This window comes from Ostrinia nubilalis, chromosome 4 (assembly GCF_963855985.1).
Source record: "Ostrinia nubilalis chromosome 4, ilOstNubi1.1, whole genome shotgun sequence".
In the NCBI taxonomy this organism is placed as follows: Eukaryota; Metazoa; Arthropoda; class Insecta; order Lepidoptera; family Crambidae; genus Ostrinia; species Ostrinia nubilalis.
This window is the reverse complement of record NC_087091.1, coordinates 10,571,695-10,643,783: the sequence shown is the minus strand read 5'-3', so window position 1 is coordinate 10,643,783 and position 72,089 is coordinate 10,571,695. Positions and strand designations below refer to the sequence as shown.

General features: G+C 35.7%; 2 protein-coding genes across 3 annotated transcripts; both read left to right on the top strand.

Annotated features, from left to right (window-relative positions):
• Positions 1 to 42,365: 42,365 nt before the first annotated feature.
• LOC135071098 (mucin-2-like) lies at positions 42,366 to 59,706 on the top strand. Its single transcript, XM_063964859.1, has 6 exons — positions 42,366 to 42,442; positions 54,753 to 54,819; positions 55,355 to 55,422; positions 56,236 to 56,412; positions 57,393 to 57,753; positions 57,917 to 59,706. The coding sequence occupies exons 2-6, from the start codon at positions 54,753 to 54,755 to the stop codon at positions 59,383 to 59,385; spliced, it is 2,142 nt and encodes a 713-aa protein (XP_063820929.1). The 5' UTR covers positions 42,366 to 42,442; the 3' UTR covers positions 59,386 to 59,706.
• A 406-nt stretch (positions 59,707 to 60,112) lies between these two features.
• LOC135071509 (uncharacterized) lies at positions 60,113 to 69,567 on the top strand. 2 transcript variants are annotated; one of them, XM_063965290.1, is made up of 17 exons: positions 60,113 to 60,254; positions 60,378 to 61,127; positions 65,252 to 65,329; positions 65,714 to 65,777; positions 65,939 to 65,965; positions 66,089 to 66,127; positions 66,215 to 66,549; positions 66,646 to 66,962; positions 67,039 to 67,145; positions 67,234 to 67,346; positions 67,418 to 67,520; positions 67,706 to 67,818; positions 67,900 to 68,100; positions 68,207 to 68,577; positions 68,698 to 68,830; positions 69,168 to 69,264; positions 69,378 to 69,567. In XM_063965290.1, exons 1-17 carry the CDS (start codon positions 60,189 to 60,191, stop codon positions 69,506 to 69,508), a joined length of 3,045 nt encoding a protein of 1,014 aa, XP_063821360.1. In that variant the 5' UTR covers positions 60,113 to 60,188; the 3' UTR covers positions 69,509 to 69,567. The 2 variants fall into 2 exon arrangements, with proteins under 2 accessions (XP_063821360.1, XP_063821361.1); XM_063965291.1 differs by lacking the exon at positions 65,252 to 65,329.
• The last annotated feature ends 2,522 nt before the right edge of the window (positions 69,568 to 72,089 follow it).

Sequence of the window (72,089 nt, the reverse complement as noted above, 5' to 3'; positions counted from 1 at the left end):
ATATCAGGTTACGAAACAGGTAATAGTAATTCTTGTTTAAATACAAATTCGTGAATCGTAATCTGCAGCCCGTAAGAACTAACCGTGGGAGATTTTATTCCTGCAAATTTGTATGATACGGAACCCTAAAATTCGGTGTACAGAAGCGAAAAGAACTCGTGACTCGCGTCTAGTGAAATTTGCAGCCACGCCAGGGAAACCGGACTATTTTTATACTTCTCATTTAAACGCGGAATTTGTTTTTGTTTGTGTAAATCACCGGTAAGCGCTCGGTAACTATCAGGTAACGTCATTGCTTACACTTTTATCTTGTATCGATAGTTTTTTGTATTTCCGCGAGTGTTGAATCATCTTGTCATCAATACGTAGAGAGATAATACTACGCCCGCACGTACTCACAAACGATGCTTGCTTAAGTGAAGCAGCAAATCGAACGCACAGCGTTGAAGTGTGCAGTGCTCTGCACTGTGATTGGTTCGTATGTCACCCTGTGCGTCCACGCGCACTGTGAGACCTCATAGTAATGTTTGTGAATAGTAGCTTTGATAAAATAAAGTATACTTTGCGATAGGAAACCATCTTACAGATTTTTGAAAAATAGATAATGTTGCGATTACTAAACACACTACAGTTAAAATAAAATAACGCTTAAAAGATAAAGCAAATTGATATTATGTATGTTTCATACATACCTACATACATAACAAGCAGGTAAAACAAAACACAAACAGTGTAATTGTGATTTCACTTCATAGTAAGATCTTTATCATGACAACAAACTGTTTTTCTCAGTTATGTGATCATTATGAACGCGTGCAATTGTTAAATTGGACCGCAGGTGCAGCTGTTGACCGCGAAATGCTATCTGAGAAATTAAATAACTTTATTTTATAAGATTTTTTCTTATAAAATAAAGTTATTTAATAGAAGAACTTTCGCGTTCCATTTCAACTACGCGACACGACATTTATGAACGCCCAAACGTCAAGCCGTGAGTACATAATGTAACTCATTCGTAAATGTCGCGTTAATTTTAACTTTATTTTATTTTATAATTCTTGCGCAGATTGAAAATATTTAGACAGTTCGTACTACAGTATATATGCATTTATTTTGTTTTGATACAGCGTAAAATGATTAAGAAAATAAATTAAGTTTTCCTTTAATAGATCTGTGGCCAACAAACAGACAAATAATCGTATCAATTATTTTTATGCATTAATTAGCGGCCGCCTGCGACTTCGTACGCTTGGATCTCGTTTTACGTATCGTACGCGTGGAGTTTAGTAAAATCTTTTCTTAGCGGATACCTACGTCATAACATCTACCTGCATGCCAAATTTCAGCCCGATCCGTCCAATGGTTTGGGAACTGGGTCCAACTAATGGACCGGCTCGGACACAATTAACCTACTATTTCCATTCCAACCCGCCCGAACATGTCGAAATACCATTAATAAGGCAATATTTCTTATAACGACCGACCTCATAGGCATCCACTTAATTACTGGTAAACAATGGCAAACTGGTACTAAAGTTGTCATTACACACTTTTCTGAGCACTTTTATAGTTCATCTTAAGCATTAAAAACGTAAAGTTGATTGAAATCATCAGAAATTTCAGTCAATGAGGGCTATCGTTTTAGCGCTCACCAGTTAGCGCCACTGTAGAGTAAGGTCCTGTCACTTGCTATTTGCGACCTGTCAATCGCCAGGGGTGCCAACTGTTAAGTATAAAAACGATAGCCCTCATTAGAAAAGTTTTCTCAGTCCGTTTCTGAATCATTTTAGATGGTACTGGCATAGGTCATTATCAGGTCATATTGTTTTCAGTACAGGAAAACGACCCTCTCCAATAAATAAGTTGAGGCAATATAAGACCTACTACCGTATATAGTTAATGAAATAGTGATTGAACGCTTATTTACCGATCAACTTTTACAATTTGTTTATGTTTTTTTTTAGGTATGATTTATATTTACCTATACATTTTGTTTCTGTTTTACATCACCTGTATCACAGTTTTAAACACGCGAGGTTTTTTAATTCATATAGGTAAGTCATATCCTCACAACACTATTATTTATTTAATTATAAGATAAACTTTAGCACAATTAAAAGGTGCGCAATTAGTTACTGACCTTGTTATTAAAATAATTCTGATAACCCAATTTTCTGAGTTTAAAGATAATCACGGAAACAGTTTTTCAATTGCATGATCTTTAGTGCTGATACATAAAAATATTTATTTTAAAGTTACTCGAAAAAATTTATGCGTAAACGTAATTATAGTCGCTATATTGCCGTAAAAGGTAAGGGTTTGAGAAAATGTGTGCGACGAATATAGTCTCATTAAATGCTTGTTATGGCGGGCAATTCGCAAACAAACCTGTGTTTTACCACAGATAATAATATAATACAAGTGTTTTACTAATCACTGTCAATGGTTGCGCAAGTTCCATAGCACCATAACTGATGTTGGCAACTGCGTAAACTAGCATGCGTTGTAAAAACGTTTGTTTCCAAGCGATATACGCATACTAAAATGGCATTAAAGAGCTGCTGCTTTTGTATTAATAATATAAGGTATTTATATTTTTAATACTAGACTTTTTAGCCTAATTCATACATAAAAGAGGCTACTCGTACAATTCATGATGCTTGGGAAACCTCCCTTTGAGAATGCTTTAAGCATTGGTCCTATTTATAATAACATACCGAAACTTGCTCGACAAAATAAACATACATACACATTCAATACTCTGTATAGTTAACAAGGTAGGGCTCTTACAATACAACATTTCATATAAGCTTGATTTATTAACGTATACATTTACGCAATTAACTACGAGTATGTAGGGTACCATGAATGAAAATCATACAACATTGAAGCAAGTAAACAGTTTGTAAAACAAGGCACTTAATTATATTAATCAGATTGCCGGCGGGTTGCGCACACGCACGCCTGTAAAAAAGACATCAACGCAACGCAACGCAATATTGAAACGATATTACAATTTTTCTATAACGTTACCGGTGGTTACATAAAGTGTTCTATTAAGACTGTAGGTAGTCATTTTAGAGAATTAAAGGGGTAAAAGTGACGAATTTTCGCAATTGAATTTTATCTTTCATATCGAGTACAAATTACTGAGAAAAAATATACTGTGATAGGTTGATGTGTAGTGTATGACGCACCTCAACTCATGCCGACTTAGTGCAAGGCACATTATTACAGATGTGATGGTGACTCTAAAACCGGTGCTACCCTCGTTAAAACCGTAATATATTTTAAAATCTCATTAATCATAACGGAATCGAAAATGTTTGCTCGAATTTTGCAAGCTAAAATATTTTGTAACTTAAAATGTGAAGCCAAAAGTAACAGTTTGACATTTATTTTTACTTTTGTTATACAATCGCCTTTTGATGCCTTGACCTTTGACGCTCCTGAAAGTCAAAATGAGGCAAACATTCTACGAGCTTCACAAAAATCTCTGCTTTATGAAATTATCACAAATTATACATTATCTCAAAGGTAGAAAGAAAAATAAATCTTTACTTTTTTTTATGCATAACAAGGCAGGTATTTGACCACAATCGCACCTGATGTTAAGTGGGATGCAGTCTAGGATGGTACATATCTGCCCTGTAAGTGCTTATTCACTCTCGCCTTGCTGATTAATAGTGTCCCAAAGCTGATAAAAAAGTGATAGGCTTAAAATAATACGGGATATCTAAAAGCGCTTTTAAAAAAGGTTTAGCAAAAAAGGAAAATTTACAAACGTCATATTTTTTCTTAGTTCAAACTCTGACTGTGGGAAACAGTAGAGTCATATTTTTTTACGACAAGTTATACTGATTATACTTTACACTTTGATATTCTCATAGTAAGGCATGAGCACGATATGACATTATCATACAGTTTGGCAGCTGTCACTTCGCATCGCACATTCGCATTGATAGACAGGAGCTTAATAAAATTAAAACAATAAATAAATAAATTGATTGCAAAATAAAACCTATTACAACAACAACAGGTGCTACAGGCGCCTGCACAAAAAAAAATTAAAATAATAAATTCAAAAGTATTATTTCTATTTAAAAGCTTCATTCAAAGTTAAATAATAATTTACTATCACTGTTATAGTCTGTGACGGTAAATGATTTTACTTAATTAAATTAATTGTAACGTAAGTGCGCCTATTAACGACCCCCCAAAATTTGTATTCTATTACCGCCCTATTTTTATTTCTTTCATAAAATACATAATAACAGGTTCCAGAAAACACGTTACCTAAAAAATATCTAGATATATTTATTGACTATCAAAACGATTAAAGTTTGTGTTCGTAAATAACCAGTAAACGGAGTTATTTGACATTAAATGGGACGCGCCCGCAACGGACGCACTTTTCATACTGACGCGCTCCCAGCTACTTAAGGTGCACCTTGTTATTAATTAGCGATTTTAACACATTTAAAATGAGTATACCAACATGTTTTTGCATAACAATATTAATTCGTACTTTAGTTTCCTTAATATACCCTCAATATAGCCCTCTCGCTGTATTTTTGTGGCTTAAATACAATTTTAAACAAGGGCGGTAATAGAAACACTTTTCATAATTTGGTTCCTAATAACGACCCATGGCGTTGTTAGAATTTTGATAAAGTTTTTTATTTTAGTATTTATATCTTTAACTACGCATTTAACCTCCATTTTGTTGTCTTGATCGATTCATAAGAATATTTCACATAATTAAATCAATTAACGCCATACGTTAATTGTCATAGGTTTGGCATAAAACTGCAATGAACATTAAAGAATATCTCTAATAATGTATGACAATAGATTTTATAAAAACCTGTTAAATTCTAATTAGTACCTATTTGATATAAAATAAAACCTAATAAAAATGATACTTCACTGATCACGTCTTCATTAAAGTAGATATTTTAGCTGGTTACTGTTTTTTTTTACGGTCGCTAATAGAATAAAGTAATGTTCATACTTAATTCTATTACCGCCTCATAACTATAACGCCACCTGCGAAGACTTATAAGCCTGTATTTTGTATCTAACTAACATTTATGACATGACACCAAACCAATCATGCGTTATCACAACTACTATGTAACTTTTTAAGATCTTTTGAATAATAAAAAAATATTTAAAATAATTATACAGACAGTGTCCATTATCCATAGTTTAAATTAAAATACACAATTACACACAATTAAAATCAAAAACATAAGTCAAAAACTAATTGAAAATTATAGTCAAATTAAAAATAAAATATTAAATGAATACTTATTTAATTTTATTAAACCTCAAATATAGTTTAAATAATGACCCCCACTACTCACTAGAACACCGGGTACCGCGTAATCAAGTATAATAGAGGAATTTATTATTCTACTGTTTTTGCTTGATTTATTTATTGATTTTCGAGAAGCGTGCCTTTTCTCTTTTAATAATAAAAAAAATTGACTTGAAAAAAAAACAAATTTAACTAAAACTAAAAGCAAAACAAATTTAACGTCAAAAAATCAAGTAGTTCCCGAGCCTCTGAGCGGGAATCGAACCCGTGCCTCTTGGAATATACCCAATTGAAGAGCAATATTCTTAGCGGTCGGTAATAGAAACAGAAAAAACGTTAATAGAAACACACCTCGTCTATAGGTCGGTAATAGAAACAACTGCTTTTTCAGATTAAATTGCTATTTATTAATTATTTTGTGATTGAATACTCATTTTTACTATTTGAATTTAAAGATTACTTCATCATTGTTATAAATAAATTAAAGTGTCTTTTCTATCACCACGTCTTATATCTAATTTTCTAACGTTTATCCGAAGTGAGCTTAAACTGGCGGTAATAGGCGCATTTACGTTATGTATTGAATAGCTGTGACTGCGAAATAAGTGAAAATTATACATTTAAAGGGAGAATCAAGTAAATTAAAATTAAACCACAAATACCTAATTGAATAGGCAGATTAAATTAAAATCTGGTAATTTGGAGAGTCGTGTTCCTGCATATCGGAGACTAAATAAAGTGATGATTATGTTGACGGATATGTAATGTTTTTGATTTCTGCATAATGTCTCTTTTTGTGTATAATTCGATCAGTTTTAGAAACCCACTTAGCAGCATATGAAAGTTGCATAAAGCATTTAGGCCCGTGCTGCCTTGTGTAACAAATTATTTGTTTAAGCAACAGTTTATTGCATTACTTAGTCAATGTAGCCTGATTTTCCGAAATTGCTTCATGAATATGTGCTGTCGAACTTCACGCTAGTGTTTGTTTTGAAATAATACTTAATGCTATTTAGATTAGTGACTAAAATCAAACAAAACACCCGAAGTCCTCCTTCACTTTATAGACACGTGATTTGGATATTCCATAACTTTTAGTTTTAAACACGCTTAAAACTAAGTTCTTCTTCTTTTCGTGTCGACAACAAACCTACACAGTGTCAGCCCAAAACTCCGCCACAAGAGTGGCGTTGTCAGTAGCACTCATCAAATCCTCCTGAGTGCAGTTGCTTGGGCACTCAGGGCATGACATCAGGTGCCTCATCGACTGGGGAACAAAACCGCACCTGCACTCCATGTTCAAGCCATCCAAGAATCCCCACCTGGCCAGATTGTCCTTACTACGGCCAACCTGCGTCCGAAGTCTATTTAAAGACTTCCAGGTAAGCCAGGGGAGCTCATGTCCAAACTAACTAAGTTAAAACTTGACAAGACCCATCACTGATTATAGCCTTCATGTAGAGTTTTTCTTACTGTTTTCCGACATCCATGTCTAATTGCAATCGGATGCAATATTAAAATAAATATTACATGTACAGTCGACCACATTTATGTCAGCTTTGTTGTAAAAATACTATTTCAACCATAATAGGATGCCACGGTATTTAGCATGATGTCCGCTGGATTAACAAACACAAGCGCGACCGTAGCGCCACCGCGGGGTCAGATATGGCACAAGCGCAGCGCGTGGGAAAGGCGGTGGCATTTAGGTGTCAGTGGACGAGGCATCTCCGTTACCTAACATTACAGACGACAGCACATCACACTATACATTTCCGTTGCAAAATCGATTCTATTACAACTACATAAGGTACCGCAGTATTAGCTTGACGTGCTGTCATCTGTACTATGCTCGACCCGCAAATATAATCAATTTACTGAGCTACGTATGATTGACAAGCCTTTTTTTAATGTAGCGCCGAGAGGCGTCCGATGATTGTGTGCAATTAAAAATGGACAAATCGATTATTATTGGGCAATAGTGCAGTGAATAGTGACTACTGTTCGCCAATAATGATAGTTCTAGATGCAGATTAAATGAATTATGTTCAGCATAAGACGTTTAAGGTCGAGTGTACACTACGGTTTTTACACTGTTTTAAACGCGCGACTGTATCGCGATAAAAGTATAAAACTTCATAGTAGTTCAACTCTAATTATTTTAAAGTGCCTATTAGGATGCATTCGGTCATATGCAATAAACAATTACGATCTTATTGCTCCATTTGCGCATGTTTTGACTACTTTTATAATGCATTCTTAGAATAATGAAATAGTTAAAATGTAATAATGACCTATTAACATCGTGGGTTGTATCACGTTTGATTCGATAACGTTAGAGAAGGTACCTCTATCTCTACTGCATTATAATTGAATCGCTCCAATAATTCACAGTGTGTAGAGGACCTAAGTCTGGATCATAAATATCATCTTATAGAAATCACTGCAAAGTAATTCCAATTGCTAGGTAATAATTTTAAAATATTACTTACAACAACAGCGTTATGAATATTATCGTTAGATAACTATAAAACAACTTGAAATTATATGACCTGACATATTATATCGTTAAAACCTACATTATACCTACATTTTGCTGGACGGAAAAGAAAACCTGTAAAACGACGTCACATCCGAAGAAGATATCGAATATCGTTTCTACAAGCGGACGCTTTTCCCACGAGTGCTCGGCACTTGTGACAATAATTAACAGTTGTTTACAGACATGTAGCACGAGTCGTTTGCCAAAGATGTTTCCAATTGATGGCATCGCTGTAGCGAATACCGATTACCTTGTGCAACAAATTTTATCGACAATTCCGGAAATCGATATGCGATATCGGTATTAAAATGTCATTTTTAACAATTCAAGGTCATGTTAGACATTTTTATCGTTTGGTGAAAACTTTATTAGTAGACGAATTTTCCGTCGTTTATGTAAGAGATGACTAGTATACTCGTAAATCCATTTACTGAACGCAGAATATAAGTTAGCAGTCAAATAAACGCACTTAAACGAAAATAATAATATTTATGGTGTAATTACTTATACGACTATCACGAAAAATATTCGATATTTTAAAATAAAATAGAACAATTTTTAATTTCAATTGTAGATTCATTCATTCAGTTATGAAAAAGACCGATAAAGAACCTTTATAATTCCTAACTCCACACACAAACAAAATCAAAATCGATTATCTCCGTTGTATTTGATTTCGTCAGATACAATGACTGCTTCCGTCAGTCTATCCTGTATCTCAAAGATCGTGATATTAACTTGAAACAGAACAATGACATTTAAGGCAGGATTAATAGAGTGGTTAACCGTTGCCGACTCTATTCCACGCAGTGACCGATCGATCAATGTGCAAGTTCACTCACGAAGTTTTCTTTCACGTCTCTATAAAGTTAACTATTCTCTACATTATAACAACCAAATAGTTCCAAATAATAAACCTTTTTGCAGATACGCACATACTCAAGGCCACCGCTAAGTTATTTTAGCGATAATTTATGCAGTTAAAACAAAATGTTATAATGCAGCAAACACGATGTGAGCCTTATTCACGTGTTCTTAGGCTCACCAACACCGGTTTGCTCGTTTGCTTTGCAAATAAATGCTATGCCGAACAAAAAGTCTCATCTTACAAGTGGCCCTACTAGTATTACGATTTCCAATACCATTGTTTGATTCCGAAACGCGGAAGATGTAATGTAACCACCGGATTAACCCAATCTGGTTTACCAAGGCTCAAAAACAATGCGATGAAACGAACACGAAATACAATTTGTTACACTAATGCATCAGGTAGTTAGTTACCAGAACATGTTTAGGCTACAGCCCGAATCGTGATTTTGTATGAAGTCATTAACTTCAATCATAATATAATTTCAATGATTAATATTACATAAATTGTTCTGTCGGCCATTTGTAATAAAGATGTTCTATCTACCGTAAGATATTAATCTAAACTTTGTTGTAGTTATAATGATATCTACGTCATTATTCGTTTCCGGTATTAGGGAATACTTAATTCTTTAAGCAAATCTTTTATCATCATCATCGTTCATGTAGTCTTTAGGAACCTACTGCTGTAGCACGACCCTGTCTAATTCACTCTAATGGAGGATTTGGCTTCCACTTCCCACTCTGGTCATACTGGTTGGGAAGGCCTGAAGTTTTTTTTTTTTTTTTTTTTTTTTTTTTATGTGATAGGAGGCAAACGAGCAAACGGATCACCTGATGGTAAGTGATTACCGTCGCCCATAGACACCCGCAGACCCAGGGGCGTTACAGGTGCGTTGCCGGCCTTTAAGGTAAAGATACGCTCTCCTCTTGAAAGCTTGCAGGTCGTATCCGTCCGGAAACACCGCAGACGACAGTCCATTCCACAGTTTGGTTGTACGGGGCAGAAAGTTTCTAGAGAAACGTACTGTTGTGGACTGCCAACCATCTAAGTGATGGGGGTGGAAGTGCTGTCGGGTAGAAGTGCTGAAGTTCGCATATTTGATCCTTAATCGCCTTTTACGATATTAAAAGCAACTTACAACAACGCTTTTTAAGAAATCAAGCAACTAGGACGACAGAAGGCAAGCGTGGGTAAAATACGCGAAGTGTAGGTACAACATTTTTGTTCTTTCTCCCCAATCCACGTAAGTGAAACAAGCATGATTGTTACAAATGTAAAACCTCACGCACTACTAAGTCATGTTGCATCAAGCGGCGCCCTTCACTTAGCATGCGGGGTGGTGCTGGGCGCCTATCTGTAGTCGGCGGGCGCTCCGAGCGGGCAGCCATTAATTTCTGACGAGCAAAGGAATTCTTCACAATACAAGTAAACACAGCAGATCCATGTTAAGAAGATTGATAAAACTTCTGTCAGAGGACAGAGGGACATTTCTCACGACTTCACTGCGCTTAAAACACCGCCGAAATCACAAATAATAGTATCAAGATTGCCTTCACGCCTTAGGTAAGAAGATTGTTTAGAACATTGCAGTTTTGAAACAACCTGATTGTCTCATATAAAAGAAAAATTGCTTCGGAAATACATGCGAAGTCTAGGCTATTGATTCAGGCTATCAGATAAAAATGTAAAAAAATAATGTAACCGGCTTGCCAAATGGAAAAACACGTGTCAGCCGCAAATTGCCTCCGTCTTGACCTTGCTATCACCGCGGCGTCGTCAGATGGATAATGGAAAGCCCTATGGCGCCCACGCGTTGCTAGAAGTACTAGTCCTTCTCTGCCCCTCAATTTAGAGTAGGTATTCTCCGTTTACAACAATCACGTTGGGTAAACAATTATTGTATTGTGTGATTGGTTATTATTCGACGAGGTCGGAACGGGCGTGAGGCGCGCGACCCCGCGTATGCCTTGAGACTCATATTTTTTGCATCGGACAAATCGGACACCCAAAAACTAGGCGCGCTTTCTGTCTATGAATGCGGTGACAGGTTTAATTAGGTATGTGGACAATACGACAATTGTGCAGATACAGCCTTCGATTTTCGATAACCAGACAGGCTCTAGTCTTTATCGATGCAAAGAGAACAATAGGTAATCATAGAACTCGTTTTTGGAATGACCTACAACCACCATCTACATCCTCCTTCAGAGTTTCCTAAATACACTATTGGGGTTTTCAAGAAAGAGAGTAGACAGGTACAGTTTAAAAGACGGCAATCTTTTCTGGTGTCACGAATGTCAAAGGTAATTGCTTATTCAGTGGCGGTGATGCTCTTTTGCTCTAAAAGAAATAAATGAAATGCGTTTAGCATGTGAGTGTTTTGAACAAGGTACTAATTCTGTGTGTCGGGTAATGCTAAGGCATTAGATTTAAAGCTAGCTATTTAAATACAAAGTGCCACAATCTTAGGAAACCTAGATTCCAGCCCTGGTGCTCGATTTAGCTTTTTCAATTTAACATGTTGTATTCCGGATTTTAAACTATACAAACAAACCGCGTATTAGTGCATCGTGCATCGTAATAGTGAAAATGTAGGTAACTGGGTAAGCGTATACGTAATTGAAGAATTTATGGCTATTTGCCAGCTGATATATTTCACATTGTTTGTTCTTTGGTGCTAATAAAAATGTAGGTATATTTGCTTTTCCTTAACATTGGAACTCCTCGACTTTATTATTATTTTATTATTATGATTACGCATTTACGCGTTAATAAATAATTAATAGAACATTAAATAATTCAACAACGTGGAAATGTCGTTGTCACTTTAGTTTAATATCACAGCAGTGATTAACTCTACGTAATGTTATAAACTACAGAGAAAGTAAATTAGCACTTTGCTTTTCCGTGTGTCAGTTTTTGTTGTGTATAATCAGGCTTATTTCTTCTATTCGAATAATGTATTGACTTAAGTAATGATGCGATGTTAAACTGCATTAAGTCTTGAAAATTATTTCTGATTTTTATCGCTTTGACGCTGTGGAAAAAATGTAACTAATATTTACATGGTTGTGGCGATTAGCTACAACCAATATGCTATTTAAATTAATATCTTTTTGACAATCATTAATTCCTATCCATTTGACAAAAAATATCCTATACCACAATCAAATTGATAAATCTAATGTCACTGACATTGACAGTGACCTTTTTTCAGTCGCAATCATAATAATTAATATTGTAACTGGTTCTTATTAAGAACATTGTCAATTGGTAAAAATACCTTTTTAAATGGAATTATATCATCGGTGAAGCGTGGAAATGGGCACGGCCCGGACCGGTTCAGTGACATTCGACATTTGCCTCGGTAGTCGTCACATGAAGATGACCCCACCTCACGCCTTTTAGCATCAAAAGGACTTAAGGCCGGGTAGCAGAGAAAATGGCGAAAATGAGGTTTTCATTTTTCATTTTTGAGGTACTAAACAGTAAAATTAAAGGCTAAGATTTTTATTGGGCATAGTTGAGGATATTTTCTAGGGCTATTAACGGATGGAAACACGATTTGATGAAGTTGACTCGATAGAATATATTCCCAAAGTTACCTCTATTCGTTTTCTATTTATGGTTTTATTTTTAAAATAAGCGATTTGAGATTCTAAATCTTTTACTAAACTAAAGTTCAGAAATAACTTGAGGGCTTTTAACGGATGAAATTTTTATATTGCGTCTTATTTAGTTACTATGTTAAAAAATGTGGAAAAAATCGTCCATGACGGCTTGGACAATCTCAATCAGTCGCGCGGTGGCGCTTACGGAGGACGGACGCGTGTCAGTTTTTTGGCCGTGACAGTTCGCGATTTGTCAATATTTTTGACAATGATGACTTTGATGAGTCACAGTATAGTAATATCAGTGTTACTGGAGAAAGCTTAAATTTTTGATAATTAAGAATTATCAATTTTGTCTACCTATTGAAATTTAAATCGTTCGCATCCTTTTAAACGAAGACTCTACTCATGATACATAGTACATTCCTCAAATATGAGACAAAACCAATGAGTTAAAATTACATTTTAATAGTACCTACATACAATCGTCTTACACTCTTTAGAAGAGCACACTGACACAAATAAATAATAAAAAATACTGTCTAAGGTCTGTTGCTAAAGGTCTAAGCCGTAAGATAGAAGAATCTTATAGCCAAAAACATGGCAGATGCAGCAGATATCAACGGATTTAATACTGGAGTTCATGTGTATCCTTGTAGTTTTGAGTCTCTAGAGCAGTGGTTCTTAACCTTCGTATACCCGCGCCAAAAAGCATTACACATATACCCGCGCACGGTCTCTCAGACCGAAAGTTGAGCTCGTGTTTTATAGTATAATTGTGTACTGTATTGTACTATAATTTGCTTTAAATTATACGTTAAGGTTATAATTGCATAAAAAAATTAAAACAAATTTTATATTTATAGATATTTTGATTTAATCAGCCTTTAAATCAGACTTAAAATTTAAACAAAATTTTGCATCAGCCTAAATTTAATAACAAAAATAAACATTTTTTTCTTTTGAAGCATAAAAAAATACTATAAAATATAATAAATGGAAGTATCCTTAGTAATATAAAAGAACAAAACAGTATTTATCACTAGTGGTTTAAGTGGAATAATAACCGGAACATACCATAACTGCATGCTCGTATAATGACAACTACAACAGATACTTTTTGCATCTGACAAATCACCCTTCTGCTCAGAATCGGTGTTGTTCTCCTGCACTTCTAAATCATCCTCCACCTCATCACTGTTACTCTGGTCATCATAGTTGGAGTCCGAATCTTCACATTCTAACAGCGCCCTTGTCCTTTCTTCGTTCATTATGACGACAAAAATGGCTAAAACAAATTAATAATAATAAAATACAGTAATACTTAATTGGTATGAAACGCCACTAAAATATGACAATACATTTTATTGAGTAATATTGTAAAATAAAATAATAGTAACATACCTGAAGTAGATAAACGTATACCCGCGTCGGTCTCACAGACCGAATAACAGCAAAAAGTGACACCCGTACACTTGGCAGCAGCGATCGCCCAACACTAAACAATGGCAGGCCACAAATCATGAAGCTACTAAAAACCGCAAAGTCATAGAGTTATTACTTTTTGAAAAAACTTCGATTTATTAGTTCGTCGGTCTGAGAGACCAACGCGCGGGTATAGGAAGGTTAACCTTTAAGTCATGAGGGACCATTTTACCAAATTTCTGTCTTGTCAGGGACCACCTCATAATCGGTCAAAACCAGTTTGACTGCAAAAATCAGTTAAAAGTGGTTTTGACCAAGGTGTGCAAGTGCACATCGTGGACCACTTGGAATGCCTCCAGGGACCACCAGTGGTCCGCGGACCACCGGTTAAGAACCACTGCTAGAGCGTCCCTTCCTCCACCATGCGTAAGAATGTTTCAAAAATACTGTCTAAGGTCTGTAGCTAAAGGTCTAAGCTGCAAGATAAAAGAATCTTCTAGCCAATAACTTTAAAACTATAATTTGAGCGAATTTTGCTATTAGTGGACAAATTTCTGCTCACGATGGACTAATTATCTGCTATACTCTCGACTCTCTAAAGCACAACATTTATAAAAATTTTGCTGCGGTAATGCACTCCAAGTAACAGTGTGTGATGCTCATTGCTCATAGTGATTTTCGATACAGAGCCCCGTACATACGTTATACATAAATTATGGAAAGAAAACACCCAGACCAATACAAACAAATATGTACGCAATTTTAGTATGATATTTTTATTTATTAATAAACAAAAAGACTGAACAAAATTGATGCGTGTACTGATTAATGTAATTAACCACATGCAAAGCTTTGTGAATTGCAACAACTATAATTTATTATCCAAGCTCTAAATAATCGCTACAACGAGTAACTGGTCATAAAATGTTTTTCCAATCGCTCAAGCTCCCGAGGATCTACCGATAGGTCGGGTGACGTAATCTTGAAATTCTTTTAGCCGGCGCGGAACTTCCGGAAGGTCGGGTGACGCCACGCCTCTTTGAACCGTGTTTACTTTGGCAGTTATATTCTATATTTATTCGATTCTAAAATATATTCCCAAAAATTTTGAAAGTTGTTTTAATTTGTATCACTTGGATATGATTTGTATTAGAAAGTGCTGTGAGTGTGACGCTTGAACGGAAGGAAGTCAACCTAACCTAACCAACTGCGTATTTCTAAACTGCGTATTTCTATACTGTGTAGCCGCGAGAGCTCTTTGGCGCGCTGTCTTCGGCGAAGTATTGCGCGCGCAGATTTTGACAGCGCGAAATACCTACTTTAGCAGAAATACCAAGCCTTAATTTAACAGATTACTTTGTCGCCACAAAAATGCTGACATTTCGATGTTTCCTGTCAATCTGGGCCTCGGGTCGTAAATTCGGTGAAATATGTGACCTATCACATGAATTCAATTTTGAAGATTTTTTACGAGTTTCTTGTACCTACTCGTACATTGTAATCTACTAATAATGCGAACGTCTCTCTGTCTGTGATATTCTGTTTTAGTTATACACTAGCGGCCGCCCGCGACTTCGTACGCGTGGATCTTGATTTACCCCCCCTTCATATATCTTACGCGGTTCAGATTTTTTCATACAAATGTTTTTTCCCGCTAACTCCCGTTCCCGTAGGAATTTTGCAATATCCTATTGTAACTAAGCTTTAAGTTTACTAAGGTACCTGCATGCCAAATTTCAAGCGTCTATCTTACGCGGTTTAGATTTTTTCATACAAATGTTTTTTCCCGCTAACTCCCGTTCCCGTGGGAATTTTGCAATATCCTGTTGTAACTAAGCTTTAAGTTAACTAAGGTACCTGCATGCCAAATTTTAAGCGTCTAACTTAAGCGGTTTAGATTTTTCATACAAATATTTTTTCCCGCTAACTCCCGTTCCCGTGGGAATTTTGAAATATCCTGTTGTAACTAAGCTTTGAGTTTACTAAGGTACCTGCATGCCAAATTTCAAGCGTTTGACTTAAGCAGTTTAGATTTTTCATACAAAAGGATTTTCCCGCTAATTCCCGTTCTCGTGGGAATTCTTAAGTATCCTATAACCTGCCCAGGAGTATTAAGAATAATTGTACCAAGCTTCGTTAAAATCCGTCGAGTAGTTTTTGTTTCTATAAGGAACATACAGACAGACAGACAGACAGACAAAAATTTTACTGATTGCATTTTTGGCATCAGTATCGATCACTAATCACCCCCTGATAGTTATTTTGGAAATATATTTCATGTACAGAATTGACCTCTCTACAGATTTATTATAAGTATAGATATTTACACATAAAGCCACATAACTAAGATTCGATTGTACTCATAGCTGGGAGAAGAACAGATAACTTTTATAAGAATAAAAAGTACGGGAAACCTAATATTTTTATTATTATTTTTCCTTAAGAACTTCTAAATCAAGTGTTAATTGGACCACTTTAATTTTGACTTATTTGTACCTTGCTAGAGTTCAAGTAAAATGTTTACAACTTATTATTTGGTCATTAATAAAGTGCGTGTTCGACCGTGGAAATGTAAAGACTTTCTTTAACAAACAAATGTCTACGCAGACGAAGTCACGGGCGAAGATTATACATTATTATAATCTTTGATTCGATTGGATTACTATCGTCAATGGAATAGTCGTTGTTAACACATCATCAATAAAAGTATTACATAATCAAAATATTCACACAAAAAGCTAGTTTAGTGTTTTTACAGGCTTTAGTTTTGTACAGTCAGAGTCAAATCGTGACACTCAAAGTGACCAAAAAGTTGATAACACAACCTTATTCCGATTGCAACAAAGACGTGTTGAGAACTTTTTTTTTACTACTGAATTATTTGACGCTGACTGTACCGTCATTCCAAACTGATTTGAAGCTTTGTAGTGACAGTGATGATATTGCTATTCGAGTAACGAGTACACTTTCGTAGTCCCAAACGAATCACGTTACATAATAAAGTAATCACTTAAAGCTGACCAATTTAGTTGATGATACTGATAGAGTGATAGCCATTGTTCTTATACAACTGACCTACAAAGATGACAATCGATTATACATATCGTAGGTTGATAGACGGTTGTGATTAATAGTTTCGAGCCAAAGATAGAACTTTAATTGAAAGTGGGCCTTCCAAATAAAAGTATGAACGACAGCAGATTAAATGGCACTTATATGTAGTTAAAATAGGTACGATTTTGCAACAAACATTCACCCGTATTCACAAACATTACTATGAGGTCTCACAGTGCGCGTGGACGCACAGGGTGTCACACGAACCAATCACAGAGCTCTATTCAACGCTGCGCGTTCGATTTGCTGCTTCACTTAAGCAAGCATCGTTTGTGAATACGAGCATTAGTCTGTATCCGTCTAGTTACAGTACAGTTGAACATCGTACGAGTACAATTATTATAATTACTGTAAAAACAAACTATCGAAAGTTAGTGGACCATTAACATTCTGTAACTGCCCAATTTGAAGTTACACAATTGTGCATAACGCACTTTTTTACGGGAAATCTTACCGCCTGTAACCGTAACACCTTATGTTAGACCACGCGAATGTTACAGCATTACACACCTTTCCTAGAAATACGTAATTCTGAAACACAGATAAATCTACTAAAATAAATGATGAAATGCATAAATGTAGTAAATTTTAATTATCATAAACTACAGAACCAATTGATGAATTATTTTGGTAGAGATAGAAAAAATTAAGTCAGTATGTGAAACCCGCTAAAATACTGAAATCGTGTTAATTATGCTGAATAGTTAATTGTTATTTGTTACGTTTGACAGAACCACCCACTCAAGCAAAACCGCGGACAAAAGCCAGTAATCACATAAATTACTGCTGCCCATATTTCTTTCAAAACACCAACTCTAGTTAGAAAGTAACACAAATGTCCGTAATTATTTGTCTAACATGTTCAGCCTTGTCACAGCCAAAACAAAAACTGTGTCACAATTTAGACAAGCGAAAACCACGTTGTCGATTATTATTTTGGCGTATCTAAAGGTCTAGTACCCAAATATGTCTGAGATTTATTGCACTGCGTAAGTTCGCCCAACTTTACGGAGGTGGACTTATAACGGGTATCTAATTTAAATGAATAGATTAAATTAAATTGATAGGCAGTTAGACGTTTAATTCAATAAATTGATCTTTGATTTAATTGAAAAAAAAAATGTTTAACAAACAAAATTATTAGAAATTGAGAGCGAAAAAAAACGTAAATGATGAAAAAGTTAATGTGCATCGTGCATTTTCGACGATGCAAATGCTATGCCACATCATATCCTGGCCAGTTTCATTTTACTTTTTGATCAGAATTTTAAAAAAAGGCCGAAACGTCAGGGTGACATCGAGCGATAACATTTTCCCTCCTATTTTCTATTTAAATTTTCAAATATGGAAATCAACTACACTTTCTTTTGTTGTATTCTCACGATTGTGTTTTGTTTCAGGGAATGCGTCGGTGGGTGGGCTAGTGCGTTCGCCAGGCGCGGCGGGCCGCGGTCACCATGCCGAGCTCACCGGTCGCGGCCACCGACTAGCCGACACGCTACTGTTTTTCACCGGTTGTTGAGGTAAGATTCATAGAATCATTTTCAATTCAAACAAAGAGAATTACACAAAAAAATTTAAGATGGAATGGTCTTCCGCGGACCGTTACTGAATTACTTTTACTTACCTACTTCAGAGCACGCTAAGCTCTGAATTAAGATAAGTCTAAGTCAAAAAATAATAATGGAAAAATCTTTAGTATTTATGTAGTGTTGTTATATTTTAACCCTGGGAATGGTAACCAATTAGGTACTTTAATATAACAAACATCAAAATTCTGTCAAACTCCGTTCAAAAACACCGATTAAAGTTGTAGTTACGGTTAAAGTTAAGGTGGTGCAACTCAGTATTAGCTATTTTTCTTCTATAATTTCCGTTTGTAGTCCCAAATGATTACCTACGTTATTCGTATCCTACAATTATATCACTGTATGAAAAATTTATACTAAGAATAATTTACGAAACTTTCTCAAGGGAACGATATGATTCTTAATTTACAATGGACATTAGGTATTCCGGCCACGCACTTTTGCCGTGAGATTTATTGCCCAAATTTAATAAAGCTTATCGCTCATGTCATCGTATCACGTAAATTTATATTTTAGGTACAAAAAATGTTTTTTGTTATATTTTAACTTCACCTTGTACGCCTTTTCAACCTCTTTGGCCAGCGTACAGAATGTAGAGTCACAGAGTATACTTGCAGTTTGGATTACTAATGTTTGGCCAAAAAACGTTTCCCAAATTATCACATCGCAAACAACGTTTCGCAAATTTTCATTTGGCAAATTCTCATTTGGCAAAGCAACTTATTGCAAACTTTTAATTCGCAAATGTTGTTTTTGGCATATTATTGTTTAGCAAATTATTGTTTGGCAAAGTATGGTTTGCCAAATGTTTCATTAGGCAAAAATATTTCACGATAAACTATTTACAAAATAATTTGATTGGTGCATAGAATGGATACAAATTAGCTTGTGGTTATTATTTTGTTTAGTGGGTAGTTAATATAAAATTTGTTCTACATTAATTTCCTTATTTCATTCTTTTAATCGAAATTTCCAAACGATTCATTAACAATAGAGGTGATTCTAGCGCTCGGCGGCCGCTGCCGCGGCACGCTTCGCTCGCCTTCGCGCATTAAGGGTCACTGTTCTAACCTAACCTAACCTACTTTTTTCTGTAATACCTACTTTTTGCAACCATACTATTTCCTGCAATGTTTTACATAAAATTCTTGTGAAAACCATGATCATGTGCCTTATACTTTGATTTGTGGGTAACGGTGGGTAAGTATGTGAAGTGTTAATTTGACCAAACAAATTATTTGGGATATAATATTTGGCAACATAAAACATTTGCTACATAAACATTTGCCAAGTAAAATTTGGCCAAATGATAATTTGACCAAATGAATTAGTTGCGAAGAGTACAGTTGCTAAAAGTTCATTTGGGAAATGAAACTTTGGCGATAAGTTGTTTGCGAAGTGAAATTTGGCGAAAAGTAATTTGGCCAAACGGAAGGATACCTTGCAGTTTGCGTTTGTTAAACTAGAGATGGTTGTACTACTGCAATGGAGACTAACGCCCGTATTCACAAACATTATGAGGTCTGACAGTGCGGGTGGACGCAAAGGGTGACACATGAACCAATCACAGAGTTCTATTCAACGCTGTGCGTTCGATTTGCTGCTTCACTTAAGCAAGTATCGTTTGTGAATACGGGCGTAAATGACCTGGTAATATGTTCTTGAAAAAAAAAACATATTTCCTAACAGCTAGGTTGCTGAAAGAACTCCAAACAAAATATCCATTACCTGGCACAAGGAAGGAATTAGCATTTTGTAATTGTTCGCTTCGTGACCATGACAATGGGTATGTTGCTGGCCGCATATTTCTATTTATACTTAAGTACTTAACCTAGTAAACGAATGTTTTAAACGTTTTTCAATATGTAGATAATACTTTAATTCGTTCATTTGCATAATAATTATCAGCCTTGATTGTTAATCAAAGCCAATTGGGACACGTCATAATATTTCATACTGCTACTTTAAGTTTTTTAATCACCTTTGGTAATAAAACTAAGGATTTAAATTCTTTATGCAAGGATACTACCATTTTATTTGTCTTTATACCAAAAATATCTTTTTAATTGTTAATTATGGATTAATTTACATAAATTAAAGCATTATAAATATCTTTATGCAGTTATAATCGATATCCGAAACGAAATTGCAATGATATAATGTATTCTTAAAAATACTTAAATTCTCACCATAATAACAAGTAAACAATTTTATTGATACTTTTGAAATTATCTCAATTAATATCACAACAAAAACATCTTTGTGAATCTTTCTTATTTAATAGCACCGTATTAAATAAGTTTCATCATTTCTTAATCGCTTAAATTAGCATTAAAATCATGTTGATCCGTAGATCGTATCATAGATCGAATCTCGTCACACTACTGGTATTATTTTATATTTCTTTTGTAAGGATTTTGGTAACACTTTTTTAATTTGACATTAATATCATTCGATGACAAATAGGAAAAATATTCAAAAAGAAACTCGAATCTAAAAATTTTTACGAATGAAGGTGAATTGTTATTTCTTTTTTTTTATGGAACTTGGAGCTTATAAAAGAAACATGGAGTTTTTTTATATTTTATTTTGGATATTTCACATTCTTTAACCTAACATTTATTGAAGACGTTTTTATCACTATAACATATCCACTTTAATGACTCTATTAATCATTTGACATGAATACCAAACAAGCAAATAGAAAAGTTGAAAAGAAACTGAACCGTACGAGAATTCGCACAAATCACTCATGTCGCAAGGCTGTAAAAATGTGATAATTATGAAGAACATTACGCGACTAGGATTTCCCTAGTAAGTCATACTGTCTCTGGTTATGAACAAAAAGAGCTGTCCTCATTCCGTAGTGAAACTCTAAGCTACCATGTCAAGGGCGGCGGACAAATTGATATTACATCTGTGAGAGTTCGCTGGCGACCTGCAACTTACCTGTTGTCACGTTTTTATTCGACCTGTTATCAAATAGTCGCTGATACAATTTTCAACTCTCGTTTATTGTTTTATCATACAGAAAATCAAAGTTATGGGTAAAATAGGTAACATAATTAGATACTTGTAATATGAATGTGTGTGTAATCGGCATTTATTTATTTCTATGCACCTTAAGACCTACTGTACTAGATCCTAGATACGATGTCATCTAAATATTAACTTGATATACAAGAGAAGTCTGCTTATTTTATTATACTGAGATAATGTAGGTACTGAACCACGTTCAGCAATTAATTACGGTCATAAAATACAATAAAAACCAACTTCGTTGATTTCTTTAGTTAATAATTAAACTAATTTCTTGAAGTGAGCATGTAATTGTTTCCAAAAAGGGTGAATACAATCACGTACATATACTTAAACCTTGACTTCCTTTTTGCAGTTTGCTGATTTATATCTAAAAGTAATGCTGAAATCGTAGCCCAAAAGACAGTGACAGATCTCGGAGCGTGAAAATTAACGCAATGATTTTATGACCTTGAAGAAATATCTTGTGAAAATAAAATGAAAAAAAAAAGAAAAAATTGTCATTACTATCATCAGATCATTTATTTTTATAGCCTTTTCTGCAAGAGCATGAACCTCTCTAATTAACCACAAACAAAAAGTTGGGGAGGCCTAGGTAATTTTCGCATTGTGTCTCGTAGGTGCCACGGTGCTCCCGCGACATCCACGGGAAGAGTTGAGGTTGCCTCATTCTACCCTGCCGGAACTTCTACTAACTATAAACTATATTTTACACAATAGCGTCTATAGGTATGCGGATTCCTAAAAAGCAAACGTGGGCATTCGTGACCCACACGTAATTGAACTTTATCGGGTATTTCATAGGAGCAGAGCACGCCGTTTGATAGGTCAACGAGCCGCGCCGTTCTAAAATTAGCATCTGTTACTAATGTCCTCTGATAAGGCGTCCGTGCCTTGTTAATGGACGGTAATGCGACCATCCGTCTGTCTGCACTTAATTAGGACTAGGCACGGGGAATGATTAAAGCTTAGGTCGTATTGTTACTCCAAACTGTGCTCTAAACGTAGGTACATAAGTAGATCTATCTCAACTAAGTAAATGCATTGGATTGGTTATTGCCCTTATCTTTGTTATGTTATTAAAATACTTTTTGAACCTGTCTGCGTTGTATAGGAAAGCTTTTTTTAAACTGACCGATAATCTAACCCAAGGCATCTGCCTCAACGAACCTAAGAAATCTTCAGCTTCACTTCAAAGAGTTTTATACAACAACGGCTTCCAATATTTAAAAGGCGCCGAGGTATCATATTTATTCATAGCACCTCAATGTAAAGTGTCAAACGATTGGTTTCGGCAATGTCACCAGTCACCGGTGCTCGGATGTTTCTCAGATTACACGTCCCAATACCTCGCATCTGACATCCCAGTCGCTGGCACGTCTTGGTGTGCTGTTATGTGAACATCCGCAAGATTCTCTGCCAGCCTTCTTGTTTATTAAAATCGCCATCTAAGGGCCATAACAGATTTGCTACTTTTAGTATGTGCGAACAGCGATTTTGCGACTGTATCGATAGCATCGCGATTTTTCGGCTTCAAGCGTTCGGACGCGGTATTGGAATAGCGCATTTTAGCGACTGTTGTCACTTCGTCAAGCTTCCGAAAAGCGACTCAGTCGCCGCGTTTGGCGTTTTTAAGTGTGCAGGTGGAATGTCTAGTCTCTACATTCAGCTTCTAAAAAGCAGCTAAATCGCCGATCGCCGATGCTTAAATTAACATGTGTGTTGTGGCTCTAATGTTTTCACATTGTCGCTCACCTCTTAAAAAGTGTATTGACAAAATAAGCTCGGTAGAACTGGTATATCTGAACCAGGAAAGGCATTGCATTAAAGGCTAACTTAGGCAATAATTGGTATTTACAGTGTCAAATAGGTCATATTTTTTGTTCCTACATGGATTTCAAATGTCACAATTTGTATGAATAAACAAGAGTTATTTTCAGAACTAGCATGCATAATTGTTTTTTAGATAAATATACATAAATGGTTAACCACAGCGAACTTGAAATAATTAGTTTTAATTAGTATGTGTGTAGAGAAGTAATATTTATTTATAGATTCAAAATCACACATTGAGTATGTCTAATATGTCTATACTTACAATAAGTTCAGTATTAAATATTCAATTGACCACTATGACCCCATTATTGAAACAACAATGCTTTTATAATACATACATACACGTTATAAACATTAACTTTAATGGTACGTTTGTTATTACTGCGATATCATAAATCTTTCGTATGGTTAATGATGTCATAATTAAGGTTATTAACGATTATATTATCGGATTTATTCAGTGGATATTGCGAGGTGGAGATGAAGATTCATACGGACCTTACAAAGGCTGATTGAATATTGAAGCAATCTATTTCGAAACGTTTATTGATCTCCTTTTGAACTTATCAGCCGGGTGACCGTGCAAATGTTAATTCTCAGTATTGCAAGTATTGCGCTGGTTGCAAGCGATCCGCACTCATCGGCATCAATCATCGTGATGCGATTTACGAATCGTTAATGACATGCAGAAACTTCAAATCATATTGTTTTGACCTACTTACAAAACAATAATGGTACATTATTTTGCTGTAAGGAATGTTCTAGTCCGAGTGCCCATGCAGTGGACAAATGACTAAGGGACCAAACGTCCCGACTATCTTCATAAAGCTGTGAATTATGGCTAGTGTTATTGATTTGAAAATTATAAATAACTTGAAAAATCGAACTGCCTAAGGCGGGAATTGAACCCACGACCTTCCGCTTGCCGGGCGACTGCTCTTCCAATGGGTGGTGGGTTCAATTCCCGCCTTAGGCAGTTCGATTTTTCAAGTTATTTATAATTTTCAAATTAGTTTGAGATGCGACTCTTAACGCTAAAAATTAAATAACTATAGTGTTATTGAATCTCCACGGTTTGTTTTGCCAAGTAGTATTCGCGTTTATAGTCTACACTTATTCATTTATTATGAATTTATATAAACAATAGTGTTTATTGCGTTTATGTTTTGACGTTATCGTAAAAGCATCCATCGACAATTTAATAGCCTTGCTCTGCAATGTTAATAGCTGGCAATTTCTATTTTATTACTTTCTTGGATTGAGATTACACTAGGTGTTTATTTGAGGTCACATAACAGTCAGTTACGTACCCGGTTTTGGGTTATTCCGTATTCGACCCACGACAAACTCAACCCACTCATTATTTTCCTTACTCAACCCAATTTTGTTCCTTACTGTACCCACAACTATTTTTTAATTTTATGTTCCTTATTCACCCCAAAAACATTCCTAGCTCAACCCATTTTAAAACCACTTAAAAAATATAAGATTTTTATGTACGGTCAGAATAAAAATATATTTTTTAGAAATTTAAGCTCAGTTAATTTTTGTGTTAAGATCGTGCTATTAAATAAAACTACAGGAGTTCTGATACAATAATATAATTGAAAAACGTTTTTCACAAAAGGACACAAATAAAATAATGACTACATGCAATTAGAACTATAACTTTTCATAACAAAACAAAAAGTAGATACATTTTTTTAAAATCTTATAATAAAAATCACAGATTAAAGAGGAACCATTAACTTACATAATCTGAATCTAATATAAATCTACTATAAATCCACTATAAATCTTAATAAAAGTATTCATGTGGACGGACAACTAATCCCGCGGTATAAGTTTTGAGCGGTATGATTTGACCAAAGTTTCTTAATTACCTTAAAATAGAATAAAATCTTCGATATTTAAGTTATAACTGATAAGGGCCGATTCGCAACATTGTCAAAACAATTAAAACCGGTTTAAGGGTGAACAATGGATGGACAAGCCGCTTGGCAAGCGGTATCGGTTACTCATTTGCATAGATAACAGTTAATAAGATAATAACTCACACTTTTACCTTTAACAACGGTTTGTTGAAAGTGCAAGTTTTCCCATATGTATGTTTTTATATTTTATCAAACATGTAGGTGATTTTTTTTTTAAATAAACATAAATGTACTAGTATGTATTTATCATAATTAAATTTCTGGACAAATAGTAAGCGTTGTTTTGCTATCCATACTTGTTTTTGGTATATTTACTTTGGGTTGAGTGAGGAATGCATTTGGGTAGAATAACGAAATTCTGTAATGGGTAGAGCTAGGAATACTAATTTGGGATGAGTGAAGAATTGGGTTGAGTTGTCATGGGTCGAATACGGAATAACCCGTGGTTTTATCTAAAAGCAATATAAAATAATGAACTCAACTACTACACTACTACAACCATAATACAGTGTGAGTCACGATAAAGTGCACATATGAAAATAGGTGAAACTAAACCTATTTTTATCGACAAAAAAGAGGTCCAAAAATTTTTAAGTTTTTATTTTAATTTTTAATAGAATTTTTTTTCTTCACATTACTTATTGTAAGAAAACGTAATAACTTTTAAACTAAGAGGTATATCCTGATAAACTAAAAACAGTAATAATGCTAAATAACAGGCTATACTTAAAAAAATACATAAAATACTCAGAAAATGGCAACACATAATAAAAAATGATACATTTTGAGAAAAATCTGCATTTTAATTCGTGTTTTTTTGGTTATTTGATAAATTTCTCCAAAAAATGCCCCTTTGTTTGAACAAAGACCTGCCACCACATTGTTCTCCGCTACAGGTAGAGACAATTTTAATTTTAACTAAAATGCTTGTTTTACTTCGAAATCTTTTGTTTTTATTTGAAATCTAACTTGTCTTTATCAAAATTACAAATCTAGAGCCACTTTCGCGTTGAATGGCGCGCCCGGAGAGGCTTAGTTCAAACGATCTTAGCAAATGTTGTGATAGGGATAGAGAGATGCGATTTTTGGTTTTACAAAGGTAATATGATAGAAAATAATGCAAAGTAATAAAATGTACCTGTTATAGGGGCATTTTTGGAGAAATTTATCAAATAACCAAAAAAACACGAATTTAAAAGCAGATTTTTTTCAAAAATTATACATTTTTATTATTTATTGGCATTTTCTGAGTATTTTATGTATTTTTTTAGTATTGCCTGTTATTTAGCATTATTACTGTTTTTATTTTATCAGAGTATACCTCTTATTTTTAAAGTTATTACGTTTTCTTTACAATAAGTAATCGGAAGAAAAAAAAACTATTAAATTAAAAAAAAATCTAAAAAAATTTTTGACCTCTTTTTTGTCGATAACAATAGGTCTAGTTTAATCTATTTTAATACGTACACTTTAACGTGACTCACACTGTATAAATAAAATGGGATTTAATCAAGTATAACATTAAAACGTTGTACCTTTAAATGGCAATCCAGAAATACTTGAACGATTTATATCAATTTATAATGGTTTTGACTTCGATAACTATTTCCCATTTTATTCAGGTGCCACTCATAACTTATCACAACCTTTTGTTTAATAGATACTTGCTATTTATGTATTATTAACACAAAAGCACGACGTCTATTTACTACAGCTTTTAAATTATATTACACTGATAACATTAACGAATGCCCTATTGGATTCGATTCGTCGAAGATGAACCATCTTGTTCTAATGAACTCTCATAACGAAAGAGAATACTTTGGCTAGAGTATTATGATCCATGTTACAACACATAGGAGAGGGTAAAAGTTCATTTGGAAATTAATGCTTTTGCTTTTAGAAACAAACCATCATTAGGGCTCCTGCACACGACGCCGCCACCGCGCCGCCGCCGCCGCGCCGTAGCCGCGCCGCTACACTGTTCATACGCACCGAGTAAAACCGCCGCGACGGCGCGGGGGCGGCGCGGTGGCGGCGTCGTGTGCAGGAGCGCTTATACTGCTTTATAAAACTTTTGCCTAGTCTTAATTCTGTGGGTAGAATCTGACACACTTCCCACGTTTTCCTGGTTTTATTACGGCAATCTGCCGGCTGAAAAAATGAAAGATGCTTAAGCTTATCCATTCAATTTTGATCTAACTCGGTCATCCGTTCACTCTGTCTGGGTCCCCCGATATGTCAAGTGCTGACACCCGCTAGGTTTACTTACCCACTTCGGTAAGCTTTCTCTATCATAATCTGAAGGTAGAAATTTAATTTATATCTTACATTATTTATTGATGTCACGAGAGATACTATCGAGATAAGATTTCTCTGTATTCTCTGTATGTAGGTACATAGGAACCCACATTGCCATTTTTTGTTTGTTTTGAACTGACTCTACGTTTGCCCTCGATCTCAATCTGGTACCTAAATGTTAATCAGATCAGTTTTTTCTTCAGTAATACCTGTTCAAACGAATCATATAGTCATTCTCGTTATCGAAGAGCGTCAGTTCAAAATGTTGTTCAGTTCATAACTTGATTTAATTCAAGTAGATCTAACGTATTCAATGCACATAAATATTTTAAAATAAACACAGCAATTACTTCGATTAGGTAGGTAATCTGGGTTTAGGTAATAATGATAACGAAAAAAGATGATCTCTAAATTAGCTTAGTACGAGTATTTATCTATTTCATAATCCTTAAGTGGCCTCAACATTTAACAAGCACTTAGATTCGAATCGTGTTTGAAACTGGCCGATAAAAAATTTAAAAAGTTTTGTTCTGAAACCGCAGAGAGCACTTGTTAAGGTTCAGCCAAACCAATGCGTGCAGTCGGCTACATGATGGCGATAGCGATGGCGATGGCGACCAGACTTAAACGGATTGATCGCCATCATGCACGCAGGCTGATCGCGTTGGTTTGAGTCTTCCAGTGACTTGCCCCACTTTTAGCTTGGTCCACGGGCCAGGTCACTAGATTGAATTTTTAAATATTTTTCTTCCAGCAACTGGGCCCACTCTAAGATTCTAGAGTAGATGATAGTAGTGTTATTTATTAATAAAAAAACATTTAAAAATTAATGAATGTGGACCAAGCTAATAGTCGGTCAAGTCACTGAAAGACTTGGTTGTCGGTTTGGCCGAACCTTTAGAAGGCGTTGATTGACACGCGCTGCGTGGGCGCAGCCTTGGGCGCGCGGCTACCGGAACACGCTACCGGCGTTATCAGACACACATCGCCAGCTTATGCAGTGATATAGCACTTTTTAATAACAAATCTTTGCATTGTTCGGTTCAGCCGGACCCTAAACGTTTGAAAAACAATTATTTTGACTTTGGAAACCTTTTTATGGGTACAGAGGGTTTAAGAATTTGAATTTTTATTGCTTAATATCACACAGGTATTACATATTACTTACAACTTTGAAGTCAAATGTTTAGCTAAATGTCCTCTGTGCATAATTTTACTCGAACTTTTTCGGTATTTATGAACTTTAGTCTTCGTTACTTTTAATAGAACCGTTCATACCTAATTTGATCTCGAGTTAAAATTTGTATTAGCTTGTCTAACTAACAAAAGGATCGTTACTTCGTGAACTATACCGAATAGAGAGGTAAGGCAGATAATTAATAATACGTCTCGTCTAACGATATAATGTAAATGCGAATGAGCAAAGGTTCCAGTGATGCGGCGAGCTGGAGAAGTGTAACGAAATGTCAAGGGCGAAGCATCGCGGAACGCGAACGGTTGCCTCACTAGAAATTACGATCATCCGTGTTACCAAGAGGTTTAGGCACGTTTACAGTGCGGGGAATATGCGGGGCGTACTTCGGTTTTAATTTATAATAAAACCTGACAATATTGTCGGCTGCAAGAAATCTCTTTACTCTGTGGTCTTCATTTGTTCTAAAAAACAATAAACTCAAACGGTTGCCTCACGAGAAATTACGATCATCCGTATAACCAAGAGGTTTAGGCACGTTTACAGTGCGGGGAATTTGCGGGGCGTTCTTTGGTCTACATTTAAGAGATCACTAAATAGAAATAAGTTTACTCTATCATAATAATTTAAAGGTATTTACAAACTAATAATAATTAAATAAAAATAATAAACGAATCGGCCTACCTTATATAATTTATGACTGAAAACGAGCCCAAATATCTTTATGTCGTGATCTGTAGCACCTAATAGCACCTAATATAGAAATAGGTAAATGTCGGGCTCTATATTCCTTCAGTGAAATCCAATAAATCGAATCCGTTATTGATAGTGTTTCAGATCGAAGCGAATAAATTTCATATATTTAGGTCGTTCTACGAGACGCCACTTAATTTTCAATGTGCACATTAAAAAAAGATTCAAGTAAGTATGATTGCGAACTTCAACAAGAGGCTTGAATCGAGCTTTGAGTGTCATTCTAATACAAATCTTAACAACGACTTACCGATACCTATACCTTTTTAACTGCCGACTCATTAAGTAGGTTAACATAACGAATGTGTAATTGTGTAATGCCCTTGGAGGGTAGGTAAATAGATCAACCACAAGTAATTGTCTTGTTCTATAAAATATTACACCAACTAATAATAAATTACGTCACTTAGTAGCAACCACTAAATTGTTATTGAATCGAACGACTACCTTTAATCCTTGGGTCAGATAGGTAATTAATCTCTATTGTTCAACAATTTTGTTTTATCTGTATATCGAAGGTTCAGCTAATGTGTTGTGAATGGTATCACACCTGGTTCAAATATCAGGGCCAATGTCAATCTACGCATATCAAGTTTTCGATAGGCGACTGTCGATTCCGCTCCAATAATGTTTATAGTGAAAAAATAGTAGATACAGCATAGTATACATACAAGTTACATACAGGTTGATGGTTTTATTGACCCCTTCTTATGGAGGCAAATTAAATAACTATGATGGAGTTGCCAAAAGAAGTCACCATAGTATAAGTACGACGCTTTAACCGTAATGAGAATGTAGGAGAATTTTCAAAATTTGAGAAAAAAATCATCACCCCATGGTGATGATTTTTTTCTCAAATTTTGTGACTTTTAAAAATTTTGCGACTCTTAAAAATTTCCTGGAAACGTATCATCTTATTTTGTGTTAACATTAAAATTAAAAATCTAATCTTATTACTTAATAAGCACTTACGCGTAGGTACGACATTAATGAGCTTCGAAAGTTTCGATTTAAAAGCTCGTCAAATCAACAGCCTGTATAATTCAATTAGATGTAAAATGCAGTGGAGCAAAAAGTTGTATCTGTTTCAAAATAAATGTAGTTGTGCAAAAACACTTTATACCTACCTACCTACTACACTTAGAATAAATTAGTATCCTTATTAAATAGCTACCAAGCTAGAACTAGGTTCTTATTTCTATCAAATTAAAAATAACGAACGCCAGCTAGTAGTAAATCAATCGCTTCACTGAGTTTTCGGTTTTTTAATCGAAAGTAAACAGACATAAAAAATCTAATATCAATATTACAAAATTTAAAAACGGGTTTCAAACTTGTAAACAGACATTGTACAAACAAGATAATGCAACAAAAACCTAATAGCTCAGTAGATACAGAAAAGTATCATTTTTTAGTTCATACCGGGCGTTACGAAGAAAGTAAAAGTTTAGTTGTCTTGCATAAGTAGCACCATTTATCGAGTTAGGCTTAGATTTATTGCATGAGTTATGTAAACTACTACTTGGAGAAGAGCTCTTTGATCCACATTTACGAGTAAGTAACATTACCTACTTGTAACTATATGTACATAAAATATACTTATGTAAAATAGTCGGAACACGTATTAACTCGCCTGATGGAGATTATAAAGATGCGCCGCTCTTTTGTTTAGTATGCATTAGTCAAGGTTCACAATCAGCATTTTGAACTAAGTCTTGTAGTTTTTATAATCTTATGAAGGCGATGATTAACCAATCATTCAAGTTTTGGAAATATTCTCATGTAAAGACAAACAGCAGTAAATTAAGTGCAATTAATATCAGTATTTGTTTAACTATACTGCAATTAAATTTATTTATTTATTTAGGAAAACCAGGGTTTTACAGTGTATAATAATGACAACAAGTAAAACCACTTATAGGTTACCATAGGTAAATTCTTAGGTAACACTACCTTATCTAGCAGATTTTTCAAAATTTGCAATCTTCGTACCGGGTATTCACAGAAAAACAATTTAATCCAGACTAAACATGACGATGCCGATGTTACGAATCGCTAAAATAGTTTTCTTCATCCTATCAACCATCTACCTGCGTTGCTGAGCGACAAACGCAACCCTACGGGACGGTCACGGTGCGATGCGCCGCACGGTGGTCCCGATTTAATAAAACATGGACATTGATGCTAGAGGCACGAAAATTTTTTTGATGGTTACTGCTATGATAACTAATAAGGCAAAAAAATATTACAATCCTACGACGTCTATTTCGTAGTAAAAAAAAATATATACATATTTTTTGTATGGAAGAAATTACGTTTCTGTCAATTTTTCGAAATTCTTTAACGATGTCAAGATGCCGATCACACATGTTATAAAACAAGTGATTCTGAGTATTTCATGCGAAGATACTTGTCACTTATCTCTGCGTACTTTTGAGTTATCGAGGGTTGAAAAATCGTTTTTTTTTTTATATTAAATATTTCCACGAAAAATTGCCAAAATTACAATATGGTGTATAAGGGACACCTTTGATGACACATAACAACGACTCGCACTCGCGCACGCTCGTATGCATCAGCTTTTAATAAAATGAAATAAAAAATTAGGGGAAATACTTAATACAACGTTGTATGTATAGGTCCGCTGGCCGTCAAAAAGTAGCTTATAGGAGAGGTTGCCCAATTTACAATATGTCCATCATTGATAACTCACACAAATATCATCTCTCTCTGAAGGATAACAAGTTTTTTTTGTTTCCAGAAGCTTTTAATAGGATGGAAGCTCATAAATACTCTCTGAAGTGAGAATGAATCTCAAATTGCGATATTGCCATTTTGACAAATTACATGATGTAACTAGCGCTAACGTTTATCTTCAGGTAGACACAGTTTTAAGTTAAAAGATTGTCTACTATTTCACACTGTTTTTCGTTTTGGAACAGTTCTTTGATTATAGGTAGTCGCTAATTTCGTTTTGTTAGACTCTTTCGGTTTAGCACATAAAGCGTAAACTAATTCCTCCTAAGAATGATCTAAAAGTGTTAGAGAGCGCCTCTTCTTCTGCAGAAGAAGAATTTTGCATAAATCTTCAAAAGGTTTTTTATTTATACCAGAAGTCGATGGTTGCACATCTACTTCCGCAGTCTCATCAACTGGAGCGTCTTCCTCGGTGTTAACGTTATCTATGCGTTGTGTTAACTCGGTAAAAGAACATTTTTTAAATCTATATTTTTACATTTCGGCCAGACCATTTCAGACTAAAATGAAGAACGTATTGGCATTGAATTGTCTTCCGAAGATTTGAGTAATTATCAAATCATTAAGTCGTAATTTTACAAGAAATATATCAAAGAAGATATGGTCTGCTTCCAGTAGAGCCCAAAAGACATTTTTGCACCAGAATTCGCATTGGCTAGACTCTGAAATTGTCTGGCCGAATTGTAAAAATATAGATTTAAACAATGTTTTTTACCGAGTTAACACAACGCATAGACAACGTTAATACTGAGGAAGACGCTCCAGTTGATGAGACTGCGGAAGTAGATGTGCAACCATCGACTTCTGGTATAAATAAAAAACCTTTTGAAGATTTATGCAAAATTCTTCTTCTGCAGAAGAAGAGGCGCTCTCTAACACTTTTAGATCATTCTGAGGAGGAATTAGTTTACGCTTTATGTGCTAAACTGAAAGAGTCTAACAAAACGAAATTAGCGACTACCTATAATCAAAGAACTGTTCCAAAACGAAGAACAGTGTGAAATAGTAGACAATCTTTTAACTTAAAACTGTGTCTACCTGAAGATAAACGTTAGCGCTAGTTACATCATGTAATTTGTCAAAATGGCAATATCGCAATTTGAGATTCATTCTCGCTTCAGAGAGTATTTATGGGCTTCCATCCTATCAAGAGCTTCTGGAAACAAAAAAAACTTGTTATCCTTCAGAGAGAGACGATATTTGTGTGAGTTATCAATGATGGACATAGACATATTGTAAATTGAGCAACCTCTCGGATAAGCTACTTTTTGACGGCCAGCGGACCTATACATACAACTTTGTATTTAGTATTTCACTTAATTTTTTTTTTATTTTAGTAAAAGTTGATGCATACGAGCGCGCGCGAATGCGAGTCGTTGTTATGTGTCATCAAAAGTGTCCCTTATACACTATATTGTAATTCTGGCAATTTGTCGTGGAAATATTTAATATAAAAAAATCGATTTTTCAACCCTCGATAACTCAAAAGTACGCAGAGATAAGTGACAAGTATCTTCGCATGAAATACTCAGAATCACTTGTTTTATAACATGTGTGATCGGCATCTTGACATCGTTAAAGAATTTCGAAAAATTGACAGAAACGTAATTTCTTCCATACAAAAAATATGTATATATTTTTTTTTACTACGAAATAGACGTCGTAGGATTGTAATATTTTTTTGCCTTATTAGTTATCATAGCAGTAACCATCAAAAAAATTTTCGTGCCTCTAGCATCAATGTCCATGTTTTATTAAATCGGGACCACTGTGCGCCGGCGCAGCGTTGCGCAGTCACAGTCACACACCCCGCTTTTACTCGCCCGTTTTCATGAAACGCTTCCATTACGTAAACTGTATCAAAAATTGTATTCACGTAGAACAGCCGGTGTCTCTGTAATGTTACAACATGTATAGTAAGGTAATTGATATTTAATTAGGTGCCCCCGGTTTGTAAATTAGTCGCGAAATGCTTATATGGTTGTAATAACGAGCCGCTATTTGTTATTGCATGGCACGCACGCACGCATGTTGTTCGTATGAAATGCCAGAAAGATAGTGTTGCAAGGTACAAAAAATATGGGCAGTGCGATGTTACTATTTACTGGCCCAAGGCTTGTTTATGACTAAGCTATCTACAATCGATATAAGCTTTTTGTAAAAGTAAATTATGTTTGTTTATGAATACCTATGTTGTACAGTGTGTCCGGGCTTGTAGTGATCAAACTTTAAGGGCAAAATCTAGGGACAATTTTATGGATAAAAATACTTCAAATTTGGGGCCTGACCCATTTCTCGAAAAATTACAACGATTTAAGTTTTTAATTTTTAGTTTACACCTCTTCTTTAAAAAACAAGTGAAAGCGTGGGTAGCTTAACATTAATAGGCAAATATTTTATATCATGCGATAGCCAATAAAATTATCTATTAGTTGAAGAAGAAAGCAGACACAAGTTTCATACATTTTATGGGAGTAAGAATGGATTTAATTAGAAAAATACATTACTTTTTTCACTTCTTTTTCAGTTATTTTCCAACACAAGAAAAACCAGGTCGTTAAGATATGTTTTATTTGCATTGTATTTTTATTATTTGAGCTATTCTACAAAACCAATGTAAATTTATTTGTCTACGTCTATTAGTTTCGACGTAATTGTTGAACAAAGATACCCCTTCCCAGCGGTTTCCATAGTAATCGGAATAGGTTGTTTGATTCTTTCAGGCAGTGCATTTTCGCATGTCGCGTGCGCTATGGAAACCGCTGGGAAGGGGTATCTTTGTTCAACAATTACGTCGAAACTAATAGACGTAGACTAATAAATTTACATTCGTTTTGTAGAATAGCTCAAATACTAATAATACAATGCAAATAAAACATACCTTAACGACCTGGTTTTTCTTGTGTTGGAAAATAACTAAAAAAGAAGTGAAAAAAGTAATGTATTTTTCTAATTCAATCCATTCTTACTCCCATAAAATGTATGAAATTTGTGTCTGTTTTCTTCTTCTACTAATAGATAATTTTATTGGCTATCGCATGATATAAAATATTTGCCTATTAATGTTAAGCTACCCACGCTTTCACTTGTTTTTTAAAGAAGAGGTGTAAACTAAAAATTAAAAACTTAAATCGTTGTAATTTTTCGAGAAATGGGTCAGGCCCCAAATTTGAAGTATTTTTATCGATAAAATTGTCCCTAGATTTTGCCCTTAAAGTTTGATCACTACAAGCCCGGACACACTGTATACGTAACGTAGCCTGTACCTTATGCGATAATGGTCTTGTACCTTTATATTTCTCAGAAAATCAGTAACATAGCACAGACTGTCTGGTTGACTAAGTAATTCTGGGCTGAGAACATTTGGTACACTTTCATATAAACATGTTTATGCCAAATACAATAAACGTATCCCTAAAGTGCACCAACGTAAAAAACGAATTGCTCAATTACAAAACCCTTTTAAATTAACAAACAAAACTTTGCCAATCTTTGAATGGATCTTTCTATATGATGAATAAACACCTTGAAGATTAGAATAAGTCATGGAAAACATAATTGTTGCCCTTGGCTTACAATAACAATGATTTGCAGTACGAGTAGATGCACATACCCACAGCCGCCTACCGCGTGGAGGATCTCTCTGGTGAATCACCAAAATACTCATCATGACTTATCTAATTGATACATAACTTTTAGTACTCATTTCCTAAAAGCTTTAAAAGTTATCAATCTGCTCATTTAAATAATACAGAGTGTTTCTTTAAACGTGATAATGTTTTTGGCACAAAAATAAAATAAGTCCGACATTAATTGGGGATATGGAAAGCATTGGGGGAGGCCTGTGTTCAGCACTGGACGTCCTATGGCTGATATTATGATGATGGTGATTAATAATTGTAACTAAGGTCCTATATGGACCAGGATTATTAAATGGAATGGTTTTACAGGTTCATACAATTGTTGTACCTTCTTAAATTTTAAACAGTTGGTAGCGACTGAGACTCGAATCCGGTATCCAATACTAAGCAAATAAACCGTGTCATTTGCTATCATACGTTTATGAAGGTAAAATTACGCCCTATATTGTTGATACCCACACGGTAATTATGCATAAATATTTAGGATCGATTGACACTGAATAATTACGGCTGGGTAGCACCATCTTACTTTAACTTTGACGAACGTCAAAAATCTGTCAAACTCCATACAAAAAACATCTCGTGCAACTCAGCCTAGGAGTCTTTTGCAGGACTTGAAGTTCTCTATACTACAGATAACGTTTTACTTGTTAATTTTTAGACCACCGTTAATAGAAACATAGTAGTTAATAAACATAACACAATAGCTTAACATCCCGTAGTACGTCTTTAAAACGACAGCCACAATATAAAGTTATTAGACAGTTAACAAGATAACACACACAATACACGTATCATTAATTAATGCGTAGATCCTTGTGTTGATTGCGCTAATTGCACGTTAATTCACAGTAGTTCCTATATCTATGGTCGAATCGATAACTGTGATTATTTGATAAGATTTTACTTCTAATTCCTTACCTATTAACTTTATGAATCTTAAGCTGGGTTGCACCATCTTACTTTAACTTTAACAAACGTCAAAAATCTGCCAAACTCCATGCAAAAAGCACCGGTTATTATAACGATAACAAATACTTTTTTACAGTTAAAGTTAGGTGGTGCAACTTAGCCTTAGAATTTGTAATTTTGTGTGTGTTGTGCTCTCTTGAAACGATTGTTTTTATCTTCCATTATGATAAAGTAATTTATTCATAAGTCATTATTAGAGAATTCGTCTCACTCGCAGAAGACTCCAAAGAAATTGATTGCAATAGATGCTTTCTCCATTGTTGATGGTGGCTTGTATGTGAGATGTCACTTTTGTCGTCGGCTGTTACGCCCCAGATACTGTCTGCGTGAACAAATACAATACCTTGCCCGCCATACAGATCGGAGTTGCATAAAATTAAATTAATAAATTCAATAGATAAATTTATTACTACAGAATTAATAACTACATTGGTGTAATTAATATTTCTCCACGCGTTCCACTTGAGCAAATGCAATAGTTACTTCCTAAATTGTTTGCAGATTTAATTGCAAGTTAAATTGCATCTCCACTGACGTTTGCACGCGATTCAAGAGTATTGGGCTTCACGAGGAAGTCCTGGAGTACGATTTAGCAATTTGTACGTCATGTCAAATCGTGCTAAGTTTGTTACGGCAGCGCCTGTACTAATGCCATCACGTATCGTTTTTCGTTATGCTTGCTCATCCGTGAAATTTACTATTCAATATAAATTTACCAAATCATTCCCATTTTTTCCGATTGCACTGGCTCGTGCCTACAGCTAGTACAGTTTGAACTGAAACTTTTTACTTTTATTTATTTCACTTGAAGACCACCTTGAGCAACTTGTGCTTATTGAGTGACAAATCATTATTATGTATTTGCTTTAGTAGATTGTATACATTCCAATTTGGTAACAAGATTTCGGCTGCTAGGTAATTAACTCGTTTCCGTTGCAATTATGTCCGCACAAGGTCAGCACGACGAAAAATAACTTACTTTCAAGTCAATTCAAATGTTTGAATCTGCTTATGTCTTGGATCATACTTTCAATTTAATGATCCAAATTATGTTTTATTTAGACTAATTTAGGTTAAGGCTCTGGCACACAGCTGAACTAGCGCCGTACTTACTCCAGTTGTGTACCAGATACCTGATCTAATGTCTGTAGAATCTGTTCAATCTCTGTTAAATAGTGCAAAAATTTTACCACCAACCTAGAGTGCAAAGAATCCATACTTAAGTGTTTAGCATATTGTTATGCTCATTTTAGAAACAAAACGCTGACGTATTGTTTTGTGTCATAGCCCACACAATATTAGAATGACAAACGGATGTACAAGCACATTCAATTAAAATACCTCGTGGAAGTACATTACGGAAGGTATACTGCAGTAAATAAAAAGATTAGCTTGTACGGATACTAACGAAAGGTCATGGGAACATACATCTGCGTAGAAGTTTCGTTTCACGTTACAGAATGACAAAATAAATTTTAATGACCATTCCGAAGACATGCTGCGTTTTTGGTAATAAAATTATTGACGCTTTTAGCAAGCTGGACGGAAATAACTCATTGGCTTCAGGATATTATCCAATGCAGTGAAGGTAGCGATGTATACTGAAGAGTGCTCGGCTAATGATTTCAGTTGCATAACATAATTAGTATAACCATACCATTCGTAATTTAATATAGAGCAGATAAATTTAGATAACGTAATCGTAGAGCAATGGTTCCTAGCTAGGTAAATGAACATAACAAAAAAATGGGATAAAAAGTATAAAAAATAAGCGCTCAATAGAGTTCTTCAAAGTGGTTCGCAATACAGTTTATCACTAAGAGATCTGCCATTAAAAAGATAGAAAAGCTGATAGTGGCGGCTTATTCTGATTCTCACGATGTTTCAGACCTTTATGACTCTTATGTGTTGGTATTAGCAACTTTTGAGATTAAGGGATTAGTAACGGAAATAAATGCCAAAACTTATATTAGCTAGATGAACTAGCTAATAACAATAAACTAAAATTTTGTGAAAGTACTGTGTCTAATTTTTCGTGGTACTGTCATTAAAAAAGTTAAAAAATAAGAATTGCAAGAATAAATTGCCGACCGATTGACAAATGCGGGTTCACACGCATTCTTACCCTTCGTCTCTGTTCGCCATAAATCCATTGTTTTTGTCCACCTTACGCTGAATGTGAGAATATCATTCTCCATTAGAACTGCTAATAATAGACATAAAATCGACAGGAAATCGCGGCTTACATAAGCACGGTGGCCGAGCGATGCTGCAAGCAACTGTTCTTACTCCATGATATTATAGTAAACTAAATATTTGATGACAGACTTACAAACTCTACGTTTGTAAATGCTAATGACTTACATCTGTTTTTCGGAATATTATGCAATGTTTATTATACAATGCCGATTTCGGCTGCTGCGAGATTATGCGGGTACAATTTCGATTCCCAGTAGGACACAGCTAGGCTTGAATCAAGTTAATTATAAATTCGTCACAGTTTCTCCTTTACAAGTGCTTTTATTAGCCATATTGGGCCTTATTAAGTTTTTTTTATTTCAATTCATTCTCTTATGAACCTCATATTTAATAGGTACATGTTCAAATTCCAAGTGAAAGGTTTAAAAGTAATGTATAATAACAATAAATTTGATACGTTAGCTAATTACAGTATTTATTTGCCTACCATTATCCAGGGACATCAGTATAGTTTGTAAGTACACTGGAGGTCAAATGTCGTCGCGAGACGTGGTCGTCTGCTTGATATTATATAACGACGGCAACGCATGGGAACTTTTCTGTCGAAATGCTACTTGAGGCTCTATTCCGAAAAACAATTGAAATGTATTCGACTCACTCCATCTCTCTCGTTTACGAGGTAGCTGGAGTGGAAAAGCGAGAAGGGTAGAGCCGATATAGAAATCGATTTGCGTAGTCGACCCCAGAATGCAAATGCCAAGTATGCCGACTGAGGGACATCGCACACGAATCAAATTATGCAGCGTGCACACTGAAACTAAATAAGAACCTAAGATACCTTAAAACTCTAAAAACTCAGTAAAACTCATTTATTTCTGTAAGTAGGCTTTAAAAAAGCACTTTTACACGTCCCAGTATTAACCCTACCACTACACTACTTTACATTTTAAACTCTAAGAAAACGCAATAAGTTGTAAATTAAATTACTGATTGTAGAAGTGGATATCTCCAAAATTCATTAATGATTACCTAAGTACAAATAGTTTTGTGAACTCTACTAAAATCATCATCACTATCAATATAAATAATAACAATGATTAGCCCAACATAATACTCTCTTAATAATTTTACTCAATAGCTGGTTGTAGCCTGCAGCGAACAATGCTAGCGTCAAAATGAAAAATTTGTAATTGCCTTCTCTTCCCACCTAGCCTTATGTATGCGAACTGCCTAAGGCATTGAGTAAGTAATATCCACAGAAATTACACGCGCATGAATGACATTATTCCTATTTAATATGGAAACTTGCGTTTCTGTATTACTCAATCTCACAAAACCTGTTGACAGATTAGCGTATCGGTTAATAAACAAATTTGTATGTAAATTTGTCATTTAATATAGAAGAATTCGCATAACTTCTTAATTTATTGTTGTGTCGCACATCAATTTAGGATATCCTGTTAATTACTATATAATTCACAAATATTACATAATAAAATATAATTACGTAATACGAATACGAAAAAGACCATAGATAAACTTCTGCAAATATTTTATTTTTAATCTATCATTGAAGTAATTATAAAGTGTTTTATCGAAAATATTTCAATTTTAGAATAAATCATGTAACATTCTCGATACTAGTACATTCACGATTCCATAGAGATAAGAAATGCGTCTATTAAAAGCTCCATCTGCATATTTTAAACTAGTACATAACACTTGTAGTAGTAGATTACTTAGAATTCTAATTTGAATGTATGTGGAGCTGTATTAGAACTTAGATTAGATTAGATTTACCATAATGAATGTCTAGCTACCTAGATATGTATTCAGTTTGCCGAATAAGCAACTTTATAGTAAACAAAAGCTTACCGTAGTAATTAGAAATCAGAAAAACAATAAGGAAAACGCACGTAATTCGCATTTGGTCGAAGAACAAACTTACGCACCAACCTCGTTACTGCCAATTGAATGAGGAGCGAGTTGGTCACGGTAATTATTCAATCAAAAAGACATCAATCATCGTAGACAAACAAAATAGTTTTGAGAAGTGCAGAGGAAACGTCGCGGAATGTGACGGAGGCGGTGACCTGTCCGGTGGGGACCAAGTCTAAAGAGCTAAATTAGTGTAAACGTACAAAAAAAATTGTTTTGTTCTTGCATATTTTACACTGGCTGAGTTGCACCACTTACTTTAACCGTAACTCTAACTATAATCGATGTTTTTTGTATGAAGATTGACAGACGTTTGTTGAAGTTAAAGTAAGATGGTGCAACCCAGCTCCAAAGCTTGTATCATGGGTTGCACTGTCAAGGAATGTAGATAGCCCACTGAAATACTTATTTTGGAAATGCAATATATGTATTTTGGCTTATAGAAGTTTTTTTTAGCATTGATAGAGCCAGTGAGTTCTCACACACTGATCTATATCAATCTTTACTTTCTAACAACATCAGTTAAGTCTTTAAAGCCATCAAAGTGCAAGTCTCTTTCATAGTCTCAATGACATAATTATTATAATCCTTATACAGTAAATTCATCAATGGCAACAGCTTATCCCTTGCACCAAATCCATGACGGAGACGTTACCCACGCGTTCCCGGCGTCCCGTGCGTACTGACCTTCATCCTGCCGACTCATCAGGATACGCACTATTTGCCGCCAAGGGCAACGACCTGTGTTAGGTAGTCACGTAACTGCCGTTATCGCCGTCCATTGTCTGCTAGAGGTGTTCAATCATTATTTGACGTTAAACTGTCTGTACTTCCAAATGTAGAGTTTGTACGATGTCAATTGATGCATGCATGTTTAACAACTTACATAATTAGTGACACGAATTATTGTGAAAACTGCAAACAAGCCGTATGAGGATAGAGATCCTAGAGTAGAAAATTAAGCCTTTTCGTAGAGCCTCCATTCTCACAGTCAAAAACTACACTTGTGATGACTAGAACTACATGGCAGACCTGTAAATAAGTGATGATACAGATATTCATTACTTCAAACCAGACTCAACCGAACTGTCCCACGCACTTACAAAATGGATCCTGTACAGTCAAAGATCGTCAGCATAACAATCAAAGTGCTTCCTGCATTTTGACGGATGCGGAGAGGAAAACGCGTGACTCAGCTTCAATCAGTGTCTTTCGGGCGGCGCAATTGGCGCGGCATCCCAAACAAGACACTTGCTCATATTTCCTTCAAACGACGCACGATTATATTGTCCCACCGCGTTAGGGCAAGCGCTCACGTTCGCGCTCATTCTCCCGTCGACCTAGTGTTTACCGAGTTCCTACACGGCATATTGCGAAAACGAATTGGGCAAAGCAGACCATTCAGGTATGTTTAACTTTTCAAGCTGTTGCAAATTTCAGAAGTTTCGCAATTGAAACAGATGTGATTTAAGATGCTTTTTAAAATACCCCACATCCATAAACGTAACAATTGTACGTGAGGTGTAGGCGAGACGCTTACGATAAGCGCAATCGAGTCGTGAATCAGTCACGGGATTAAATACATAACCGGTAGTTAAATGCTCCTAATATGGCCCAAATAATATTTTCTGCGCGTGTCGACATAGGACGCAATTATTAACTTAATTGTGTACTGAGTGGGTGACCCATTGTTTGTGGTTTTGTTGTTGCGCATATCACATGCGCTATCTATGACCTGTCTTATTCGTTATTTATTCCAATATTTCGTGATCTCAATCGAAGTGACACAGATTTCTTAATAAAGGCGATCTTGACAGAGCTGCCCCAATGTCTATTGTCAAGTGGTCGCCCAATCATCGATCACAAATGTCGATATGGAACTTCTACAATAACTGCACTGCACCTACTTATTTTCTTCGTCACGATTCTGTCTGGACGTTGCGTATCAAATTCGAAATATGACATTTGGATAAGTGCTATCATAGAGAAAGGATCGATGACCGAATTATTGATTTCGTTAGGTGTCCGATTCTAGCTTTGATCGACGAGGAAACATGTCAATTAATTAATTAAATTCGCATTAATTTAATTCAAATATCTGATGGTTGAAATGTGAAGTTACTAGATCAAAAAATAATTCGTTATTTACACCTAAACACGGAACCAAAGATTTTCTTGACTAATTTATACGCACATCATTTATTTCATGGTTCATCAGATTCACTGGCGATGGTAAGTTTGATTAATAACGGTCCGAATCAAAATGTCATAACCACATGTGAATCTTGACCCGATGACCCTAGATCATATCTGCGATTAGACAGATAATATCGAGAAAAATACTTTTGAATTGCGTCATTATGATGGACATCATCTGTGTCAGTGACTTTGTATACATGGAAAGCGTTTTTCACAGTAGAGCGATTTTCAACTTCATTACTATAAGAAAATATACTAATAAACCGAAAACATTTTAAATATCATACTTACGTAACATCGTTTACTTTTACTTGATCACCTAATGGACATGGCGCACAATTTTTGTTGAAGATGCCAAAAAAAACTACAAAAAATTAGAATGAATACTGTATTTTTACTTTTTTGATATCTTTAAAAATGACTGAAATATTCAAGCTCAAAGTGCGCTCTTCCGCTAGGAGCGATTTTCCGCGCGGATTTTGAAAATGTGACGTAGTAACATGAAAAGCTGCATGTAAGATATTATCTGTGTACAATGGTTAGAATGGTTAGTAGGGGAGCCGAAGCGGGGATTTCGGGACTTACTAAAGAGTGGCAGACTAACATACAAGGAAATACTTTGTACCTGGTTGATTACCTTTAAGTATGAATTTTTGATATAAAACGGCATTAGTTCTTATGCCTCTCACCCAAAAGATACCTCAATTAAGCCCAAATTTGAGACCGCAGCCAAACTTTGAGTGACGATGGAAACTAGCCTAGATTGAGGACACATGAAATTGAACTTCTGCTTCTTCATTGATAAAGACTTATCATTTACCATACCTTATCATTTTGTATTCCATTTTCAAGTCACTTTTTTTTGCTTACTGTTTAAACAAAACGTGGGATTTTTTTAAATCTCAGGTCTTTTGAACGCACATCTGAACGATGTCTGGTTTTAATTTCTTCAGTTACTCCGTGACCATGGCGCTTGAAACAGTGCCGAAATATTGGAAACTCAAAAGTAAGGTACATGGTAGCAATCCCGTCAGTAATAATAATAGGAAAATGTCTTGAAAAATAAGTAAATCGTATATTACTTTATGTAACTAATTTTATTATGTATCATACTTATAACTAATCACTTCATTCGGAACTAGAAAACGATTCGAAGGATTCCACTTTTCTTCAATAGATGATCAAGATAAAGAGGTATTTATTATAAATTGCTCTTCCACCATTTCAATTATTCTATCTTACTTGATGAAATCTTTTTCAATTTTATTTACATGGTCATAACATTTTCACCATTCCTCTGCACCAATTTGTGAGGTACACCTGAAACCCCCGATATAGCAGCTATTATAAGAATAATATTTAAAAAAACCCTCCTTCTGACGCAGCTAGGTAATAAACTAAATGTATCCAATTTCACTCCAACTTACTGTCAACTCAACGACGCGCTTTAAAATCAAAGATTGACTTTGAATTATGCCTTATTTTACAATACACATTGAAAACAATATGACTTGCTTGAGCTTTTTCGACTTTTTCACAAAAATAACAAATAGGCATGAAGAGATTACAAAATTTCTGCAGCGACTGACAGTTCACTTGATTTACTTTGATTTACTTTGCCATGAGATTCTGGTACACATAGGTGTACCAGAATCTTATAAGTTTAGTTTATCTTTTCATTAAATGATAGGTATAGACCTAAACTAAACTTTTTCAGCACAACGAAAATCTGTTTTGGCGCGTAGCAATGCAACGTGACAACTGCAGTTCGGACTTCTTTATACGTCCACTACACATACAATAAAATTCGAACTATCGCACATTTTTTCTTTTTAATTCTAATTCAGTAAAAAATGTTTTTGAAACCTCCATTCAAAATTCAAAAGTTATTATCATATGACAGAACTTATGACCAGACTATGTACATTGAATAAAATATTTTTCTTTTTATCATCAAGCTTAGCAGTCTAATAAGGTACTATGACACTCGAGTTAATCCACATTCAGCACCATAGCCTCCCCTTCTACAAGGCCCTCTACAAATGTCAAAACGTCACTTAACCCTTTTAGCACCAGTTCTTTTGTTTTTGAGAAGATGTACCCAAATTTTTATATCAATTTAATTATAGTCCAGTCGTTTGGTACAAAGTAACGTGGTTACCTGGAAAGTGTTCCGGGAGTTTTGAAAATTGGTGATTAAAATAGATTTCGCTATGCTCTCTGTTAGTCTGTTAGTTAAGTGTGATTGCCGCGCTCGTTGCGAAATTGGAAAAATTCTGCCTTAGAGAAGATTTTTGATAGTTACATTCTTTCCTATTTCGTCGTTACAGCCAAATGACGTTCACTGCTGGACAAAGGCGAGAGGCCTTTGGGTTTTCCATAGGTAACAGTATATGATATAATGAACAGTCCTGCGCTGCCCGCATTCAGGTTCTTCCCGCGACCTTTACCAGATCGTCGGTCCACCTAGTACGAGGCCTGCCCACGCTACGTCTTCCAGCCCGTGGACGCCACTCAAGAAATTTTCTGCCCCAATAGCCATCGTCTCTACGAGCTATGTGTCCCGCCCACTGCCACTTGATTTTAGCAATTCTGCGTGCTATGTCGGTCACTTTAGTTCTCCTGCGAATCTCCTCATTTCTGATTCGATCACGCAGGGAAACCCCGAGCATAGCCCGCTCCATCACCCTTTGGGTGACTTTGAGCCTTCTTATGAGGCCCATAGTAAGCGATCACGTTTCAGAACCTTAAACTTTCCTATTTATTTCATGACTAGCCTTTGCCTGCGGCTTCACCCGCGTGAAATTTAGTGTCACAGATCGGCATAAATGATAGCCTATATGTTAATCTGGGTTACAAACAAAACAATAATATTGTACAGTTTCAACAAAATCCGTTGAGTACTTTTTGCGTGAAAGAGTAACAAACCTGAGACACAGGAATCTTCCTAGTTCAGGTATCAACCCACCAACATTCTTACTTTTTGTTTTTCCTTATTGTTTGTTATCATAATATTATCTGTTATGTTGGTGAGAAATAAACATTACTTTACTTTATTTTAAACTTCCAGACATCCAAACTTTCGCATTTATAATATTAGTAGGATACAATTATGTAATGTAGAAACAAACAAGACAAAAAAAATGTATACTTCATCAACGCGAATTTTTTTATACTTCAGCATATTTAGGACACCCGGCAGCGTGTCCTGCCATGATCAAAGAAAGAAGAACTCGCAATTTAGCAGGTACATTAATTTGACTGTTTCACAACTCTAAACCTATTTAACTTACATTACATGAAATTTATCACATTTATCAAAGCTTCTTAGCTTGTCTATGTCCCAAAAATTATGAAATGAAAAAAGTAGTTGTCAAAAACCTTTTTAAGGCGGATTTTTTTCAATAAGGCGGGCGCGCGCGCGGCTATAAACGAGGTCACAAAATTCGGAAAGAACATAGCGAAATCTATTTATTCACCAATTTTCAAAAATTCCGGAAAACTTTCCAAGTAAAATTAACAAATAACTGGACTACTCGTTATTGAGCACAGAGACACAAACTTGGTATTTTTCCAGAAAATTTATATTAAGTGCATAAATGTAAAAATGGCTTCATAGTGCATAAAATTGGCAATAGGTGGCATAATAATGGTTACTTTTCAACCGACTTCAAAAAAAGGAGGAGGTTCTCAATTCGACCCGTATGTTTTTTTTTTTTTCTATGTTTGTTACGCGATAACTCCGCCAATTATGAACCGATTTGAACAAATCTTTTTTCGGCGTATAGGTAATACCTCAAGGGTGGTACCATTTAAATTTAATAATAAAAAAAACAACCCCCAAGGGTGGAAAATTGGGGATGAACTTTTTTATACGCAATATCTCCGCCGATTATAAACCAATTTGAACGATTATTTTTTTGTTGAATAGGTATTATTAAAAGGGTGGTTTCATGCGAATTTGAAGAAAATATTTCACCCCCAAGGGTGGAAAATTGGGGATGAACTTTTTTATACGCAATATCTCCGCCGATTATGAACCAATTTGAACGATTATTTTTTTGTTGAATAGGTATTATTTGTGTTCACGCATTTGAAGTCGGTTTTTTTTTTTTTTTAAGTTATTTAGCACCTAGTTTGAAATGTGATTGAACGATGACAACTAACAACAGTTGTCAGTTAGTTAAAATTTTATTTTAGTTGGAAAAAGACAAAAAGTGGTAAATGGGTTAACGTGCGGGGGCTGCAAAATCATGTTGTGACGTCACGCGCGAATATTGGAAATTTTTGAAAATTTTAAAAAGTCCGTAAACTTCTCGAGGCTCTATCTTCGGTAATACTGGATGGATTGAGGTGAAACAAAAACTAGTGTAATGTGTGTGATCTAAACTTTAAATTAAGTCATAATTTAACTTAATATTACAACTTATGCGTGTTGTCCATTACTAAATACCTAAAGAAAAGAAAAACGCTACTAAAACTTATTAATACAGATCACAAAAAATAGTGGTTTTCCAACAAGTCTTGACAGTCTTCAGGTGATCGTTGCAGATTATTGCAGATCGTTCGTCTTCGTCGACATTTCACGTGCAATTAAACCTGAAAAGAAGAGCATTCGAACTAAATTGGTCTCTACTATTTCCTTTGTGAGGTCTCCTCCGCAAAATTTCAACCGAACCCAGTGCTCTTGATCGAAGACAAATTAATATCGAAGATTTATCTACCAATGCTATTGGTAGGAATGATAAACAAAATATCAATGATATATCGAACTGATCTTGCAGAGTAGACCCCTATTTACGAAGTGAAGTTCGCTGTTATCTTTTCAATCACAAATAGGCGCGTATTCGTGGCCTCCGGTAACACGGTGACCGCCATCGGGCGCGAACACACATCATCGCGCGATGACATAACGGACTGCGCCGGCGCAAGTACACCGTTAGTACTTGTGCACTGTCTACTCAAACTTTCTTATGTCCACGCAATAGGGTCCACATTTCGGACAATGCTGAACATTACCGATATTTGTTCATGGAGATCAAACTGCCGACAGCTTTTAAAGGTGAAGTTAGTCTATATTGACATAAGGTAGTGGCTGAGTTTGTGTTTTCCTAAGGTATGAAATCACTCGCCCATTTTGGAGGCCGAATTATGTTGTTAACAGAATACTCGTAACAACATGAAAAGGTGTCACATACAAGTACAATTGCTTGCATAAAATACTCTAATTTATTGCTTTATCTTTTTGTTGGTGGTTTTCACGATTCTACGTTACTACTACGAGCCGTTGACAGCTTTCAGTATATCGAATTTCTATTATACATTGGTATGCTCACACAATGCAAGACGTTTTAATTATTTACTCAATACAATCCAGCATTAATTTGTATTGTACTCCACTACCTCACTTTTATACCTTTAAGAAAATCCAACACAATGTAACTTTCTCGGTACCCAATTGTGTAACATGTAAGCACAATATTCAATGGACTAATGTAACATTTATCAACCGTAACCCAATAATTTATTGTTCCGCATTAAATCAATAACTTATAATTATGAAGACGTTACTGAGGCCGTTAAGCAAAAGGTAATTATGTAACTGGATGCCTCCTCAGTCATAATTATATCAAACAATGTTTTAAAGGTTTTGGTATTATTAAACCTGACACCTGTCTTAAATTAATGAAACAACAAGTAATTATAGTGGCGAATAGACCACTCTTGTCTATGGATAGGGCGTAATAGATTACATAATCTAATTAACCAAATTGTGAATGGAGCGAAATAATGAACTCTGATGAGCATCTGAACCCGACTCTATGTTTGACTTGCGCCACTGGGGTCAAACTAATTTAAAAAAAATTGCCTACTGAGATGATGGCCCCAATAACTTGAGTAAAAAGTTTCAGATGCTGTATTTGCATAGGTTACTTGACATTTTAAATTAATTGTAGGTACCTAATGCTTATTTTTAACATTTATAGTAAAGTGCGAAATACTAGTCATTACTACAACAACATAGTTAAATTATGCATTAACTACCCACAATTTATTCTGTCCCTACATGAAATACACAGATATGCAGTAGTAGATGTGATTTGGCAAACAAAATATAATCTGATGTTCCGCTGTATAAGGCCTACTAAGTTTGAAGCAGGCTAATTTGTGCCATAGCTAGAAGAAGAGTAGCACAGCATCGTTACTTGCCAGCATACATTACCAACATATACGTCATCTACTTTCATCAATCATCTTGTTGCCGACGCGTCATAAGAGCTTTCTACTCGACAATTGCCGTCAATTAACGTACTTGTCTCGTAACAGGCTACTTGTTCCCGATATGTCAATCTTGCACAGCTTCTGTACAAACAGAAAATTAACAACGTATACAACTTTAACAAATAAGGTTACACGTTTCCCTTTAGTTAATAACACCATCACTTACAAATTTTCCACTGTTTACTTTTGTACAAGATCATTATTTTCAAGTTAACTCTATTAAATCTTGTTCATTGATTAAGCTGTAAAATTTGTTTACACGGAGTTTGTCAATCAGCATAATAATAAAAGTGAAGTGGAAATAAATAAGTTAAATCAAACTAATGCGGTCAGGTGTAATTAAACCTACAATGTGGAAATATCAAACGACAAAATAATAAAAAAAACATTAGTTAATAAGTAATAAACGACACCTCTTGCGTTAAAACTAAATTAATTACCAGAAACACTTAATTTAATATTACTGCTTAATTTAGGAAACTAAAACAAAGTGTTGTCATAACAAGTTTACTAATTAAATGATAAACTAAAATATATATTTTATAAAGACATTATCAGTGCTACTAGTAGTTTCTTGACAAGCGTTTCATCACTCGCAGGTAACGATGCAATTTATTTACCGGTCTATTTCCATGTTACATTTCAACAATTACTTTGTTTGGTGAAACATTTTAGGCTTGGAACTCACTATCGAGGTCTTTGCTATATTAAAAGGAAAATTAGACAAGGTCAATTTACATAAAATCATATTGAAAAGGCTAATCGGCAACTTTCAGGTTGACATTCACTCAAAATTAGATTTAAATCAACAAATAGAATTTTCAGTCAGCTAAAACTTGAATTGTCCTTGATTAAGTACAGAATCATATTATTGTTAGTTTTTAAACATAAAAATATGTGATTCCTGAGAAAACATTAGAAACAAACGCAAACAAACATTATTTGTAACAACGAGTAAGAAACATGCATGGAAAATTTATTAGTACGAAACACGTCTGTCGATCCGTCATGTTAGTTTTCATTGACATGGTGATAAGCGCAAAAAATCACAATATTAGTTTGTACTTTTTAATCAACTTTATGTAAGGACGACGGTACACCAAGCTAAACACTGCGGAATGTTAATATTGTAGTAATATGCCGCAATTTTGCAACAATACAAACTGATTTGCTAACGGTTTACGCATTTAAAAACAATTTTATGTTCAATATATTTAATTTGAATATTTTATTATTATAATAACTTAACAATAATAAATTGATAAATGATAGATTTGCTCGATATTTGATAACATACAGGGTGGCCAAAACAGTGAGGTCTAAAAGAAAAATTTAGATTCCTTACATCGAGGTGTACCTAAATCACCCCCATGTATGAAATACGATTGTGCTTAGTTTAGGAGATAGAGTTAATTTTGTGATATTTTAAAATTTTATGACCTGAGTCTTTAAACATTTTTATCTTTTTTTTGGGTTGACTTTTTTTAGATTTCTTTTTTTCGACAGATTTGTTATTAATTGCAGATGTTTGAAAAAAATAATCACCTAAAAATGTTTAAAGCCTACTAGGTCACAAAATTTGAAAATATCACAAAATCAACTCTATCTCCTAAACGATGCACAGTCGTATTACATACATGGGGGTGATTTAGGTACACCTCGATGTAAGGAATCTAAATGTTTCTTTTAGACCTCACTGTTTTGGCCACCCTGTATATAATACAATATTTGCCCGCGGCTTCACTCGTGTGAAATTTAGTTTGTCACATATCGTCATAAATTATAGCTTATATGTTATGCTAGGTTATAAACAATAATACTGTAAAGTTTCATCAAAATCCTTTCAGTAGTTTTTGCGTGCAAGAGTAACCAACATCTAGACATCCAGATATCCAGACATCCATACAAACTTTCGCATTTATAATATTAGTAGGATAATATAATATCAGATCGATTTTAATACGCATTCTTGATTTGTTATTCGTTCTTTTTATTAGCAACGGTGATGTGACCAGTGAGAAATGTAACCACAACTTAACTGTGGTATTAAACTGTTTAGATTGTTAGTAAACAAGTAACAAAGGCTGTATCGGGCTCTAATTACGAGTCCACAGGACATGGCGCAACGTTTTTTTCATCAACGTAGTAAAGGCTGGCTCGAGATCAATCCGTAATTGAGCAAGTTTCGCATTTTGCAAGGATATTTTTATTCGACTTCTGTTCGAATTAATTATAAACTGCAAATGGTTAAATACCCAACTTAAGTAATAAAATATGTCTGTTGAATATAGTTCATTTTAGGTTTACGAAATGATAGCTGTGACGGACAGTCAAATCTAAAATTGGTTTCTGATTAGGCTACTGTACCGTTTCTATTTTATACTCATACTGTTTATTTCCTTAATAAAGATAATCATAACTTTAAAAAAATAAATAAAACCGACTTCAAATGAGTGAACACAAATAATACCTATTCAACAAAAAACAAATCGTTCAAATTGGTTCATAAATCGGCGGAGATATTGCGTATAAAAAAGTTCATCCCCAATTTTCCACCCTTGGGGGTTGTTTTTTTTATTATTAAATTTTAATGGGACCACCCTTGAGGTATTACCTATACGCCGAAAAAAGATTTGTTCAAATCGGTTCATAATTGGCGGAGTAATCGCGTAACAAACATAGAAAAAAAAAAACATACGGGTCGAATTGAGAACCTCCTCCTTTTTTTGAAGTCGGTTGAAAATAAGAAAAACAACTGAATGAAACGCATGAATCAGCATCCCATCAAAATACATTTTGTGGGAGTCATGGGGATTAAGGTCTAAAAGGCATACGTTCAAATTGTTTGAAACGTGGAACTCTACCATAGCAAAAGTATTTTGCGTTACAGACTGTGTTGTATGTAGAGTTCCGTCAATCCGCCCTGAATACACCTACGCATATTATTTATTTACTTTGTCGAAGTTTACTTTTCTATGTTACATTGAAAAATATTAATTGATTAACCTGAGAAAGTCTACGGAGAAACCAATAGCTTTGTAGCTTAATTACATTAGGAAAGCAGTTGCCTTGGTAGGAAAAGTTTTCAATTCCCATCGGTGCTTTTTTCAATGTGAAATATTATTAGCATTGTTGATTCTAATTAAACAATACAACAACCATTAATCTAATTAGCATCGTTAAAACAATATAGGCGTAGTTTTCTAATCAATACAAAACATGATTGTTCATATTTCAGTACCTTCTGAGGTAAATGAGTGAGACGAATATAACTCACAATATCTTTGGCTCTTCGATATATTAAGGCTGAGTTGCACCATCTTACTTTAACTTTAACAAACGGGACTATGCCCACCTCTCGTTCCCACTGTTGCAACTCCTGTGTAGCCAGGATCTACAGACTGACCGCCAATAAAAACCCAAATTTCAGAAATCTGTCAAACTACATACAAAAATCACCGGTTATTGTTATTGTTACGGTTAAAATAAGGTGATGCAACTCAACCTCTCTCACTGCTTTGTGCGCAAATGAATAAGTTGAGTGTATCTCAATATTATCGAAATCTATTGATAAAATCGATAAGCCAGTTAGACTGCCCAACTAGCGTGTTAGTTGCGTGCGCGCAGGCCGTTCTAGACCGCGGTTCTGCTCCAGATTCGTCGGTCCACCGTCTTGCATAGGAAACCACGCCCTACGACAATCTGACACAACCATTGCAACAGCTTTCACGCTATCGGATAACATTCACCACTATTATGTTAACTGGATTTAGGGCACTGATTATTAAATAGCCAATATGACACTTATCTGTCCTTTAGTACTATTTTGTAACTGCAATTCGAATGATTGGATATTTTATTCTAAATTTATGTACGTTGATTGACTAACGTTTAATGGATTGATTGAATAATAGCATCGTTAATGATCGAACGCAAAAAGGGTTAATAAAAGTAGTGCTACTTTCTATATTGGACGTGAATCGTGCAGATATATATTTTCTTTTATCGGCTGTCAATAATAATATTTGCTTTCACACTTTGATGTGTTGTTACATAAAATAAAGACGATTGACCCAATAAAAGTATCACGCCAACAATAATCCAATGTGTGCTAATCAAATCGTAATGTAAGCCGAAATACTATAGATACATTATTCGTAATAGCTTTCAAAATCGAATTGGACAATCTCGTAATATAACTAATTGGTATCGGCAACTAATTAGTAAACTTTTAGATCAAAATCAGCGCGGACTATGAAGTCGTCGCAAAATTAAATGTAATCTTGTCAAATCGAATATTATTATCGAATTTTAAAGCCTTAATTATAATTATTGGTGGCTTATCTATCCGCTCCAGTAGTTTTCATTCATATCTCTATTTCCCACATATTAAAAATTCTTATTCAGAAACAATGTTTTAGCATAGTTTCGTGTTCCACTTCCTCTATTTCGTAAACTGGGAGTATTCTTCGCGTTTAATTATTTTTATTGTTATTATGTAATTTTGGATGAGGCATATTGGAACATTTCATTGTACATTTTTAATTGTAAGTGTCGCAAGCCATTGTTGTGATCAGCGTGCGAACAATCTGACCGCCTATTGTTGGTCGTATATCATTGTTTGCTTTAAACTTTTTGGAGCACAAGAAAGCATCGATTACTATTTAATCGATCAAACGTTTAGATAAGTTACAATGAATGCCTCGAGCCAGTAATTAATACGTTACTCGTACCTAAGCTACGGCTACACAATGCGTTCTATCTCGATTCGACATCGGCTTAGGTCGCAAGATTTAATTGCCAGTTCCTGACAAACTCAATAAGCCTTTATAGTAGAGTGGAAACAGGTGCGAATACCTCACTAGCTACCTATTAATGCTTAAGTTCAAACCGAATGATCCCCTGATGTTAACCGAAAGTAAATAGAGACAAAATACTAGAAATCACTTAAGAAGTATTTGGCCCTCCCTTAAGAGGGCAAATGTGGTATATATCGGATTTTGATATTCAGCAAGCAAAGATATTAGTTAAGTTGTTGGCGACAAGTCTATCAAAGAGAAATTATCCACGCTACCCAAATGTCGTCATTAGTCCATTGATTCGGTGGTTTTCCCACGCTCCAACTTTGGTTTGCGGTCTAAATAACTTGCTTGTTTTTTTCCCCCATCTGGCACCATTTCCTGACTATATTCTATTTCTATTTGTTACTAAGTCATATTGTTTCTATTTTCCAGATGCGGCGGCAGGCTCGGATCTCAGCCGGCGGCGCGCTTGTGGTGCGCACCGCCTCCGCCCTGCAAGGTGTGATCTTTTTATAACATAATACCTACCTATTACCTACCTACGTATTGTTTCATCCTACTCATAATGAGATTCTATTGAAATTCAAGCATTGTTTTAAATTGCTTTCACATTGATTTATTGAATTTCAATATCTGGATCACTTGTTTTCCTATTTTGAGAGTTTTCAGATCAAAATCTGTATTGTTTGAAAGTTTAAGGCTGGGTTGCACCATTTTTAACTTTGACAAACGTCAAAAATCTGTCAAACTCCATACAAAAAGCACCGGTTATCGTTATAGTTACCGTTAAAGTTAGGTGGTGCAACTCAGCCTAAGAAATAAGCAATCTAAGAACACTAACTTTACATTAGATTTCGCGCAGGTCGACCTACCTAAAATTTATCACAACACTATTGGATAAGATTAGTCGTATTTTCTCATCATTATTATCATCTTTGTTCCTTGGACTAAGTAACGTGTATTTAACCAGTACCTACACATTTAAAGTCTTCATTACACGGAACGTTATTAAATTGTGTCTTATTACGTTTCAGTTTGGCTGTGGTTGCTGATATTCATATTCCAGAATGAATTTCGAATATCAAGGTCCATTAAACCCGGGGTAAGCATTATATCATACACTTTTTAAACCAAATTACACATTTATTGAGGATTCCGTCAACTGGGACCGCAATTAACTGGGACCGCGGTCCCAGTCGCCGGATGCGTAAAAATTAAATAATTTTCTTCCGGCGACTGGGACCACTCATGGATTTTAGTACTGTACCGATTTTGGATTGAATAATATTTTCTTTAAAGTTATCTATGAGTGGTCCCAGTCGCCGGAAGAAAATTATTTAATTTTTACGCATCCGGCGACTGGGACTGCGGTCCCAGTTAATTGCGGTCCCAGTCGCCGGAAGCCTCAATTTATGAGGTATATCCTAAATTGCAATTAATTAATTGGTAATATTATATGCTTAAGAATAATTTATAATTAATTGGAAACATACATAAAATACCTATTTATCATCATCTAAATTAGTACCTATTACAGTAATTTTCCACATTCTCTCTTCAAATAATCTACAACGGCAATCTAGTGCAGTCGCTTAGGGCAAGGATAGGTAGTTAAGCATGTTATTTTACATTAGAAACCGTCGGGAACACATCTGTAAAGTGTCTGGATCCGAAGTAATGACGTCATTAAAATGGCAGACGATGCATTTTGAAAAATGCAAGTATTCTTATTCTATGAACCCTATATGCACATTAGCGGAAGAATGGTGGGGTACATCTTCGTGGATGAAACGATCTGTAAATGTTGTTGTAAGAATTTCAGTAGGCCAATAATAACCCTTCCCATCCTTACACTCTATGAAGACACACTCAGCATTGTAATAAAATTTTAATCGTGTTTTTCTCCCAATTCCAGTACTTGGACTTCGACAATCTACCCGAGACGAATTTCACATGCGCGGGCAAGGTGATCGGCGGCTACTACGCCGACCTGGAGACGTCCTGCCAGATGTTCCACGTGTGTACTGTTGGCCAGCAGGACGAGCCCATGGATATCAAGTTCCTTTGTCTCAATGGCACTGTGTTTGACCAGGTACGTCCCGCGAAAATTTTAACATGATTAAGTTATAGACTAAGAGCTGGTGAACGCTAGACCTACCTACATCATTTTATAAAACAATCTTTTGAGGGTAGCTGCCAAAGCCACGATGACCCAAACTTCATAATGCACCAACATTCTAACCAATATTGGGAGCATAAGCTGAGAAACTTTCAGCTTTTATAAAATGACGTAGGTCTGGCGTTCACTAGCTCTTAGATTTTGTGCTCTAATGCCCGTTTTCACCATCAATCCTTAATTTTTAAGTGACCCCTATGGTAACACATAACAGGAACTTTGTTTTCATAGGGGTCACTTAAAAATTAGGGATTGATGATGAAAACGGGCATAAGTCTATTATTATTACACTGGGATGCTGCTTCTCATCTTTTCTTTGCCTGAACTTGATACACTCCCGCGGGTTTCATCACATAAGCTCACAAAATCACACCACAAGAGTGCTATATATGTGACCTGTTGACTTGAATTAATTTAAAATGCCCAGTCTTAGAGTAGGCGCACACCGTTGATTTTTAGTTGGCCGATAATTGTGCCCGATTTTAATTTGTATGAAGAATCGGCAAAATCGAATCGGCGTAGTGTGCGCACTCCCATACATGCCCATACTGATCAACTGCCCGACTAAACTATCGGCCGACGAAAAATCAACGGTGTGCGCCTACTCTTATGGTTTAAGTAATGAGCATTCAATAACTAAACTTTTTTTACCGAATCATACGATAGTTATGCTATTTTCTAAGGTTCTGCTGCATGTTTTACTTAAAAAAAAACTGTAGTAATACGTACTACGAGTATGTTACTATCAATCTTACATTTCCTTAGTTACGAAATTATTTTTGGTGATAGCTGTAACTGCAGCTTTTATACAATTGTGTTATAAATTATGCATATAGACAACATTATTACTTATAGAGATGTAATTATTCATTAATGCAATATTATTTTGATTTCAGGAGACCAGAGTATGTGAAAGGGTAGATGAAGTAGATTGTACAAAGTCTGAAAAGTTTTACAGTTTAAATTTAGAATTATATGGTAGCACTGCACCTCCTATTATACAACCAGAACAAAATAAACCTCAAGCTGAACCAACAGAACAATCTCAACAACATGCTAAACCAAGCAATGAAGAAGCTGATCCTTCGATAGACGAAACTCCTACTACAACTCAAGATAAAACACAGGGTCATTCCTCAGAAGTACCAGATTCTACAGAAGACCCTGTTCAAGAGTTCAAAAAAGATGAACAGCCATTCAACGGACAGCCCTCGCAACCACCTCTCCCGTTATCCGAACATGATGAATTAACCGAAGGTAATGCTATTGATCATAATTCTATTTATTAAAATAATAATTAAAAGTAAGTAATTTCTAAGTCTGTAAGGAAATCCTTAGTTAATAGTTGCTTGCAGCATTTTTTTAAACAAAATGTATAATCTTTAATCCCGTTTTAATTCTTATTTTCATCCTCTTACAGAATATCAAGATGAAGACGAAGAAAATACCGAATACGAAGAAGATTACTCCCACTCCCAGAGCTCTACAAGTTCAGTAGCCCCGACCACGACAACTATAGCAACGACCACCACAACGAAACCACCGCCGAGTTCCGCAATACCGCCGCCGCCACCTTCTATCAACCCATCGCCGCTGCCCCAACTAATATCGTCGCCATCACCAGCAGTGTCGTCACATTCCCCATCATCCTATCCCTCACTGGCACCATCGGCTTCACCAGGGCCAACGCTAGACCCATCCCTGCTGTCTCCACAAGAATTTATTTATCGACATCAAGGACCAGGATCTGAAGCGATATCATTCCAACGAAATAGTTTTCGACCGGCAGATGGAGTTTACATCACACATGCCCCACCACAACAATTTGATCACTTCCAATATGAGTCATCACGAACTGCACCGCGACCGGCGGCACCCAGGCCTGCTGCTTTTGTACAACGACCGCAGCCAGCACCTTTTCGACCGACGACGCTTGATCCTAGAGACCAGTTATTAAGACCTGGCCCCACATTCCAGTCATCTGAGAGACATGAGACGGCGGTTAAGCATAATAAACAACCATATCCATCACCTCTGCCAGCTCAACGCCCGTTGCCATTCAATCCTTATTACTATGATCGGAAAAGAAGTGATGATTCTTCCCCTGAAGATAAATCTTCGCTTTCAGCTCGATCAGTGCCACCACCGATCGTAACCGAACGACCTCCGACTAAACCAAAAAGTCCCCCGCGAGTTATCGTCACTGCAAGTGCGTCCGTCAGCGATAGTAATGGAAAGAGACTAAATTACACTGTCGGCAATGTCGTCAGTGCGGTGAAACCTATAGTGCCTATAAACTATGACGACTATAAAGAATCTGATCTAATATTCGACCCATTCTTTCTCGATGTGCCAAAACTGCAAACTCGACGTAAAACTAGATCTAATAGCAAAAGTAAAGTGTTCACAGTCCCCGCTACCGCTACCGTGTCTTCAGAGACAACTTCGGCAAAATCTGCTGTAACAACATCGCCTGTTACATCACGAGCGACCACGACGGAAAGATCTACTTCAACCACTACTCCAACGACAACGACTGCATGGAACCCGAACGATTATGTCGACGATAATTACGAGCCGCACGCTTACGTACCGCCAGTGCCTCCATTAGCAATATTAGTGCCGCACGATCGCAATAAATACAGGAAACAAGATAGGCAATCGATCAACGACCTAGTCGAGGAAAATTCTCGTCAGGAAAAGTCGAAAGTTGGTCGTGCGGAGCAGCAGTCTAGGCCGACGTCGACGTCTGCAGCGCAGACAAGCTCTAGTCAAAATGTGGGGACGGAGTCGGTGGCGCCGCCCGCCGCCGCGCCGCCCCCGCCGGCGCCGCTCCCGGTGCCCGCCTGCGCCACCTCGCGCTCCACTGACTGTCGGACTCGTGCCTAAAATTAGCTCATTTTATACATAGATAGTTCCATAATTAGATAGGTAGTGAATTTTAACAATTTTACGAGAGAAGTAGCATCGAAACTGTTTCGCGCAAAACACTGGAACTTCCGTGAAACATTTTAATGCAAGTGATTTGTACATTGATAACAGAATCGTTTACGCCTAGTATATTTATGTCTCAAATTAAGACCATTGTGTAAATATATATTTTTAATTAGAGATGTTTCTACCACTGTGTTTAAATGTTGTCATATTTTGTGTCTAGCGATATTTATGGATGTTTTTGTAAATATCTTGAATTAAACGTTTCTATACTGATTCGTATCCATTTATTTTAACTCGGACTTTATAGAGTCAAAAGTAATATGTAACGCTGGATGCAGGCCGTTTCCAACCAGCCAATCTGGGAATCATAGGAGGAGGCCTATGCTTAGCAGTGGACGTCATGTCCTGTTGACGATGATGATAAAACATTTCCTCCAGGGTATGACCCGGATTCCACAAAGGCGGTGCCGAGCGGAGCGGAGTGGAGAAATGTTTAGAATACTTATTCAATCAGATTTAATTGTTTCCCTTTTATTTCCACATCTCCTCTCCGCTACGCTCTCATAGAGATTTTAATTCACCAAGCAACCAACCGATCTCTTTCTTAAAATCACGTAAACATTGCACATTTATGTCTTGGCTATCGCAATGACATTTTTTAAATCAAACCAAACGCCAACTCGATTGTGTGCAAAATATTATTTCATTTATAATAATTTATTATTAATTTCTAGTAAACTTATTTACGATACAAAATGACGGACGCTTCAAGCATTATGAGCATTAGGGAGTTAATAGATACAGCATTTGGCGATGCCAACGTAAGCTGCATTTTCAATTAATCTTATTTCCTTTATTAAGTCCTTTGTTTACATATCTATTCATCTACTTATCTTGTAAATACTTAATTATAATACTGTAATACAAAATAATTGATATTACAGGTGAACATAGTGAATCACAAGCTCATACAAACCATACTTGTAATTCTGGCACGACAACTTCGGCTGTTGGAGAGGCGCGTTGAAGTTGAAATACCTGCAGTGGAATACTCTTCAGGAACAAGCCTTTCGGTGACCGAAGTCAAACTACAAGCAAATGTACCCCGTAAGAAAAAAGGCAAAGGAGCTGCCACTAGTGCCACATTCGCTGGAGCCACCAGTTCAACCACTGCCGCTGGCCAAAAAGGCTTAAGGCCAGGCCAATCTCAGTATAGGCCAGGCATGCAAGAAGTTGCATCTAAAGCATCGGCAATGTCATATGATAAAACATCATCTTCGGGGACAAAATCTACAACTGATAGGTCAAAATCAACCTCAGACAAAACTAGCACAGAGAAATCTTCATCTGGTTTCACGTCATCTGCTACAAAATCAACGACTGACAAGTCCAGCTCAGACAGAACTAGTTCCCTTAAAACTAGCTCAGACAAAACCAGTTCAGATAAAACATCAACCGAGAAAACATCATCTAGTAAAACGCAATCTGAAACCGAAGTAACAAAATCATCATCGGAGAAAAAAACTACGTCAGATGAAACAACAACACTTAAAACATCTTCCGGTACTAAATCTACAACTGGACCCTCTTCTACTGACAAAACATCAGGAGAGAAAACATCGACTGAGAAATCATCAACGGATAAAACGTCTACAGAAAAAACTTCAACTGACAAAACATCCTCTTCAGATAAGGTATGAATTGTTAATTATTATTAGTCTCTGTATCTACACTCGACAGCAAATAAATCGCACCACACCCGCGACAAGCACTTTCAAACGTATGCATCCCCACTTCACACCAATATTGGTACCATTCAAAAGCCTAGTTCTAAACTTCATTTCATTATAGGAAAGGTTTTTACCCCAAAAATGTTTCTTTAGAAGGATCCAGAGTCACTTCTTCAAAAAATAGATAGTTACGCTTGAGCCAACTTTTATGGCTATAAAACTGTTAAGTTGGGATTAATCGCTATCCATCTGTTAAAGAGGACACGTGTGATCATTATTTGGTTTTATAACCATAAAAGAGCATATGACGATTTGTAAGAACTATTTATTAGTCTAAACAAATAAAGAAATTTTGACTTTTGACTTTTAAAATTTGGTCTAGTTGATCCCAGAGGTGAGCCCAAAGTGAGGTCTTTTTTCAAGTCACATTTCTGTACCCCCAGTGAAAAGGGAGTTAAGTCGAAAATGGTGATTTTTGGGAAATCGCATTTGAAGTTAAAAAAAATCCTGCTTCATCGCTATTAGAGATAACTTGGTGAAATATTTTTTAGGTGAAAGGTAATGTTAGATATAATTAGGCAGTGTGCCAGTTTGGGAAATATAGCATGTGGTTTTTTCGTAATTAAATAAAAACACAGTTATATCACTGTGCACGACAACTTTACATTCGTGTAAAGTGATGTAATGGGACATAAATCATTTTACACCACACTGAATTGACCACACGCTAACAAGTGTAAAGTGATACATTTTCCGCCATTTCTGTTGATAATTTTTTGTTTCTTCAATTTTAGAAAAAGTTGTAAAACAAACATAAGTAATTACACTATGAGGAATCATTATTTCAGGTTATTTAGGGTAAATCGTCCAAAAATTTTTACTTATATCAATATACACCAATTTTGTGGTGAGAAAAAAAATGTGTAAACTGATCTAACTAACATAACAGCGATCTAAGTATCCAAATAACTATGTGTAAAGTGATATAAGTGGCGATTGTAAAGGAATAAGGCTAGAATTTGAGACTGAATTCTAATTATTTACTCCTGAAATGTTTATTCTGATCTGAAACTACTATTTTATTAATTATTACACCATATACCATGAATTATATCGGCCTAAATCACATACATTATCTCCTATTTTAAAGTAAGTATAGCTGAAGCAATTGTGTAATAAAGACCAGAAACAACAATGGTTTCACATCAACTAATTAGACAGAAGACAGAGAAAAGTTTGTTTTCTACAATTACCCTATTAGGAATCAAACTCTGGACCAGAGATGATGATGTCAAGCTATATTGATTGCCTTTTGGCTCCAGAAGGATAATATAAAAGTAAAGTCATAAAATGCATTTGTTTTCAACAAAGAGGCTTTTAAAAAGCCCTTTAACACGTCCTAATATTACTTGAACCCTACTTTTATTTTGGGACTTAAATGGGCCAGTGCTAAGAAGAAGCAGCGCAAGAAATTTAGCCACCCTTGTCAGCCTCTTCTTAAATCATAAATAACTTGAAAAAATCGAACTGCCTAAGGCGGGAATCTTCTTAAATCAACAGAGACATGAATTAACAAGACATGTTATACTTGCGAGCTAAGCATATAAAGTCCAACCACACATGCCATTTACATAATTATTTACTTTATACATAGTATCCATTATAAGGCCTTTCGTAGTTTTGCAGGGCAATCGAATATTGCACTTAGCCTTTTGATTAGACCATTGTGCGCTATTTGTAGTTTATCTTCCTATTTCAACCACTCCAGATCCCCCAGGTAGCAGCAGCCTACCTAGGTCGCTACAGGCTTTCTGCAGCGACCCTGGTGATTGGAGAATTTGAGCCTGTTGATCTGCTACGCTTGTGCACTCCTTGTGCACGTGCTGCGGTTTTTCTTCTGCCTCCATGCATCTTCTGCACAGTAGACTATCCATCCATATCCGGCTGTCTGTAACAGCTATATTGTGTAGGCGTTTGTTTAACATACCTGTTATTACACTTAGGACCTTGCGGATGTTGTCCCTGTTTATCCACAACTGCATCTTTTGTTTGCCTGCATTTTTCACAATCTTTCCATTCTGTGTGGTGTTATTTTTCTATTTTGGAGCGCAGCCAGGTCTTGATTTGTGCTTATGGTATCGGCATTATAATTGTTCCGGACCAAATACCGTCGTGTACGATCCCCTTCTGGCCAGTTCATCTGCTGCGTCGTTGCTCAAGGAGTTACTGTGCCCTTTGATCCACAGGAGTGCAGGATAACGCCATTTGCGTCTGCAATGACTTAGGAGCGCGTCATGGCATTCCAATATAAGTATTATAATGTAGTATATTAAGTTGCTTTGTATTGCTTGCACCGCCTGTGCTGCTCTGATTGCATTCTGCTTGGAAAATTGTATTGTGTTTATCTAGTGATGTTGATATTCTTAGTATATTTAGGTAATTCGAGAAGACACCAGCTCCCGTACCTTTTTGGGTTTTGGAGCCGTCAGTGTATATCCTGACTTCATTGATTCCAGAGCAATCTTGCGTTTCCGCTGTAAGCTGGATATTATATCTCCAGCCGAAGATGTGAACACAGGGAATTCTGTCGACGGGTGCCTCGGTGAGAGGTATTACTTTTATTAGGGTTTTGTGAAGGATCGTGGATGGAATGTCCTGTCTCCTTGTTTTGCTTCTATATGCCGTTCTTATTTTTAAGTCTTAGAGCGGCTGCTTGCACTTCCTCCTGAATGAAGAGGTCTAAAGATCTAAGATTCAGAAGGTACTCAAGTGATGTCGATGGAGTGGTTCTCATACAACTAGTGGCCGCTATGCTTACTAGGCGTTGCAGGCTTTGGAGTTTTGATCTTGCTGTGGATAGTTGTGTTCTGTGCGACCACACAAGTGATCCATAATAATATGTGTAAGAGGGCTATATTATTATAACCAACGTGTAGAGCCAAAGTGTTATTTTTGGGTTGAGACCTCATCTACTACCAATGAGTCTCTTGCACTGATGGAATGCTATACAGGCCATTTTTATTTTGTTCTCGAAATGACTCTCCCAGGTCAATTTGTTGTCAAAGGTGATAAGTTTTGTTTATAAAGAGTTCTGGTAGTTGGAGCTCTTGTAAATTCGATAATGCACTTATTAAGTACTTTTATTGACAACGTTAGGCACTATGAATTCAATTATATGTTTTACTAGTAGATGTTCACCATTATTTATTAAAACTATTAACTTAAATTCTTTGATTTATAAACTACGACATTATTTTTTCCTTTAATCTGACGTTTGGGCTAAGTTATATCATTTTACACCAAATAATTAACCAAATTATTAGTTGCGATTTTCAAATGTTTTTGATCTAAGTAACTTATAACATTTTACACATGTACGAAACTTTTGTGGTTAATGGTATTAGTCTAATTGAATCATTATACACAAAATAAATAATCTTTTGTCTTTTACTTTTTGTGCTATAAATTAAGTTACATTCTTTTTCACCAACCAACAATACATAGTTTTTTTTGTGTATATTAATATGAGTCATCTTATATTGTTAATCACAAACTCAATCTGAACAACTTCAATCGTGTAAAAAGTAGTAACACGAGTCATACCTCTTGACACAGTAAAAAAGTGAAAGGAGCCTCCGGTACACTTTGTTAAAAGTAGACATGTATCAATTTACACGAAAGAAAACTCAAAATTGGTTCACAAAGCCTTACTTGTATCATTTGGCACAAACTTATTTTCTTTTCTATACGTCGTAGAAAGATACCGATTAGATACAAAAATAGCTAATTTTTCAGAGATTCACATTATGTTATAAAGTCAATTTTGATCTAAGTCGAGTTAGATCCCTTTTCACTGGGGGTACAGATTTATGGTATATGTTAATCATTTATTAAGAAATTAAATATGTTTTTCTTTAAGGATATTTATTGGGCTTTCAAATAACACCAATATTGTTGGGGCACCATTATTGTGTCAAAAGAAAATCTTTAAAGTTCGCGTCGCGAGTGGTGCGATTTATTTGCTGTCGAGTGTAGTTCTGGTCACAAGTTTTATTCTTTTCACTATCTTAACTTGTAGTCTGGTTCAGCCTTTACCACAGGATTACCAGAAGCGGCTGGAAAAAATCGAAGAACAGAGGGAACGAGAGCTGCGAATTATCCATCAGGTGCAGTTCAGAAAGCGATAGTGATTTGTTTTTTCTTGTTTTTTGCCGTTTCAGCTTTTTGTTTACAACAGTGCAGACGGTGATTTATTTTTAATTTTGTATTAATTTATATTCTGGTAAGTGACTTTAGTCCTTAAATTGACATGGCCTTTACTAATATTGCCTAATGAGTAGCTTAGTAGGTATGTATGGTGGGATAAGTTAATACCTATTTACTATTACCATTTCCTATATCTAATACCTACGCTACGAATAGTTCTGTTCATGGTGGTTCTAAAATGAACTCATTTGTTGTCTATTTCTTGTTACCAGACTATCTCTGAATTAGTCACTAACTTGTATCACTATGAGAGAGCCACCTGACTAATAAAAAATACTTTTTAGAGAGCCGATTCACGAGAAGAGCAGGAAAAAACGCCTACTCCGATGGCTTCCTTAGAATCAATGGGTACGAGTTGACTTGTCATTCTTTCTTATCAATTTATTAACAAAAAAATATTGCCTTTATTTTGTTTAAGAACATTGTAGCGAGCGTTTTCAGCATAGTTAATGAAAAAGGATTCCTCATTATTGCCCAATACTAAACTGTAATTTTTTCGTTGATTACAGAGAAACAGTATGAAAAATTGTTAATTGGTTAGTACTTAGCACTTTGTTTCTTAGGATAAATTATTTATATTTTAGAAACGTGTAATTATTAGAGTACACGTAAGACTATGGTACAATTTATTATTTATTAAATGTAACTTTTAAATACAGTGGAACGTGTACCATCAGACAAAATAAAAGCTGCAGAAAGTGAGTTTAAACATTTCATTATTCATCAAATCTTAATTACTTCTTACTGAAAGAGGTCACAATCAATTCACATGATTATGAAATCAGGTCGATCACAAGCTGGAGTTGGCGGAAAATCGAAGCCGTTATCTGTCGTGACTCAAGATGAATTTATGGAACTTGCTACAATAGTTCGCCAACTGCAAGACCGATACAAAATAGCAGGAGCTCCAAGCTTTCCCGAAAATGCAAAATTATTGAATGACTTACGCAAAGGTGCTTCACTAACTGACGCAATGGCCGCATTGCAACTTTCGGCTAGAGTAGAAGCTGCAGAAAAAACTTTGGAAAGACTGCTAGCAGTGGTAACTGAAATAGTCGTCAAAATTTATGTAGGGGGAGAGATAACAGGACCAATAGATGTTGAAGCTTTGATAAAGTTGGTATGTGTGAAAATGATATTTCTATTCGTAAATAATTTGAATACCTAGTACTCATTTGCTTATTGTTTATGTAATTTGAGTTTTATTTTTTAACAGAGCCAAGGACTTATTGCCCCAGAACAATTTGCAGAAGTCATAAATGAAATAAAAGAAATGGAAGAAACAGAAGAGCCGCCTCAAGCTGCTCCAGTCCCCGCTAAACGTAAATCTACTATGCCAAAAGAAGCTTTAGCCAAATCGAAAAAATCCATTGTATCCAAAGCAGAATCAAAAGAATCGGTAGCGGTATTATCTATGATGGATACAAAACTGCCGTCAGAAACTGAAGTAACTGCTGAACCAGCACAAGAACCTGCTGCGCCAGAAGAAGAATCTAAAGAAAAAACTGACTCTGTGACTTACGAAGAACTAGAGTAAGATTTTATTTCAACAGAAGGGTTTTGCTGAATATATTTATTATCATTCTAATGATACTAATTTATATTTCAGTAATGCACTGCAAGAATTGTATGATGAATGTTTGAAAATGGTTACTACTTCGACAAATCGCAGTAACACGAATGCTAACAATGCAATAAAAATTGCTAATAGATTAGGTTTGTAACACATAAATGCTTTGTTACCCATATAATAAATTGTTTAAGTGTTTAAGTGTGTATTTTATATTACAATATTTCTGAGTAGAAGGAAGATTGGAAGACTCTCTGAACCTAGGAGATCGAATGTTTGACTTGGAAAAACTAGTCTCGGAGTATGCTGATCAGATAAATACCCTTGACACTGGCTTGTCGTCACAGGTAAAATATTTTTAAGTGTATTTATCTAAATAAAAAGATACATTGACCGACTCTAAGTTTAAATTTAACAGATGACTAACTATCAAGAACAATTAACACAAATGCAACACGATCTTGAATCTGGATTAGAAGCCATGGCAGAAGCTTTAGCAAACACAGGAGGAGATACGGCAGGTAAAAGAATCATTACTGATATCTAAGAAAACTGGAAGCTAGATTGCAGCCATAAGCCTGCCGTAAAACTACGCTGTATTTATTGCGGGTTTTTATAGATTGACTAGGATCATTATTAGAGTGAATCTTGTAGGTAAGAAGTACTTGTAGTAGAGCATATTCATTTACAATTATTTTTGATTCAGCTGTTGCTGAATTGAACAACCACTTCACAAATCTACAAACGGACCTCGACACTGCTGCATCAAGACAAAAAGAGCTTAGAGATATACAAAACGCTCTATCATTGGATCTTCAGGTATCCCCAATTTCCGTATGCACGAGAAGATTATTTTTATAAACTCCTACCTAAACTTCATCACTTAAATACTTTCAACAGTCTCTGTGGAAACAAATAGAAATACTACGAGATACCAAATCGGATCGAGATGAAGTGGCAGATGCACTGCGCGATAAAGCTGGTCTTGGTGCTCTAAATGGATTGGTGTCTCGTCAAGAATTTGACGCAGTACGAGGAGATTTTGAAAAACGCATTGGATCAGCTTACGATAAGTTTAACAATCAAGAGATTGTTTGGCAAGTTAGTTCTTTTTTAATAAATAAAGTTACCCTATTAATAGGTGTTCAAGATGAATTTAAGTATACCTATTGTATGGCAGTTTTCATACAGTGATTTTATATTTCAGAAAGCAATAGATGATCTAATAAGAGAGCTGAACGAGAAAGCAGACTGGATTCAAGTGGTTTCTTTGCAAGGTAGCATCAATAAGTACCTTGAAAAGTTTCGAAACAAGATTCGTGAAATGGAAGAGGTTGTGGGTGAACCTCGCGCTGCCACTGTTTCGAGAAAACTACACCGCGACGCTGAATGCTTATCTTGCGCCACTGCTGCGCATATGGATATAGAAGAACCCAACAAGTTGCCATTAATGCCCGGTTTTCCATCTTCACGACCACCGGCTATTGGTGCGGAAGCCAAAACTAAGCCGTCTGAAGATGAGGATCATAGAGGCGTTTGTTATCCTGGCATGCCAGTACCTCATGCTATAGATCCAAGGTTATTATTGTCTGTGCTAGTTTAGGATTAAATCTTCCCTTAGAACCAATTTTAGCTACAAGATTGTTAAAATATTTTCCGTTAAGTGCTGTATACTGATGTCTTGCGCAATTTTCACAGAGCCCATGTCTGTCATCGATACTGTGGCGGTTCTCACACGTTAATAAATAATACATTAAGCCGCGCCCCAGCAGGCATGATAATAAACCCGGCCCTGCGACAAGTCAGCACCGCAGTTGGGACTGATGGAAGGGTAAAAGCGACATTAATAATTTGATTCGTCGACCTTTGTCTGAGCATTAATCTAGACACGCGGCAGCATGTCAAGCCAAGTTCAAGCAAAGGAACTGGCTAGCCTGCGCCAAGTGTTATATTACACGAACCATTTGGTGCCACTTTTGACCGTTATTATCTTATCAGGAGATTTAAGAGCCTGTTATAAATTGTTTTATAACAAATGCGCCTATCATAAAAATCTGCGTACCTACCTGAGTCTAGATACTTCAAACTCTACCTTTATTTATCGTATTGTAGCCTGAACCACGTATGTGTAATTTAACTTAAACTTATTCCTACTTATTCACTTTCAGCTGTACATGGTTGATGGAGATAATGTGAAGAAGCCTTGCTTGCCATGTAACTATAAGAAAACTTTCACAACTCCAGAGCCTTCGGAAGCTGAACCAGGTAAAGGCCGCCACCGGCATAATTTACATACATTTTCGTGGCTAGGAAAAGTGTAGTGCTTCTGTCTGCATGTACCTACTTAGTCATTGAATAAAACTTCCGTCTCATTTTAGCTCCAATGGCGATGCATGACGATTTTGGATCTGATATGACGCCGCAGGACTATCGACAACCATCAATGCAAGCCACTGGCGGATCGGATATCGTCTCCGTAACTCCACCGCCGCCGATGGACGATGACTGAGGCTTTACTTTATTAATCATATTTTATTAACTTTAATAATAATTAAATTTCTTGTTTCTTTTCTAAAATACTCATACTCATTTACAAAACTCGTTCTCTAAAAGTTATACACTGGGCAACCTGCGCCTTCCTTCCACTCCCAAGCTAAGCAAAGAATAGTAGGTACTATGTACCTACCTACTAAACAACTAATGTAAACAAAGGTACTAATATAAGGTACTTTTGTGGTAAATTACATAGGTAACATATTATTACACATAGAGAATAGGTACCCAATAATGTTGTGCGGGAATCGAACCCGTGACCTCTGACTCTAAAGAAGAAGAGAAGCTAGAGATTTTTTTAAGATCATTCATCCATTAATCGGCAATCCATTATCACCTTTATTTATTTTTTTTAAATCGAATTCTAAGTTGAGTTTTTTATCGTGGTTTGTACTTTTGTTTTTTGACTAAATAAGTACATATTCGATATTAATATCAAATAAAAAAAGCGGTTGAAAACACGCGAGAAAAAAAAATTGAAGCAGTTTTCAGGTCAAAGGAAGGAATGGAAGTTTGACCAAATGCTGCCCAGAATGAAACTATTAGTGCATTTTGTTCCTCAGGCCAATACTAATGGGCATTTCTACGGGGACGACCGACCGACCTACTGGGGCGAAAAAAGTACCTTTAAAATTGAAGTACGGACTTGAAAAAAATCACACGTATTTATAGGACTCTTGACTTGATGGAGAGCATATTTAGAAGACCGCCAGGTTTTATATCTCGCCTTGAAAAAATCCGAAAGTTCAAAAACGGGCGAAATTTGGCCTAAAATGGAGTGTCCGGTTTCCAGAATTTACTCGTTTTTGCTTCATAACTTTTGAAATAATAACTTCCCCATTATGAAACCCACATTCACAGAACAAGGGATAGTTAATAAAGCTATATAAATTAGTTTCTTTATTGCAAGTCCTTGGGTTTTAATACAGTAACACATTTAAATTTTGTCCGACGTGTGTGCCTCAATTCCGTGATTTTTACTTTTGTGCTCCTATATCACTAACAACGCACAATACGAACACCCACGCCTGATTCCCATAAACTAGCAGTTACACTCGAGTGATCGAGCAGTATAAAAGAGGGATCAGTCGCTTTGAGGAGCATTTTTCAGAGGTTTGAAATCACTCAGAATTTTTGGTCACTGGTCATTTCTCAAACCTGTGTGCGATATTAATAATGTTCATGAAGTATTTAATGAGATTACTGCTGAATTAATTATTTAACTGATATCTGCCATTACGTTTGGTAGAAATCGTTGTAGGTAATTTATAATATTTTCGAGTAATTTGATGAAATGTGATTTTTCCTCAATTCCGTGGATCTCAATTCCGCGGAATATGGGGCATCGAATTGAGAAAACACGTACACCGAATTGATATTAAATGAAAATAGATACTTTTATTGTGCTATAAATTGTTTGTGTAACTTAAAATAATAATGAAACCAATAGAGCATAATAATAGGGTGAACTACCAATCATTGGACCGTACCAGTCATTGGACAGAAGACAATAAAACTAATTTTTTGAGGTTTCATTAAAAAAAATACACTGCTATTGCTATCTTATTAAAAAAAATCCTCCAGGTTCTTCCCTCGACCTTCACCAGATCGTCGGTCTACCTAGTGGGGGCCTGCTCACTGGTCCGTGGTTTCCACTCGACAACTTTTCAGTCCCAAAAGACATTATCTGTACGAGCTATGTGCCCCGCCCACTGCTACTTGATTTATGCAATTTTACGGGCTATGCCGGTCACTTTGGTTCTCTTGCCGATATTCACATTTCTGATTCTTATTAGGCTCATAGTAAGCGACCAAGTTTCGCATCCATACACCATCACTGGTAACACACATTGGTAGAAGACTTTTGTCTTAAGACTCTGCGGTATTTCAGACGTAATAGCGAAGCTTCCCGATCGATGCTTAGCTGAGTTGAATTCTGCGATAGACCTCTTTCTCAAAGATGGACCTAACTATCAGGACTCTTGTCCCAGGTATACACAATTGTCAACAACTTCGAGTGTAGTCTCCAACCTTCAGAGGAGTGGGTGCAACACGGACATTTGACATGATTTTTGTCTTGTCCATGTTCATTTTGAGACCCACTTGTTGAAAGGCTCTATGGAGGCCATGACTCCGATATCATCCCCGATATCGCGACTCCTTGGTCTTCTGTATTTAATCTGCCGTAGCGTACCTGTGTGTGTACCATAATACTAAAGCCTTTTCGGAAACAAGCTTGTTCGGAAGACTGGAAGTCGTCGAGTCTGCGAGCGAGATGATTCGTAAGGACTCTCGAAAACAGCTTGTAAACACGCCTCATAAGTGAGATGAGTCTATAATGCTATCACCACACTTCTGTGCCATGCCGGAGGCGTTTTTTCTTCGAGAATGACGGAATTGAACTGCTTCTGTAGAGCCTTTAGTACCGGCGAAGCTCAGCTATAATGCTGTAACACCTGGTGCCTTGTTGTATTTCAGCTATTTGAGTGCCATTTTAATCGTGTACAAACTGACGTCCGATATAATATCTTCGGTAT

Bases quoted from the DNA above. Each gene is read 5' to 3' on its own strand.
- LOC135071509 (XM_063965290.1), top strand. From the start codon at position 60,189: ATGACGGACGCTTCAAGCATTATGAGCATTAGGGAGTTAATAGATACA. The intron at 66,550-66,645 runs GTATGTGTGAAA...ATTTTTTAACAG, and splicing joins TTGAAGCTTTGATAAAGTTG to AGCCAAGGACTTATTGCCCC. The intron at 69,265-69,377 runs GTAAAGGCCGCC...GTCTCATTTTAG, and splicing joins GCCTTCGGAAGCTGAACCAG to CTCCAATGGCGATGCATGAC.
- LOC135071098 (XM_063964859.1), top strand. From the start codon at position 54,753: ATGCGGCGGCAGGCTCGGATCTCAGCCGGCGGCGCGCTTGTGGTGCGC. The intron at 55,423-56,235 runs GTAAGCATTATA...TCCCAATTCCAG, and splicing joins CAAGGTCCATTAAACCCGGG to TACTTGGACTTCGACAATCT. The intron at 56,413-57,392 runs GTACGTCCCGCG...TTTTGATTTCAG, and splicing joins ATGGCACTGTGTTTGACCAG to GAGACCAGAGTATGTGAAAG.